Source organism: Lissotriton helveticus, chromosome 6, assembly GCF_964261635.1.
Source record: "Lissotriton helveticus chromosome 6, aLisHel1.1, whole genome shotgun sequence".
Lineage (NCBI taxonomy): Eukaryota > Metazoa > Chordata > Amphibia > Caudata > Salamandridae > Lissotriton > Lissotriton helveticus.
In genome coordinates, this window is record NC_136067.1 from 6,948,401 (window position 1) to 7,020,165 (window position 71,765).

The 71,765-nt window shown below is 49.6% G+C and overlaps 1 pseudogene across 1 annotated transcript; it reads right to left on the minus strand.

Moving 5' to 3' along the window:
• Window positions 1-24,167: 24,167 nt before the first annotated feature.
• Window positions 24,168-35,644, minus strand: LOC144761188 (transmembrane protein 121 pseudogene; annotated as a pseudogene). Its single transcript, XR_013595614.1, has 2 exons — window positions 35,542-35,644; window positions 24,168-25,233 (listed from the first exon to the last, which is right to left on the minus strand). The product of XR_013595614.1 is annotated as a transmembrane protein 121 pseudogene (transcript).
• Window positions 35,645-71,765: the final 36,121 nt, after the last annotated feature.

The window sequence follows — 71,765 nt, forward strand, 5'->3', positions numbered from 1 at the left end:
AGCCAGCCAATAGAAAGCCAGAGAATGTGAGTTACAAACCACAAAGCCAATGGTAAGCAAGGGGCGGAATGCATTCCTAGGTCAACTTTCTGAATGTCCCCAAGGTGTCTTTAGCAAACCGGACAGCAACGCTGCCTATAGACGGCGACCTAAAAATTCTCTACATCATTTAAAGAAACTCTACGGGGCATATTATCAAGGAGGGGGTAAGAGAATATCGGCCGTTTTCGGCTGCTCGGCGGCGATAATTCTATTGCCCTATTAGCAAGCTGTCGCTAACAGCAGTTATCTCTGCAATAATATCCAGCGATGCTTGGCGATAAAAAAAAACTTGCTAAGCCCATTTAGCGATAAATATCACTAGTTGTTGGTAATATGCCCCTACATTTTGTATTTTATCACGTATCACATTAATTAAACCCTCTTCTCCATAAACTCACGAGTACTCAGCGTTTAATATCAAATACATGAATGCTGCCCATATACAGCTCCCTCCGCGCCCGCGTAATCCGTGCCCAGCTCCCTCCCCGGCAGTATTAAGCTTTGCATCAGGATATTACCCCAGGGAGGAGGCGGCTTCTGTCGGAGCCTTTCATCTCATCAACACATCCGGCTCCCAAATGAAACAGATTGAAACGTGTCCATTTCTGGCGCTGATCGCTCACTCGCGTCAGTGATAATTAAATACCGATATTTGTCCATTAAACACCAGGGCTGCGCTTTTCATTCCAGCGTTTGACGTGACTTGCAGCCCTCTGGGACTCTGCGCTCAGAGAGACGCGCGCCCATTTTTACTCACCCTTGACTTACAATTCAATCGGTGGCGGGTGCTTGGAGCTATCTGTGAATGCTTGTATTTGGCGCTATTTGTTTGTCAAAGAAGCACTGTTCCAATTCCAATCAAAATCTAAAAGGATTTCGTAACTTAAAAAACAAGCAATGGCAAAGACAATAGGTTTCACCTTTACAAGAACTATTGGCTTTGGCAATGTGTTTTAGCCGTGTTGTACATCAGCGTGGCTGCTGCTCAGCATGGCTGAATGTTAGTGGCGTGGTGTGAAGAGGGGTAGTGTAGTTGGGTAGATTGTTTTAGAGTAGAGAAGAGTAGCATGCAGTGGGGTAGATTGGGGTAGGATGGAGTGGAGTAGAATGGAGCAGAGTGAGGTAGATTGAAATGGAGTGGATACAAACATATAAACATTTTTTTTAATTGGTGAAATATGATGTCTATAAAACGTTCTGCAAAAATGTTCATGATATGGTAAATTGTTCTGCACTTTAAATTTCTCCCACTTCGAAGTGTCACATTTACAAACAGCAGACATCTTGCTCCCAGTGGTCTGTAGGCAAGGTGCCATAGTCATAACAGGAAAATGCAGAACTGTCTTTAATAAGGAGGAATTTAAAGTGAAGAAACATGCTTCATAAAACATAAGACGTCATTAGCTTAATTCAAAGTAGAAAGAGACATTCAGACCGGTTCATAGAAATATTTAATCGACTGACTGGAGGCACCTGGTGTAGAATAAAAGTTGGATAGAAGGCATACAGGAAATAAAGTAATGAACCGGACAAACTACGTGATAACTGAGTGTAGCTTTCAGATATAAAATAGCCCGGCATATGATCCAGTGAATGAAATTTCCGGAAGGAGGAATGATACACTAAATAAAGAAAAGCATGGAGTGAGTACATCTATGGGTGGAGCAAAGGCTACTGTATGTGTATTTTAAAGAATGTGTGACAATACATCTGGTGGACAGCTGCACTGTCAAGAGAGAATTAAAAAGGGACAGAAAAAAGAAGAGAAAAAGGACAGGATGAGGAATGACATGCAAAGAAGAAAGAGAAGCATAGAACGAGGACAAGGGTGAGAAATAGAAGCGTAGAACGAGGAGAAGGGTGAGAAAGAGAAGAATAGAACGAGGGGAAGGGTGAGAAAGAGAAGCGTAGAACGAGGAGTAGGGTGAGAAAGAGAAGAATAGAACGAGGACAAGGGTGAGAAAGAGAAGCGTAGAACGAGGAGAAGGGATAGAAAGAGAAGAATAGAACGAGGGGAAGGGTGAGAAAGAGAAGCGTAGAACGAGGAGAAGGGATAGAAAGAGAAGAATAGAACGAGGGGAAGGGTGAGAAAGAGAAGCGTAGAACGAGGAGAAGGGATAGAAAGAGAAGCGTAGAACGAGGAGAAGGGTGAGAAAGAGAAGCGTAGAACGAGGAGAATGGTGAGAAAGAGAAGAATAGAACGAGGAGAAGGGATAGAAAGAGAAGCGTAGAACGAGGAGTAGGGTGAGAAAGAGAAGCATAGAACGAGGAGAAGGGATAGAAAGAGAAGAATAGAACGAGGGGAAGGGTGAGAAAGAGAAGCGTAGAACGAGGAGAAGGGATAGAAAGAGAAGCATAGAACGAGGAGAAGGGTGAGAAAGAGAAGAATAGAACGAGGGGAAGGGTGAGAAAGAGAAGCGTAGAACGAGGAGAAGGGATAGAAAGAGAAGCGTAGAACGAGGAGTAGGGATAGAAAGAGAAGATTTGAACGAGGGGAAGGGTGAGAAAGAGAAGCGTAGAACGAGGAGAAGGGATAGAAAGAGAAGCGTAGAACGAGGAGAAGGGTGAGAAAGAGAAGCGTAGAACGAGGAGAATGGTGAGAAAGAGAAGAATAGAACGAGGAGAAGGGATAGAAAGAGAAGCGTAGAACGAGGAGTAGGGTGAGAAAGAGAAGCATAGAACGAGGAGAAGGGATAGAAAGAGAAGCGTAGAACGAGGAGTAGGGTGAGAAAGAGAAGCATAGAACGAGGAGAAGGGTGAGAAAGAGAAGCGTAGAACGAGGAGAAGGGATAGAAAGAGAAGCGTAGAACGAGGAGAAGGGATAGAAAGAGAAGCGTAGAACGAGGAGAAGGGTGAGAAAGAGAAGCATAGAACGAGGAGAAGGGATAGAAAGAGAAGCGTAGAACGAGGAGAAGGGATAGAAAGAGAAGCGTAGAACGAGGAGAAGGGTGAGAAAGAGAAGCGTAGAACGAGGAGAAGGGTGAGAAAGAGAAGCGTAGAACGAGGAGTAGGGTGAGAAAGAGAAGCATAGAACGAGGAGAAGGGTGAGAAAGAGAAGCGTAGAACGAGGAGAAGGGTGAGAAAGAGAAGCGTAGAACGAGGAGTAGGGATAGAAAGAGAAGAATAGAACGAGGGGAAGGGTGAGAAAGAGAAGCATAGAACGAGGAGAAGGGTGAGAAAGAGAAGAATAGAACGAGGAGAAGGGTGAGAAAGAGAAGCATAGAACGAGGAGAAGGGTGAGAAAGAGAAGCATAGAACGAGGAGAAGGGTGAGAAAGAGAAGAATAGAACGAGGAGAAGGGTGAGAAAGAGAAGCATAGAACGAGGAGAAGGGTGAGAAAGAGAAGCGTAGAACGAGGACAAGGGTGAGAAAGAGAAGCATAGAACGAGGACAAGGGTGAGAAAGAGAAGCGTAGAACGAGGAGAATGGTGAGAAAGAGAAGAATAGAACGAGGAGAAGGGATAGAAAGAGAAGCGTAGAACGAGTAGAAGGGTGAGAAAGAGAAGCGTAGAACGAGGAGTAGGGATAGAAAGAGAAGAATAGAACGAGGGGAAGGGTGAGAAAGAGAAGAATAGAACGAGGAGAAGGGTGAGAAAGAGAAGCATAGAGCGAGGAGAAGGGATAGAAAGAGAAGCGTAGAACGAGGAGAAGGGATAGAAAGAGAAGCGTAGAACGAGGAGAAGGGTGAGAAAGAGAAGCGTAGAACGAGGAGAATGGTGAGAAAGAGAAGAATAGAACGAGGAGAAGGGATAGAAAGAGAAGCGTAGAACGAGGAAACGGGTGAGAAAGAGAAGCATAGAACGAGGACAAGGGTGAGAAAGAGAAGCGTAGAACGAGGAGAATGGTGAGAAAGAGAAGAATAGAACGAGGAGAAGGGTGAGAAAGAGAAGCGTAGAACGAGGACAAGGGTGAGAAAGAGAAGCATAGAACGAGGAGAAGGGTGAGAAAGAGAAGCGTAGAACGAGGAGAATGGTGAGAAAGAGAAGAATAGAACGAGGAGAAGGGATAGAAAGAGAAGCGTAGAACGAGGAGAAGGGTGAGAAAGAGAAGCGTAGAACGAGGAGTAGGGATAAAAAGAGAAGAATAGAACGAGGGGAAGGGTGAGAAAGAGAAGAATAGAACGAGGAGAAGGGTGAGAAAGAGAAGCATAGAGCGAGGAGAAGGGTGTGAAAGAGAAGAATAGAACGAGGGGAAGGGTGAGAAAGAGAAGAATAGAACGAGGAGAAGGGATAGAAAGAGAAGCATAGCGCGAGGAGAAGGGTGAGAAAGAGAAGCATAGAGCGAGGAGAAGGGATAGAAAGAGAAGCGTAGAACGAGGAGAAGGGATAGAAAGAGAAGCGTAGAACGAGGAGAAGGGTGAGAAAGAGAAGCGTAGAACGAGGAGTAGGGATATAAAGAGAAGAATAGAACGAGGAGAAGGGTGAGAAAGAGAAGCATAGAGCGAGGAGAAGGGTGAGAAAGAGAAGCATAGAGCGAGGAGAAGGGATAGAAAGAGAAGCGTAGAACGAGGAGAAGGGATAGAAAGAGAAGCGTAGAACGAGGAGAAGGGTGAGAAAGAGAAGCGTAGAACGAGGAGTAGGGATAGAAAGAGAAGAATAGCGCGAGGGGAAGGGTGAGAAAGAGAAGCATAGCGCGAGGAGAAGGGTGAGAAAGAGAAGCATAGAGCGAGGAGAAGGGATAGAAAGAGAAGCGTAGAACGAGGAGAAGGGTGAGAAAGAGAAGCGTAGAACGAGGAGTAGGGATAGAAAGAGAAGAATAGAACGAGGAGAAGGGTGAGAAAGAGAGGCGTAGAACGAGGACAAGGGTGAGAAAGAGAAGCGTAGAACGAGGAGAAGGGTGAGAAAGAGAAGCGTAGAACGAGGAGTAGGGATAGAAAGAGAAGAATAGAACGAGGGGAAGGGTGAGAAAGAGAAGAATAGAACGAGGAGAAGGGTGAGAAAGAGAAGCGTAGAACGAGGAGTAGGGATAGAAAGAGAAGAATAGAACGAGGAGAAGGGTGAGAAAGAGAAGCATAGCGCGAGGAGAAGGGTGAGAAAGAGAAGCATAGAGCGAGGAGAAGGGATAGAAAGAGAAGCGTAGAACGAGGAGAAGGGTGAGAAAGAGAAGCGTAGAACGAGGAGTAGGGATAGAAAGAGAAGAATAGAACGAGGAGAAGGGATAGAAAGAGAAGAATAGAATGAGGAGAAGGGTGAGAAAGAGAAGCGTAGAACGAGGACAAGGGTGAGAAAGAGAAGCGTAGAACGAGGAGAAGGGTGAGAAAGAGAAGCGTAGAACGAGGAGTAGGGATAGAAAGAGAAGAATAGAACGAGGGGAAGGGTGAGAAAGAGAAGCATAGAACGAGGACAAGGGTGAGAAAGAGAAGCGTAGAACGAGGAGAATGGTGAGAAAGAGAAGAATAGAACGAGGAGAAGGGTGAGAAAGAGAAGCGTAGAACGAGGACAAGGGTGAGAAAGAGAAGCATAGAACGAGGAGAAGGGTGAGAAAGAGAAGCGTAGAACGAGGAGAATGGTGAGAAAGAGAAGAATAGAACGAGGAGAAGGGATAGAAAGAGAAGCGTAGAACGAGGAGAAGGGTGAGAAAGAGAAGCGTAGAACGAGGAGTAGGGATAAAAAGAGAAGAATAGAACGAGGGGAAGGGTGAGAAAGAGAAGAATAGAACGAGGAGAAGGGTGAGAAAGAGAAGCATAGAGCGAGGAGAAGGGTGAGAACGAGAAGAATAGAACGAGGGGAAGGGTGAGAAAGAGAAGAATAGAACGAGGAGAAGGGATAGAAAGAGAAGCATAGCGCGAGGAGAAGGGTGAGAAAGAGAAGCATAGAGCGAGGAGAAGGGATAGAAAGAGAAGCGTAGAACGAGGAGAAGGGATAGAAAGAGAAGCGTAGAACGAGGAGAAGGGTGAGAAAGAGAAGCGTAGAACGAGGAGTAGGGATATAAAGAGAAGAATAGAACGAGGAGAAGGGTGAGAAAGAGAAGCATAGAGCGAGGAGAAGGGTGAGAAAGAGAAGCATAGAGCGAGGAGAAGGGATAGAAAGAGAAGCGTAGAACGAGGAGAAGGGATAGAAAGAGAAGCGTAGAACGAGGAGAAGGGTGAGAAAGAGAAGCGTAGAACGAGGAGAAGGGATAGAAAGAGAAGAATAGAACGAGGAGAAGGGTGAGAAAGAGAAGCGTAGAACGAGGAGAAGGGATAGAAAGAGAAGCGTAGAACGAGGAGAAGGGATAGAAAGAGAAGCGTAGAACGAGGAGAAGGGTGAGAAAGAGAAGCATAGAACGAGGAGAAGGGATAGAAAGAGAAGCGTAGAACGAGGAGAAGGGATAGAAAGAGAAGCGTAGAACGAGGAGAAGGGTGAGAAAGAGAAGCGTAGAACGAGGAGAAGGGTGAGAAAGAGAAGCGTAGAACGAGGAGTAGGGTGAGAAAGAGAAGCATAGAACGAGGAGAAGGGTGAGAAAGAGAAGCGTAGAACGAGGAGAAGGGTGAGAAAGAGAAGCGTAGAACGAGGAGTAGGGATAGAAAGAGAAGAATAGAACGAGGGGAAGGGTGAGAAAGAGAAGCATAGAACGAGGAGAAGGGTGAGAAAGAGAAGAATAGAACGAGGAGAAGGGTGAGAAAGAGAAGCATAGAACGAGGAGAAGGGTGAGAAAGAGAAGCATAGAACGAGGAGAAGGGTGAGAAAGAGAAGAATAGAACGAGGAGAAGGGTGAGAAAGAGAAGCATAGAACGAGGAGAAGGGTGAGAAAGAGAAGCGTAGAACGAGGACAAGGGTGAGAAAGAGAAGCATAGAACGAGGACAAGGGTGAGAAAGAGAAGCGTAGAACGAGGAGAATGGTGAGAAAGAGAAGAATAGAACGAGGAGAAGGGATAGAAAGAGAAGCGTAGAACGAGTAGAAGGGTGAGAAAGAGAAGCGTAGAACGAGGAGTAGGGATAGAAAGAGAAGAATAGAACGAGGGGAAGGGTGAGAAAGAGAAGAATAGAACGAGGAGAAGGGTGAGAAAGAGAAGCATAGAGCGAGGAGAAGGGATAGAAAGAGAAGCGTAGAACGAGGAGAAGGGATAGAAAGAGAAGCGTAGAACGAGGAGAAGGGTGAGAAAGAGAAGCGTAGAACGAGGAGAATGGTGAGAAAGAGAAGAATAGAACGAGGAGAAGGGATAGAAAGAGAAGCGTAGAACGAGGAAACGGGTGAGAAAGAGAAGCATAGAACGAGGACAAGGGTGAGAAAGAGAAGCGTAGAACGAGGAGAATGGTGAGAAAGAGAAGAATAGAACGAGGAGAAGGGTGAGAAAGAGAAGCATAGAACGAGGACAAGGGTGAGAAAGAGAAGCATAGAACGAGGAGAAGGGTGAGAAAGAGAAGCGTAGAACGAGGAGAATGGTGAGAAAGAGAAGAATAGAACGAGGAGAAGGGATAGAAAGAGAAGCGTAGAACGAGGAGAAGGGTGAGAAAGAGAAGCGTAGAACGAGGAGTAGGGATAAAAAGAGAAGAATAGAACGAGGGGAAGGGTGAGAAAGAGAAGAATAGAACGAGGAGAAGGGTGAGAAAGAGAAGCATAGAGCGAGGAGAAGGGTGAGAAAGAGAAGAATAGAACGAGGGGAAGGGTGAGAAAGAGAAGAATAGAACGAGGAGAAGGGATAGAAAGAGAAGCATAGCGCGAGGAGAAGGGTGAGAAAGAGAAGCATAGAGCGAGGAGAAGGGATAGAAAGAGAAGCGTAGAACGAGGAGAAGGGATAGAAAGAGAAGCGTAGAACGAGGAGAAGGGTGAGAAAGAGAAGCGTAGAACGAGGAGTAGGGATATAAAGAGAAGAATAGAACGAGGAGAAGGGTGAGAAAGAGAAGCATAGAGCGAGGAGAAGGGTGAGAAAGAGAAGCATAGAGCGAGGAGAAGGGATAGAAAGAGAAGCGTAGAACGAGGAGAAGGGATAGAAAGAGAAGCGTAGAACGAGGAGAAGGGTGAGAAAGAGAAGCGTAGAACGAGGAGTAGGGATAGAAAGAGAAGAATAGCGCGAGGGGAAGGGTGAGAAAGAGAAGCATAGCGCGAGGAGAAGGGTGAGAAAGAGAAGCATAGAGCGAGGAGAAGGGATAGAAAGAGAAGCGTAGAACGAGGAGAAGGGTGAGAATGAGAAGCGTAGAACGAGGAGTAGGGATAGAAAGAGAAGAATAGAACGAGGAGAAGGGTGAGAAAGAGAGGCGTAGAACGAGGACAAGGGTGAGAAAGAGAAGCGTAGAACGAGGAGAAGGGTGAGAAAGAGAAGCGTAGAACGAGGAGTAGGGATAGAAAGAGAAGAATAGAACGAGGGGAAGGGTGAGAAAGAGAAGAATAGAACGAGGAGAAGGGTGAGAAAGAGAAGCGTAGAACGAGGAGTAGGGATAGAAAGAGAAGAATAGAACGAGGAGAAGGGTGAGAAAGAGAAGCATAGCGCGAGGAGAAGGGTGAGAAAGAGAAGCATAGAGCGAGGAGAAGGGATAGAAAGAGAAGCGTAGAACGAGGAGAAGGGATAGAAAGAGAAGCGTAGAACGAGGAGAAGGGTGAGAAAGAGAAGCGTAGAACGAGGAGTAGGGATAGAAAGAGAAGAATAGCGCGAGGGGAAGGGTGAGAAAGAGAAGCATAGCGCGAGGAGAAGGGTGAGAAAGAGAAGCATAGAGCGAGGAGAAGGGATAGAAAGAGAAGCGTAGAACGAGGAGAAGGGTGAGAATGAGAAGCGTAGAACGAGGAGTAGGGATAGAAAGAGAAGAATAGAACGAGGAGAAGGGTGAGAAAGAGAGGCGTAGAACGAGGACAAGGGTGAGAAAGAGAAGCGTAGAACGAGGAGAAGGGTGAGAAAGAGAAGCGTAGAACGAGGAGTAGGGATAGAAAGAGAAGAATAGAACGAGGGGAAGGGTGAGAAAGAGAAGAATAGAACGAGGAGAAGGGTGAGAAAGAGAAGCGTAGAACGAGGAGTAGGGATAGAAAGAGAAGAATAGAACGAGGAGAAGGGTGAGAAAGAGAAGCATAGCGCGAGGAGAAGGGTGAGAAAGAGAAGCATAGAGCGAGGAGAAGGGATAGAAAGAGAAGCGTAGAACGAGGAGAAGGGTGAGAAAGAGAAGCGTAGAACGAGGAGTAGGGATAGAAAGAGAAGAATAGAACAAGGAGAAGGGATAGAAAGAGAAGAATAGAATGAGGAGAAGGGTGAGAAAGAGAAGCGTAGAACGAGGACAAGGGTGAGAAAGAGAAGCGTAGAACGAGGAGAAGGGTGAGAAAGAGAAGCGTAGAACGAGGAGTAGGGATAGAAAGAGAAGAATAGAACGAGGACAAGGGTGAGAAAGAGAAGCATAGAACGAGGACAAGGGTGAGAAAGAGAAGCGTAGAACGAGGAGAATGGTGAGAAAGAGAAGAATAGAACGAGGAGAAGGGTGAGAAAGAGAAGCGTAGAACGAGGACAAGGGTGAGAAAGAGAAGCATAGAACGAGGAGAAGGGTGAGAAAGAGAAGCGTAGAACGAGGAGAATGGTGAGAAAGAGAAGAATAGAACGAGGAGAAGGGATAGAAAGAGAAGCGTAGAACGAGGAGAAGGGTGAGAAAGAGAAGCGTAGAACGAGGAGTAGGGATAAAAAGAGAAGAATAGAACGAGGGGAAGGGTGAGAAAGAGAAGAATAGAACGAGGAGAAGGGTGAGAAAGAGAAGCATAGAGCGAGGAGAAGGGTGAGAAAGAGAAGAATAGAACGAGGGGAAGGGTGAGAAAGAGAAGAATAGAACGAGGAGAAGGGATAGAAAGAGAAGCATAGCGCGAGGAGAAGGGTGAGAAAGAGAAGCATAGAGCGAGGAGAAGGGATAGAAAGAGAAGCGTAGAACGAGGAGAAGGGATAGAAAGAGAAGCGTAGAACGAGGAGAAGGGTGAGAAAGAGAAGCGTAGAACGAGGAGTAGGGATATAAAGAGAAGAATAGAACGAGGAGAAGGGTGAGAAAGAGAAGCATAGAGCGAGGAGAAGGGTGAGAAAGAGAAGCATAGAGCGAGGAGAAGGGATAGAAAGAGAAGCGTAGAACGAGGAGAAGGGATAGAAAGAGAAGCGTAGAACGAGGAGAAGGGTGAGAAAGAGAAGCGTAGAACGAGGAGTAGGGATAGAAAGAGAAGAATAGCGCGAGGGGAAGGGTGAGAAAGAGAAGCATAGCGCGAGGAGAAGGGTGAGAAAGAGAAGCATAGAGCGAGGAGAAGGGATAGAAAGAGAAGCGTAGAACGAGGAGAAGGGTGAGAAAGAGAAGCGTAGAACGAGGAGTAGGGATAGAAAGAGAAGAATAGAACGAGGAGAAGGGTGAGAAAGAGAGGCGTAGAACGAGGACAAGGGTGAGAAAGAGAAGCGTAGAACGAGGAGAAGGGTGAGAAAGAGAAGCGTAGAACGAGGAGTAGGGATAGAAAGAGAAGAATAGAACGAGGGGAAGGGTGAGAAAGAGAAGAATAGAACGAGGAGAAGGGTGAGAAAGAGAAGCGTAGAACGAGGAGTAGGGATAGAAAGAGAAGAATAGAACGAGGAGAAGGGTGAGAAAGAGAAGCATAGCGCGAGGAGAAGGGTGAGAAAGAGAAGCATAGAGCGAGGAGAAGGGATAGAAAGAGAAGCGTAGAACGAGGAGAAGGGTGAGAAAGAGAAGCGTAGAACGAGGAGTAGGGATAGAAAGAGAAGAATAGAACGAGGAGAAGGGATAGAAAGAGAAGAATAGAATGAGGAGAAGGGTGAGAAAGAGAAGCGTAGAACGAGGACAAGGGTGAGAAAGAGAAGCGTAGAACGAGGAGAAGGGTGAGAAAGAGAAGCGTAGAACGAGGAGTAGGGATAGAAAGAGAAGAATAGAACGAGGGGAAGGGTGAGAAAGAGAAGAATAGAACGAGGAGAAGGGTGAGAAAGAGAAGCGTAGAACGAGGACAAGGGTGAGAAAGAGAAGCGTAGAACGAGGAGAAGGGTGAGAAAGAGAAGCGTAGAACGAGGGGAAGGGTGAGAAAGAGAAGCGTAGAACGAGGACAAGGGTGAGAAAGAGAAGCGTAGAACGAGGAGAAGGGTGAGAAAGAGAAGCGTAGAACGAGGAGTAGGGATAGAAAGAGAAGCATAGAACGAGGACAAGGGTGAGAAAGAGAAGCGTAGAACGAGGAGAAGGGTGAGAAAGAGAAGAATAGAACGAGGAGAAGGGTGAGAAAGAGAAGAATAGAACGAGGAGAAGGGTGAGAAAGAGAAGAATAGAACGAGGAGAAGGGTGAGAAAGAGAAGCATAGCGCGAGGGGAAGGGTGAGAAGGAGAAGCGTAGAACGAGGAGACGGGTGAGAAAGAGAAGAATAGAACGAGGAGAAGGGATAGAAAGAGAAGCGTAGAACGAGGAGAAGGGTGAGAAAGAGAAGCATAGCGCGAGGGGAAGGGTGAGAAAGAGAAGCGTAGAACGAGGAGACGGGTGAGAAAGAGAAGCATAGAACGAGGACAAGGGTGAGAAAAAGAAGCATAGAACGAGGGGAAGGGTGAGAAAGAGAAGCGTAGAACGAGGAGAAGGGTGAGAAAGAGAAGCATCGCACGAGGAGAAGGGTGAGAAAGAGAAGCATCGCACGAGGACAAGGGTGAGAAAGAGAAGCATAGAACGAGGGGAAGGGTGAGAAAGAGAAGCATCGCACGAGGAGAAGGGTGAGAAAGAGAAGCATCGCACGAGGACAAGGGTGAGAAAGAGAAGCATCGCACGAGGAGAAGGGTGAGAAAGAGAAGCATCGCACGAGGAGAAGGGTGAGAAAGAGAAGCGTAGAACGAGGACAAGGGTGAGAAAGAGAAGCATAGAACGAGGACAAGGGTGAGAAAGAGAAGCGTAGAACGAGGAGAAGGGATAGAAAGAGAAGCGTAGAACGAGGAGAAGGGTGAGAAAGAGAAGCATCGCACGAGGAGAAGGGTGAGAAAGAGAAGCATCGCACGAGGAGAAGGGATAGAAAGAGAAGCGTAGAACGAGGAGAAGGGTGAGAAAGAGAAGCATCGCACGAGGAGAAGGGTGAGAAAGAGAAGCATCGCACGAGGAGAAGGGTGAGAAAGAGAAGCATCGCACGAGGAGAAGGGTTAGAAAGAGAAGCATAGAACGAGAGGAAGGGTGAGAAAGAGAAGCATAGCGCGAGGACAAGGGTGAGAAAGAGAAGCGTAGAACGAGGAGAAGGGTGAGAAAGAGAAGCATCGCACGAGGAGAAGGGTGAGAAAGAGAAGCATAGAACGAGGGGAAGGGTGAGAAAGAGAAGCATAGAACGAGGACAAGGGTGAGAAAGAGAAGCATAGAGCGAGGAGAAGGGAGAGAAAGAGAAGCATAGCGCGAGGAGAAGGGAGAGAAAGAGAAGCATAGCGCGAGGAGAAGGGTGAGAAAGAGAAGCATAGAACGAGGGGAAGGGTGAGAAAGAGAAGCATAGAACGAGGACAAGGGTGAGAAAGAGAAGCATAGAACGAGGAGAAGGGAGAGAAAGAGAAGCATAGAACGAGGAGAAGGGAGAGAAAGAGAAGCATAGCGCGAGGAGAAGGGTGAGAAAGAGAAGCATAGAACGAGGAGACGGGTGAGAAAGAGAAGCATAGAACGAGGACAAGGGTGAGAAAGAGAAGCATAGAACGAGGAGAAGGGTGAGAAAGAGAAGCGTAGAACGAGGAGAAGGGTGAGAAAGAGAAGCATAGAACGAGGAGAAGGGTGAGAAAGAGAAGCGTAGAACGAGGACAAGGGTGAGAAAGAGAAGCATAGAACGAGGAGTAGGGATAGAAAGAGAAGAATAGAACGAGGACAAGGGTGAGAAAGAGAAGAATAGAACGAGGGGAAGGGTGAGAAAGAGAAGCGTAGAACGAGGAGACGGGTGAGAAAGAGAAGCATAGAGCGAGGAGAAGGGTGAGAAAGAGAAGCATAGCGCGAGGGGAAGGGTGAGAAAGAGAAGCATAGCGCGAGGAGAAGGGTGAGAAAGAGAAGCATAGCGCGAGGAGAAGGGTGAGAAAGAGAAGCATAGAGCGAGGAGAAGGGTGAGAAAGAGAACCATAGAACGAGGACAAGGGAGAGAAAGAGAAGCGTAGAACGAGGACAAGGGTGAGAAAGAGAACCATAGCGCGAGGAGAAGGGTGAGAAAGAGTTGCACAGCACGAGGACAAGGGTGAGAAAGAGAAGATGGAGAAGGTAAACAAAACAGGAGAACTGGCAGGAAGTAACATAGAAGGAGGAAGCAGGTAACAAGAGAGAGCTTAGGTCAATAAAACAGTAGAGGAGACAGAACTGATGGAGGAGAAAAAGAAGCCAGGTGAAAGGGCACAGGAGGTGAAATGCAGGGTTAAGTGAGCTTAGAGATGATAAACTAGGAGGAGAAAATAAATAGAGAAGTCCAGAGGAGGTAATCAGTTGGGAGAAAAAACAAGCATTGGCATAGACAATAGGTCTCGCTTTTGGGACCTTCTAAGTATTTAGTTATGCAGCACAATATCCTTGGTGCAACATCATTAACCTGGGCTGCTATGGGAATTCACAAGGCCATATTATCAAGCCCATTATCGCCACTTTATCTGCAGTTTCCTGCCGATAAAAGCGGCCATAATGTATCGCCCTTTCTTGATAATATGGCCCCTAGTACTGACATAAACAGCATGCCACGGCATAAGATTGAACATGAAAGGCCTGGGAAAATGACGAAGCTTGTCAGGTACAGACGCAGGTGAGCCGTGAAACCTGATTGTGAGCTGCTTTAATTAAGAGCCGGTGTTCTTGGCTTCTCACAAAAGCCGCAGTTCTCTGGAAACCGGCGGAGCGAGCGTTACTGCTGTTTCCGCATCTGTTTCGGCTTCTTATCTCCGGCTAACAACCTGGCGGAACGAGATCATGGCTTCATTAACAGGCATGTGTTCGCACTGCTGGGAGCCGAGCCGAAGCCCAGACCACACAAGACAGAGGGATACCAGAATGTTTTGTGAAGATTAAGAAAATGTCTGTGGAAAGAAGTGGCGTAACAAAGGTCCCCGCAGTGCGGGAGGTGGGTGGGGGGGACATTGAGGGTGCATAACGGAGCAGACGAGATGACACAGCATACCGTCGACAACATTGTAGAGTCATGCCAACGATTCAACACGGATATTATGCCGGATAACTAAACACTTATAAGGTCCATAGATGAGACATGTTGGCTATGCCAATGCTTATTTTGTTACGGGGGCATAAATAACAGGATGTTGCAGCTTGGGAAATAGTACTTGTGTAACAGTTAGTGTGATAGTTAGTGAGTTAGTTAGTTTGTTAATGATAGCGTTAGTTAGTTAGTTAGTTAGTGAGAGAGAGCTATTTAGTGGGAGAGAGAGAAAGTTAGAGAGTTAGTTATTGAGAGAGAGAGTTAGATAGTTAGTTTGGAGAGATTGGGCCCTATTCACAGAACTAACTTAAGACAAAATCCTAGAGTTACTACCATTTTGGTATTCACAGAAGGCACTTACTCATTTTGGTATTCACAGAAGACACTTACTCATTTTGGTATTCACAGAAGTTATGAGTCCTAACTTTACGACTCCTAAATGCCTGCTGTGAATACCGAAATGAGTAAGTGCCTTCTGTGAATACCAAAATGAGTAAGTGCCTTCTGTGAATACCGAAATGAGTAAGTGCCTTCTGTGAATACCGAAATGAGTAAGTCCCTTCTGTGAATACTGAAATGAGTAAGTGCCTTCTGTGAATACCAAAATGAGTAAGTGCCTTCTGTGAATACAGGATTGAGTAAGTGCCTTCTGTCAATACCAAAATGAGTAAGTGCCTTCTGTGAATACCGAAATGAGTAAGTGCCTTCTGTGAATAACAAAATGAGTAAGTGCCTTCTGTGAATAACAAAACGAGTAAGTGCCTTCTGTGAATACCGAAATGAGTAAGCGCCTTCTGTGAATACCAAAATGAGTAAGTGCCTTCTGTGAATACAGAATTGAGTAAGTGCCTTCTGTCAATACCGAAATGAGTAAGTGCCTTCTGTGAATACCAAAATGAGTAAGTGCCTTCTGTGAATACCGAAATGAGTAAGTTTAGGTTTTTGTCTTAAGTTAGTTCTGTGAATCGGACCCACAGCGTTTGCCCAATCGTATGCTATGTATAGGGATATCAGAGCCCCCTCTCAGGAGTGTTTCTTAAAGATCTTTTTTTTTGACCAGGTTAGTTCAGACAACAGAGAGCCAGGCTGTGAAACCAGACCTAAAAAGAAGCTTAGATGTCACTCAAGCTATCATGACACACTCACTCTCTATTTGTTTGTTATTCCTGCAAAACCAAGTGGCTAATAACCAGATTATGAACCAGGAAGGAAAGGAGGCAGCTGATGGTACTATAACTGCGCGGACAGACACAAATTTGCAAAGCCCAAAGGTCTGGCCTTGGCAAACTTGCCAACTTATCAAATCTATTTTTGTGCAAATACACTGACTACGTAAACAAACTGACCAACATGTAAAAGGAGTAGTCGCGCAGCCCTGGCACTGAAGTGCCCTCTGTTTGAGGCAGCTGTGCACATGTTTAGGAAAAATGCTGTCACTTCCAGCCCAAGATGAAGTGACCCTCAGTCCATCAGTGGAGAAGTGTGGCTCAATGGTTAGAGTGGCAGACCCTGATGCAGAGGTCTAGCCCGGGACCAGGGTTCAATTCCCTGCCTCGGCAGGGTCTTGGGCTCAAAATTCCGCGGACCTGATAATTCTCGCCTCGGTGCCTATTCCAATCATGGGTCCCACTCTGCAACTCTGGGCAATAGTTTGCTTAATCTCCACAACGGCCCCAACAGCGCTTGGGTGCCTGGCTTCACCCTGGGGGTGCCCAGGAGTGGGCGCCTCACAGGGAAAGCCAGGATGGGTTCCACAGCGGTATTCGTACAAGCGCCTTGAGAACCTTGCAGGTGAGTAGTGCGCTATACAAGTATCAATTTACATTTACATTTACATCCTCTGTGCTATGCAGGGCAGACGCAAAGTGTGAGTGGCGCTCGAACAGACCAAGGGCTGGAGACAGCTGCCGAAACGCCCTCGCGTAGGTTCATACACAGATGTCGTTTAATGAGACAATGAGGCTGGCAGGGCAGCTAAAGCGGTCTCGCGGCCAAAACGAAAAGGTGCCAAATGTGCCGAGGCAATTTAATCGATCAATCAATCATAGCATTTGTAAAGCGCACTACATACCCGTGAGGGTCTCAAGGCACTATGGGAGGGAACGCTGCTACTGTTCGAAGAGCCAGGTCTTGAGGAGTCTCCTGAAGGTTAGGAGGTCTTTGGTGAGTTTCTCTGTGCTTTGTATCGACAAGCATTGGTTGGAGCAGAGAAGCCCGTCCATTGCTCGGCATGCAGATAATTGAGACAAATGATCCAGTCTTCTAAAAACATCTGCCTCCGAGTCTGCACGTGGGCCCCCAGATGAGGCGAGAGGTTCTACCAGGATGCCCTGCAGCAAACAAAGGGGCATATTACCAAGGGCGGCGATAGGGAATTATCCCCGGTTTAGCGGCCGTTTTCGGACACTAAGCGGTGATAATCCTATCGCTCTATTAGCAAGCTGTCGCTAACTGATGTTAGCGACAGCTTTTAGGCGATAGCGAGCGGTTTGTGGCCCGCTTTGCATATCAGCGATATTTATCGCTAATGACCTGCAAAGTGGGCGTACCCAAGCTGTTAGCGACTGAAAGCAGTCGCTAACATCGCTATCACCTATTAGCAAGGCAGGCGTAGCGATGGAAATATTACCGCTGGTGCCAAAAGCTAACGCCTGCTCAGACCAGGTCTTAGCCATGTTATCCAATGGGAGGTGGATAACATGGCTAAGAGCATTTTGTCGCTAATGCATGAATATCGCTGTATTCTCAGCGATATTCATGCATTTCGCCGCTATCGCTGGATATTTTAGCACAATGGAGAAAAACGTTGCCAATAGCATGTTTTCTCCGCCAACACATCCAGCGATAGGCAGCGATAAAAAAATTGTCGCTAAGCCTATTTAGCGATAATTATCGCTACTTGTTGGTAATATGCCCCAAAATGCTTTGAAACTGAAAAGCAAAGGTTAATTTGTGCCGCTGTTTGCCGGTGGTGAGTCCCAGTACTCATTTTTGGGGGCTGGGAGTTATTTTTTATTCTCATCAGATGTCGTCCCCATAGAAAGAATAAAAGACAGAAAAGGGAGGCAGAGAAGGCAGGGATGGGAATTCTAATCACTTGTCACTCGGGGCATATTTCTGTGGTCAGGAACAACAAGTCATCACGTTTATTTTGGCCTCTGAACAAGCAGGCCCCAAACTGAACACTAGTTGCCAGTTTAAAGATGTTCAAACCTGTGGATATAACTCACTAACATTAAACTTTTCCTGTTACAATGAGCACTCTTGCAAAATACAGCTTGCTTTCCTCATTGTAGATCCAGTTTGAAAATATTTACAACATTGCAAAATATAACTTTGTGGCTGTTTATAATGCTACTTGATAGTGTACAAACGCCTGGAGATGAACTGAAGGATACACAAAGCACACCCAAAAATATTTGTAGCTTGAATTAAATGGGTGATGGCTTCAGTCAGCTTTGCTAAACTATTGTGCAATCTGCTTTCAAAGCAAAATGTTTCTCCCAAAAATTTGCAACCTCAAAATAAATAGGTGAAGATCACAGACGGTTCAGCTAAATAGTATGTGCCATATCGTAAGGCATAATTTAATCAGACATGCTTGATGTATGTCAATATGTTTTGTAAAACAAGCAGTAATGTTGAGGCAGTATAAGACCATCACGAAGAACATGTAAATAAGCGTTGGCATAGCCAAGAGGTCTCGCCTGTGGGACTTTATAAGTGTTTAGTCATTACCCCACTGGCATGCACAGACACTCTCTTCATCATGGAATAATCGTAAAAGTTTTTTTTTTTTTTTAAGTGGATATGAAACAAGAAATGCGAGCTTTGCAGCTAATTGCAACTATGAATACAAGAGTAAACATCAAATGAAAACTGACTAAAAAACACAAAATAGTTTAACATATTGACAGCATATAGTCAGGCAAAACAGTTTAGTTGCCTTCAGAACTGTAAACGCAAAAAAGAGACGCTGCATATGTGATACTGGTACTTTGAAGATGAGATGTCTAAAAGCGCCTACCATAAACACTTGTGCTACTGGTCATTTCTTGTCGGCAGCACATACAGCGGGACCAGGTTTCGGAGTAGAGAACAGGGGAATGCCGAACAGCGGACCAGCTGTAGCTCTGATGCAAATGAGGCGAGAGGAGGGAGAGTGCAGATGAGGAGGCCGATGCTAGCTGGTGAGAGAGGAGAGCCACAGCCAATCTCTTGCCTCCACCTACTTAACGTCCATTCCAGAGGGGCATCCGGTCCCTTTACGCATGGAGGACTGGACAAGACCAGCGAGGGTGTCTGCAGAAGCACCGTGTGAGCAACGGACTGCACAGGAGACCTTCATCTGTTGCCAGGCTCCTAGTGACACCCTTAGGAAGTTCTAGGGGGGGAGGGCAGTGCAACAGGTCCTGGGCGGCAAAGAGTGGTGCTCTGATAGGGGTGAGAGGCGGCTGATGAAACAACTTATCAACACAAATAGAAAAAACGTGGCTGCCTAAAATTTATCATTTTGAAGACAAAAATAGCAATATGTTGACAATGAGATTTCATATTATTTTTCTGTCAATGCACTTGTAAATCTCTTTAGCTGAAATGCAGCATAAAAGCCAGACACCTCGAACCTGGAAGTGTTTACAACAGGAACCCTCAGTTTCATTGGTAAACCGGAAGAGCAGACACGCGGCCGCGCAGCAATAAGTAAACAAGTGGGAGGGGTGGGGGAGTGCACCCGCACTCGATAAGCATCAAAAGGAAATTTAAAAAAAAGGACGCGAGTGGTGCACGCGCAGCAGTGATCGCGTTGGAAGGGAGGCAGGTGGTGCCTGGGCGCGTGCACGCACGCGTAACCGCAAGCTGGGAGCCGGCAAAAGCCTCTGGTAGCACTTTTAAAAGCCCGTTTACTAAATGTGTCGCAAACAGCGCATGCGCTGGCTCAGGCGAGACCTAAAAAGGAGATACCACAGGGAGGGCGAGAAAGTACGAGTGTCACACTGTGAGAGCGCAAGAAATCTGCAAGAGCTGGCATGCGTTTCACGTTAAACGGATTTGGTGAGGACAGTATCTTGAACAGCGTAGTGTAATCAAGCATTGGCAGTATACACAAGAGTGGCATAATAAAACTTGAAGGGCCCCCAGTACAGGGAAAGGGCCCCCTCCGGACCCAGTCAGGAGCTCTCAGGCCGGGGGTAATGCACAGTGCTGGAGGGGGCCTCCTGGAGCTCGGACTCCCCACCTCGCCCCATGGGGAGCAGGGGCTAATGTTACGCCACTGGGTGTACCCCAGAGTAGCAATCTTACCCTATATCAGAGGTCCCAGACCAGAAACTAAAACCAGCCCTGGCCACAATGTTCCAAGCAGCGACACCTCTCGGAGGCCGTGACTAGAAGGAAGTGTGTGGCACGGTTGACTCACGCCAGCCCACCCTACACTGAAAGCTGCCCCTCAGCCTGCAGCCCAAATGAGGCGCCATTTCTGATGTGCTGCAAAACTGTACCTGGTCTCACCACATCTGCTTGCCGGAAGCACCTGTATTATTCTATTACATTGTTTGTGATTGATAGATTATTATAACATTTAAACATTTTATTACACAATATGCATTTATATATATTTAATGTTGTGGCATATGCATGCATAAAAAATTAGAAATGGAACCACTGAACCAGCTTGCCACAGATAGTCCTGTTGGCTTTGCCAATGCTTCTTGGAACTGTTGTGTGAACAGGACAACCGTTGTGAGACACTTACCATGCATCTGTTAGAACAGGGCAGTTCCTGTCTGAGTGTTATGATGTAATTTACATGTATGTCATTACTGTGAAAAATGTGATAGGTCACGTGATGTCACAATTATACTAATTAACACTTTTAAAACCTGGAAAACACTGTCTATTAGTGGCTTCAGAATATTGGCAAGTATGTCCAAGACGTGTCGTTTGTACAAACGCATGCATGTGCACACAACTCTTGTGCACACACGTATGCACGCACACTCTCATGCACACACACACTCACTGACAACAGGAATGTGCTAAAAATGCATTTATTGCATAGTTTTTTCAAAAATAATTTTGTATTTACAGAAGTCAAGCAAATAAACTAACGACACATTTTCTTGTCCACCCTACAATGCTTTCTGACTTTAATAGTGCCTGGGAGCCGCCTGGTGCATTGAGAAAAAACACTTAAAAAAGACGCGTCACCATTCTTGCACGCGACCCGCTGACGTGTACAACGATGCTTATCAAAAGTGCATGCTGCATTAGGGCTCGGGCTGTCCCCTGTGAAAGGGAAGAATCCATAAGAAAATCACTAAAAAACAACACTGCCCAGACTTGTTCCCTCAGCGCCGCGAGGCCCCAGGCGCCCACCCACTGAGCGCCACAACGCCCACGAGTGCCCACCGACTCAATGTTTTCTCTGTGCTTCTTTTCCACACCTTTGTTCTCTCTACCATTTTGATTCTGGCCACCAAAAACGATTGCATAACACATTTAAGAACTCCACCTATCATGTGACCACCACTGACCTTTGACACAGGAAGCTGTTTACAGAGGAGGCCATTTTGAAACAGAGCCCTTGTTGAACCACAAACAGGAGCAGACAAGAGCTTGGCAATAATACTATAATATAAGATAGGAAGCCAGGGTTGGAGAGTTCACCCAGGGCTGGCTAGGGCTGGCTAGGGCTGACTAGGGCTGGCTAGTGCTGTCTAGGGTTGGCTAGGGCTGACTAGGGCTGGCTAGGGCTGGCTAAGGCTGACTAGGGCTGGCTAGGGCTGGCTAGGGTTGGCTAGGGCTGGCTAGGGCTGACTAGCGTTGGCTAGGGCTGGCTAGGGCTGACTACGGCTGGCTAGGGCTGACTAGGATTGGCTAGGGCTGGCTAGGGTTGTCTAGGGCTGACTAGGGCTGGCTAGGGCTGACTAGGGCTGGCTAGGATTGGCTAGGGCTGGCTAGGGTTGTCTAGGGCTGACTAGGGCTGGCTAGGGCTGACTAGGGCTGGCTAGGGTTGGCTAGGGCTGGCTGGCTAGGGCTGGCTAGGGTTGGCTAGGGCTGACTAGGACTGGCTAGGGCTGGCCCCACCAGGGTCCAGGAACTGATGCAGAGCGCCGCGTGGCTTCCACTCACTTGCGCTGTAGGGTCCACGCTGGAGGCGGCCATGGACTACAAGCCACCAGCGTGTCATGTGACCTCAGCTTCCCCAAGACTGCGTGGCCCCGTTGGGTGCGCGGACGGCAAGGACATGGCATTGTGTGCAGCAATGGATGTCCGGTCCGGCTACGGTTGCTTGGTGCCCCTTGGTGGCATTAGGGCTTTGGAACCAATCAAAAGCCATCAGAGAAGCACCCTTACTGGGCCAAATCATGAGACAGGAAGTGACATCATGCTGCTGCATAGCAACTTATAGGAATCATTACAGTACAGCTTTGGAGTGAAACTAGACAGGAAATGACCTCACCCACTGTATTTCTTGTACAGCTGTTGTCATGTGGGCTGCCACTTGTCTCACAGGAACAGACCAAGCATTGGTTCCGTCCAGGCTCTGCTACATGATAAAGACTTGCTGTAAACACCTCAGGACCCTCTCTTGGCATGGCAAGGCGGCCTCAATGTGTTTTAAAGCTTATTTAAGGATAGGGTAGACAGCTCTCAAACAGGTGGTTTTCTTCCTGTATTTACTGTGATAGGTTCATGTTTCAAACTGGAGAAATACCAGATTCTGTTGATTTTTCCAATTTTTATACTTGCCTTGACGTTAAAACTAACCCTGGGCGTAGTTCGCAAAGTAGCGCTACGCGAAGCTACGCGAAGTGCACTTCGCACTACCCGAACTTCACGTAGCACTACGCGAGCTGCGTAGTAGCATGTTCGCACTGTACAAGATGTGTTTTCAATGATTGCACAGTGCGAACAAGCATCAGGCACTGTGCAATCATTGAAAACGGCATCTTGCACAGTGCGAGCTGTAGTTTGCTGCTGCTCGAGTAGATTTTTACTCGAGCGGCAGCTTTCTCAACGTGAACTGGTAGTTTCTCATCACGAGCGGTCGCGAGCATGCACGATCACTCGCAATGAGAAACCTGACCTCCCCGCGTTGAGAGTCTCGCCGGGATGTCATTTTGCTTACTCGCGGTCGCGAACATGACGTTGAGGACCGCGAACAAGCAAAAAATGACCGCTGCACTACGCTACGCTGCGCTACGCATGTTCGCACTGTGCTACGTGCAGCTCGCGTAGTGCGAAGTTGCGCAAACTTCGCGAACTACGCGAGCGTATCGTAGTGCTTCGCCCAGGGTTAGTTAAAACCTCAGCCATGCCACTATAATGCAGGTCAAGTGGCAACCACTTCCTTATTTATAATTGTGTGGGCATCATTCCTGCCCCGGAGCAGCCCTCTGAGATGATCTGAAGACCTGAGTAGGCAGGTTCCAGATGCAGACGGATGGCATGTTGTCGCCAGCATGCAGGGGTAGTAAGCCGGCCTGCGGCCGCACTGGACGCTGACCTGCGGAGGGGGCGCTGTGACTTCAGGGGGACGCTGTGTTTATATCTTATGATAGGAGAGATGAGGGGCACTTTTGCCGGTGGTAGCGAGAGAATCTGAGGAAGTGGTCATGGGTGAGGGGGGCGCCAAAAGTGATTGTCGCAGCGGGCACCAGCGCCACCAGCACTAGCCAGCCCTGGCTATATAAGTGCAATTACAATACAGTACATTACATGCCAACAGACCCGATTCAGGCGGGAGACCCCCGGTTGTAAAGCCAACACTTGCTTCATTTTAGCTGTCTCCCACCTAAAATTGTTTCTGCTTCAATGTTGGTCACTGGGAACATAAATTCCCCCGATGTATCTTTCTTTATCTATTCTGCTTTTAAATGTTGGCATGTATGTTGCAGGGTTTGTCGGGAGGCGTGTTGCAGAATGCCACGTCCCTCTGCGTCCTGTGAGCCTCTTGGCTTATGGCCGCCATGGGCAGCAAGTACTAATTAGGCCCGAGTGTTGAATTGGCAGCTTTGGAAGCAGGAAGTGACATCACTCTTTTTTCTGATGACTCTGGGCCCCATTTAGATCTCGGCGGACGGGTTACTCCATCAGAGCGGTGACGGGTAACCCGTCCGTGGAAATATAAATCCCATTATATCCTATGGGATTCATCCTTAAATATCAATCCCATTATATCTTATGGGACTTCTATTTTGGCGGACGGAATAACCCATCCGCTGAGATGTAAATCAGGAGCTCTGATGCCAGTTACAAGCAGCCAATCGACACAGTATGTCACCAGGACAGACTGGTCATGGAACCCTGAGAAAGGAAGTGACGTCACTCTATTTCCTGGTAATTGCATCTATTACAGCCACTGTGTCACTGTCAGTCAGGCAGTCAAGTTATGAATATATTCTGCAAGAACATACCTTCCCACCCTAAACCCTCCCAGAACCCCCCCATGACTGCCGGCATGGATGTGAGATGTTTCCTGCACACGAGGCCGGGTGGCTCACTGCCCCGCACCGCAGCCCCGCCGTGATGCCCGCACCTGCGGGAGTCACAACTCTAGCAAGAAATGGGTTTTGCTTCCAAGGCCTCTGGCACACTCCTTCATTTGCACTCCAGTGACAGAGTGAGCCAGACTTACTTGGCCAAAATCATGCACAACTTTGGCCGGAGCCTGGTGACCGCAACACCACATGACATGGCCACGTTGACCACCACCATCATTCGAATATCCATATTAAAAAAAGAGTTTCAATTGCAAAAATCATCTTCAAAGATGTTGGTTTTGTTACAATTGTGAACAGATTAACTCCAAGAAACTGTAACAAGCAAAGACAACCACTTTGAGCAAGCTCTGGTGCAACGTCACAAAGAAGCCTTGTTTTGATAAACTGGACCTTCCCCGGTAATCAGTCAATGACAAGTCCACTTTGTAAAAGTGGACAACCCCAGGAGAAAGATGTCTTCCATCTGGCTCGCTTACGGCCTCTGTGTCCTCCTCCGAGCGCCCATTTTGTTTGGTCACAATCTGTGCCGGAGCCGCCCACTGCTGGATACGTGCCCAATCTGCACCAGGAGTGGCCAGGCTTTACGCTCCAGGGCATGGCACCCCGCTTTGCTGGATGTGAGGTGCCTGTTGCTAACACAATAGATGCCTGCGTGCTTTGACAAAGGCCGTGCCCGCAGAGAGCGCGTCACGTGTCTTCCCCTGGTAGAACTTCAGAGGAGGTAGTCTGGTTGCGGGATTTCATCCGATGTCGCCCAGACTGCGCATGCGCAGTGGAATTATGCTGCAGCGGGAGGCTGAAGCCACCGGGCGTGTCTTGCATCTGGTTCTTGTACTGCACGAAGGAGCAGATCTTCAGGACAATGGCCAGGATGTTTTTGCCCATGAAGATGCTGGAGGCGCGGGCATCCCGGAAGAAGAGCATGTTGCTGCCCCGGATAAAGATGGTGGCCACGTTGATGGTGAGCATGCTCAGGATGGGGTAGAGCATCATCTTGTGCGGCGTGATGTGGATGCCCTGCATGCTGATCTCGCTCAGCGACACGCACGGTAGGACCAGGAGGAGGATGTAGCAGTAGAAGAACATGAGGCCCTCGGCCCACAGCGGCAGCCCCTTCTTCTGCGGCTCCCACAGGTTGGCCTGAACGTCCAGCACATCCAGCATGTCGACGATGACCCAGAAGAGGCGATTCCTCAGGTCCTCCTTCTTCTTGAAGGTCTGCAGGTACTCCATGTGCTCGATGGCCACCAGGATGATGTAAAGAGCCGGGATGGAGATGGAGAGCAGCAGCGTCAAGGCCTTGCGGGCAATGATGTCCAAACTCTTTCGGTCGGCCTTGTAATTCTGGTAAACAAAGTAGACCTTGATTTCCAAAACGAAGACGTAGAGGAACCAGAGGATCATGGCGTAGCCTCGTTTGGCGGTGCGGACCTCGGCACCGGCCCAGACGGCCACGTATCGGAGGATGATGAGGAAGCATATGTCCCCGATGGAGACCATGATGCAAATGCCCATCTTCTTTGAGCCGTGGGTCTGCTCCACCAGGTAGGCGTCCATCAGCACCATGCTGCTCATGATGATGGCGGTGGACAAGCACGCATGGGGCTTGTTAATGGGCCGCGGAGGAGCCATCCTGAAAGAAAACAAGCACATTGATTAGTACCTCTGCCTATTGACATTGAAAAGAAAGGATCTTATCAGTGCCACCTATGTCAAACTGTGCCCTTTCTGCCAATCCCCGGGATACCCTCTGCCCAATCCTGATATCATCTGTGCCAAATGCCAGTGTGGTCTGGTGTTCTGCGTGCAATGCCTCTCCTCCTTTCTGCCAATAATCCCTGTATCATTAGTGTGATCCTTTGCTGTGCTCTGGGACAAGCCCTGCGACCCTACACGGAGAACACCTGCATTCTCTCCGGCCCCAGGATCATTGCACCATGTGTCCTATACCCTATACACACTTTGGCCCAATTCACAGAACTAACTTAAGACAAAATCCAAAACTTACTACCATTTTGCTATTCACAGAAGGCACTTATCAATGAGTTAGTGCCTTGTGTGAATACCAAAATGAGTAAGTGCCTTCTGTGAATACCAAAATGAGTAAGTGCCTTCTGTGAATGCCAAAATGAGTAAGTGCCTTCTGTGCATACCAAAGTGAGTAAGTTACTCAAAATAAGTAAGTTACTAAGTAAGTGCCTTCTGTGAATACCAAAATGAGTAAGTTACCCATACTCATCAATGAGTAAGTGCCTTCTGTAAATACCAAAATGAGTAAGTTACTCAAAATGAGTAAGTTACTCAAAATGAGTAAATTACTAATTTTGATATTCACAGAAGGCACTTACTCATCAATGAGTAAGTGCCTTCTGTGAATGCCAAAATGGGTAAGTGCCTTCTGTGAATACCAAAATGGTAGCAAGTTTAGGATTTTCTCTTAAGTTAGTTCTGTGAATCGGGCCCTTTGTATCTGAATCGATGACGCTTGAAGGCATGCATACAGTGCTTGTTCGCCTGGACTCATGTTGGCGCTCGCTGGGTTGAGGGCAAACAAGGGGCTCAAACCCCCTCTATGGAACCTAACAGAAGAAGTGGGTTTAAGAGCCTTCCTGAATGGACCACTTGCAGCAGGGTGGGGGTGCAGCACATTCCTCTGGAAAGGGCGAGGTCTGAAAGGGGAACATTTCAAGGTGAAGGACGGATCAGTGATATAACATCACAAACACAAATATAGGGGCCGATTCACAGAACTAACTTAAGACAAAATCCTAACTTAAGTCTGTCTTAAGACTGTCTTAAGTTTGTCTTAAGTCTGTCTTAAGTTTGTCTTACGTCTGTCTTAAGTTTGTCTTAATTCAAACTTAAGACAAAATCCTAACTTTACTACTACTAAATGCCTTCTGTGAATACCAAAAGTAGTAAGTTTTGGATTTTGTCTTAAGTTTGTCTTAAGTCTGTCTTAAGTTTATCTTAAGTCAAACTTAAGACAAAATCCTAACTTTACTACTACTAAATGCCTTCTGTGAATACCAAAAGTAGTAAGTTTATGATTTTGTCTTAAGTTAGTTCTGTGAATCGGGCTCCATGTGTGAACAGAATATTGTGTAAAAAATATCGAGGACAAGATTATCGAGAAGGTAAGTGCAAATAGGTTAGTATAGATTTACTATTCTTAACTCCAGATGCATGCACCTTGAAGACATATATCGTCTCGGTACATATATGTAGAGTTACAAATAGTAAAACTTTACTTACCCATAGAAAATGTTTACGATATTCTTGTCCTCGATATTTTAGACCCGATCATCTGTCGCACAATATTTGTGTTTTCGATATTTTGTCCAAACACCAGATGGACAGAGCTTAGCAGGCAGCTTGGCCCAGTTCTGTAGAGGACACGTCGGAGAGTTTTAAAAACCGTGGGTCATATTAACAAGGAGCTGGTACCGCCGCAGCATCATTTGTTTTGACGCAGCTGCGGCGTTATCAGTGCTCGACACCGCTCCATATTTACAAATGGATGCTGTTGGACTTGGCCCTTTTCCCCCCAAAAAATTCGCTTTTTACCCCCCAATTGTAGGATGTCTCCCCCATGGTAAGGTTACTTTATAGGCCATGTGTGGTGTGAGACGCCATGTTAATGTTAAATGCAATGCAATGGTGTGAGCACTTGTCAATTTCCCCCATTGTAAACATGTACCCTGGTGAAATGCTGCATTTGTGTTTTGCATTTAAAATGGCTGTCAAGGCTGTGCGTTGTGCCACCTGACTGCGGGAGGTTAGCAGTCTAGTTGTTAGGTACCCAGCCACCCCTGCTTTTGGAGGGAAAGCCTGGTACCCAGGGTGCTCTACTCCTCCCCCTGAGCCAGTTTAGACTGGTTTGCCACAGAATTCTAGAAGCTGCTGGCACTGTCTGGGAGGAGGGTATAAGTAAGGGGGAGGTGCCACCATGTGCAGAGACAGACCTGGGACCGGAACGTGAGGGGAACTGCTGCCAGGGGATACCGCCACTTGGGCTTGTGTGCTGGACCCTGCGCCCATCCAGAACCCCCCTAATGTCCCCAGGGCGAGAGGAAGCCCCACTTTAGGGGTTCAAGGCTGCTGTGTGGGAGGAGGGCCACGCTGTAGTGGGGATGGTGTAAGCCTAGCACCCTGTTTTGATGATGCCCCCACTAACTGCTGACCTGGCCCAGTAGTGTCTACTGCACGCAAGCGCTGCGCAAAGAAGCGCCTAGAAGGGAGGGAGTGTCGTGGACTAGACCCCCCAGGAGGTGTGAAGAGTTACCCTGGGACCCCTGGGCTTGCTGCTGGGACTGTCTGCCCCCCCATGCGCTGTGCTGTCAAAGTGCTGCCTGGCCTGAAAGAACTGATTGCTTGCTAAGCGCTGGAATCTAGAAGCGCTGTACAAGGAGCTGTGCTGAGGAGAAGCGCTGTGTGCTGGCTAGCGCTGCGCAGTTTCAAGAGGCTGCTTTCGTGCCCCTAAGCGCTACCGCACCAGATTCTGCCGTCTCTCAGCCTTGTAAATAGGGCGGGAGCCTATCCGCGTGTTTGCGCCCTTTTGCTGAGTGAATATCGCCGTGGGAGCCAACCCCGCGTGTTGGTGTGCTTATGGCGTGTTTTGAATAGTTAACAAGAAGGTGCCTACCCCTCATTGCCGCCGATCTCACCGCCGTGGCCCGGCGCTATCTGGAGGAGTCCCCTGCTGCCGTGGATATTGTCGCGGCGGCCCCCGGTACCAGGAGGAGAGGGCCGCTGGAGTGAGGAGAGGGCCGCGCTAGGCCCCGAAGCCGAGAGTGCCGCTGTCATGTGGCTGGGGCGCCGGTGACGTCACCAGCCGCGTCCCCAGCTACCACGCAGTGATTGGCTGCCGCCCGGGCAGCCCGAAGAGGCCGAGGAAAGCCCCGGGTCCCAGGAGGGAACACGGGTGAAGCCAGGAGTGTGCAGCGACGTTGCGGGGCCCCGTGGTCTAGAGGGAGCCCCGTGGAGAGCGACCGGAGCGGGAGCCCACCCCGCCGCTCTGTGCCCCACAAGAGGAAACCGCCGGAACGAGCATAAGAGCTGCCGGGGCCCCCGCGGTGGAAGGGGAGCCCCGTGTGCGGCCGCAAGTCCAGCGCTGTGCTGCAGGGGCCTGAGTGAGGCCTCGCGGGCCCCGTGTGACCCACACAGATCCAAGGAGCTGCCCCAGGGCTCGCACGTTCTGAGGAGAGCTCTGCAGAACCTCGCAAGAACAGCAGAAGTCCAGCGACTGTGGGCTATGTTAGACTGTGTTTGGGCGTGAGTTGGGGCACAGGGTAGGTGCCCGCCCCCGAAGGAGGAACTGTCGTTGGCCCTAATTGTACACCAGGGCCCACTGGACTGGGCTAGGGGACTGCGCCCATTACCACTGTTTAGATCCCTGAGGCAGCCCATGTGTTGCCCCTAAAGATAATAGTGACCCCTCAATGCTAATGTGCCAGGCTCATGATAAGGTTGCCCCTGCTCCAGTATGCCTAATGTTTTCCCGGCTAATGTTGATGCCCACAGGTCCACGTTGGGTGGAAGTGCTCTTGCGCCTAATGGTTATTGTCTGCTGAATATCCTGTTAAAGGTTTCATGCCCCATGGTATATGTGAATTACACCCGATATTTTAGGTGTACCTCCTGTTGTTAACGCTGTTGATGCCATTTATATTTGCACAGTGTTGCTGGCCCAAGGGGTTTATCCACAAGGGGCTTCCATGACTGATGGTTATCTTTATTCAGAGGGCTGTTATCTGCAGACTGATGTTACCCATGAGGTTAATATTTTACCTCCAATGTTCGATGTTATGCTGATGCAAGTTATGCTATGCCTTCCTACCTGATGTGTATTTTATGTCTAATGCTTGAGTTTACACTTACAGCTTACTCCGAGGTCAGGCCAAGGATTAAGGCCTGAGTTTGCCCTGCGATATTGACCTTGGGTTTCAGCATTAGTATTTCTTTCCCTCACGTATTCTGCTAAGGTTTCATGCCAATGATAAAAATTTTTATTTCAGCTGGACACTAATGGACTTCCTTAACCCTTTTTCTTATTTCTCCCATTTTTCCTTGTAAATATTCCCCCTTGCATTCATTGCCCTGGCGCCAGTTAGCGCCCTTTTTGTGATTACTGCTAATATTGTGTTTACCTGTGCAGGTTGGAGATAATACAAAACGTATTCTTTTTCCAACCAGAAGCAGTGTCGTGTCTCTTTTGTGGTGTGCCTGGTGTGTCGTATGTGGGTACTGCGTGGACGCTTTACACATGTCCTCTGAAGTTTGGCCTGCCCGCTCTGCTCCATGCTACCCCCCGTAGAATTGGTAACCCCATTTCTAACAGATGCATTGTCGCAGTGCGTTCGTTTGTAGAGGCCTGCGCCACATTATATCTGCGTCAGGTGTAATGTATGCAGGGTGGGCGTTCCCACGTTAAAAGCCACGTAGAACTGATGCAGTGAATTTACAACCTTTTACTTCATCACTTTTCGACCTGACTGCGTCAAAATCCCTACGCCTTCTCAAACCAGGCGTCAGGATTGACGCAGGGCTTTTAACGAGGGACTCGCCTCTGTGTTCTGACGCAAAGCTGGAGTTACGTCATTCTTACGACCGACTCCAGCAATGTGCTACTATTTTCTTTCCAGGGGCCCTGCTCTCTGGTTGGAAAAAACAATCAGAAGAAACAAAGGGGCATATTACCAACGATTAGCGATATTTATCGCTAACGAGGCTTAGCAATGAATTTTTTAACGCTAAGCATCGCCGGAAATTATCGCAGAGATAACGTGCCATTAGCAAGGTTTATCTCAGAAGTGATAAAAATCCTCGCGCTAACTGCCAAATGAGAGATTATCGCTGGAAAACCAACGATAACCTCTCGAAGTTTGGCGTTAGCTTGATGATTGGGGCTCACAAACTTAGCCATGATATCCACCTTCCATAGGATATCATGGATAAGTCAGGAAAATACCAGGTGTAAAAAAAGCAGCGCTAACCGCGGTTAGCGCTGCTTTTTTTATCACTAACAGGGTTAGCGAAATCCTTGATAATAGGAGAAATGTCGCTTAACAACATTTCTCCTATTATTTTTCTCTGGAACGCCCCCTTTGCATCTCATTAGAGATGCAAGGGGAAGCGTAGAGAAAAAGGGTGCTAACATGCGAATTTGCGTGTTAGCACCCTGTTGCTGATAGGGAGATCATTTTATCTCCGCTTTCTTGGCTTTTAAAGCCAAAAAAACGGTGATAAATCCCCTTGATAATATGCCCCAAGGTTATCAACTTGGGAGAGAAATTTTCAGAGAGACCCCAAATCATCAGCCAGAAGGAGGGGTGCACACCCTGTCCTGGCCTTCCAGGAGCTCTGTCTCAGGGTTACTCACTCACCGCAGGCACAGAGCGCCTAGAAGGTCACAGGAAGATGAAAGCTCAGCGGGAGATGGCTGTCTCCCACATCAGAGAGTGAGGACAATCAGAAGGGATGGGATTATGAATATAAGAGGCTTAATGCAAATCCTAATTAAGATAAGAGAGGAAGATCCCTGCGGGGCTTCAGAGCAAACTGGAAGCAGCTCAGAGCGAGAGGAGCAGAGAGAGAGTGTGGGAGCCAATCAGAAGGGAGGGCCCTAATGAGAGCAGCACCCCTCTGACAAGAGACCTCAGCGAACGCAGCGCTCATCTGGCCACAGAACTGAAGTGACCGCAGCGTCCGCCTGGTCAGTGGCCGAGACATAGTAAATAAGAATGCACCAGAGACAGAGAGCCATGAGTTAGAAGCCAAGCTCACTGGCCAGAACAGGAGGGCTCCACCACAGGGTGGCCATAAAGCAGAATGAATATATAGACACCGCGTCATAGGCGCTAGGGCGCGCCATCGCACAGCTCCGCAATCATCTTTGTAAGGTGGGTGATAGGGTTAGGGGGCTCCTGGCCAGGCTGGACAAGAGAGAGAGGGCAAATCGTTGGGTCCTAGAAATACTGACCGATAAGGAGGAGTGGGTGAAGGAGAGACAGGGAGTGTCGAACGCCTTCGCGGCATACTTCAACCACCCATACTCCACAGTGCTTGCCGCCACGGCGCAAGAATCTCGCAAAGTACAGGCAGACGTTCCACTCACAGGGGTTTACAATCAGAAGGGCACTCGTAGAACAGCAGCCTACTGAAGACGGAGCAGTGTAGGCAATCCACGACGCGAACTCCGGTAAAGCCGTGGGTCCTAGAGGCCTTCCTATCGAACTGTACAAGCTTACGGCCTCGAAGGTTCCCCTTACCTACAGCGAATGTTCATGGAAAGCTGCGAGTCGGGCTCCCTGCCCGGAGTCCAGAGGTTGGCCAATATAGTAGTCATACATAAAGAGGGTAAACCACCTGAGGATTGCACCTCGTACAGGCCCGTCTCGTTGTTAAATGCAGAGATCAAAAGATTGGCAAAGTCACTGACATCCCAGCTGATCAGGACGTTGCTCCATTCAGATCAATCCAGCTTCACGCCAGGGCGTAGCACGGCTCTTAACCTGCAGCGCCTGCATGGCGCCCTGGATTGTGCCGCTGAGCTTCACGATGATGTCCTCGTGCGTTCGCTTGATGCACGAATGGCGTTTGCTACAGTCAAGCTCCCATTCATGTTTGAAGTGCTGGTAAAAGGCGGCATGTCCTACGTTTTCTCAGGGTTGCCCGCTCTCCCCCTTAATGTTTGCCCTAGTCTTGGCACCGTTGGCGGCCCGGATTAGGGCTGACCCCTTGATTCGAAAGTTGCAGTGGACCGATGATTGGGAAGATAAAATATCCCTTCTCTACGTCTCAGATGAGGCCCTACACTAGATAGACTTATGCATGTACTTACTCTGTTTTGTCAATACTCGGGCTACACAATCAACTGGAACAAGTCCCTGATTAATCTCCTTCACGGACATGCACCACGACTGCCCTGTGACTGCGAGGCTCGCATTGTCACGGGTGGGTTTCACTGCTTAGAGATTTACAGCACCACTGACCCTGACGTATTCTAAATGAATAACCTAGAACTGCCACACACGCGCCTGCGATGCGATGTCCAACAGTCGAGGGCCCTTACTCTACCGTCACTCAGTAAAGCCGCCTTATTTAACCCGTTGCGTGCTGCCGTTGGCCAACGGCCGATTGCAGCACTATCTCCCTAGTGCTGCCGTCGGCCAACGGCCGACATGGCCCCGCCCACCTTTTAGAACGCCCGCACTGCACCGAATTAATGGCCGCTGTTATGGCGTTAAAATGATGGCGTCGCACAGTTTTCTCTACGCTCTACATAACCAACCCTACCCAGTCCCTGTAACCTATTTTAGGGTGATAGAAAGTGAAACTCGTACTCTACTCTGGGATGGTGGCCCTGCGCCTATAGCCATTAAAAACTGGCGGGGACTGGTACGATGGTGAAATCGCCCTGCCTGATATACAAATATAATACTGGGTGGTGCAGCATACCGCTGTCAATCACTGGGTTCATATTCCTGCAGGGGGGCCAGTTTATCGTATGGATAGGCAGGTCATACAACCGGGGGGCTACCTCAGGGCCATTTATGGGGGGTTGTGCTGCACATCCTTCCCATGTCTAACGGCAGTCACACTTACCCTCTGGCACATCACATTGAATGCACTGGGCGGGGAGTTAGGATTACTCAGGCCACCCCCCTGTGGGACAGTGCACATCTGGGCACACTGGAGACACAGCCGGGATCTGACAAATGGGATCTTATTGGTCTTTCCTGGCTGGGGCACCTGTGGGCACAGGGAGGGGTGGTCCCGTTTGCTGAACTGCAAAGCGAGTACCACCTCGCACCCACTGAAACCTATCGCGACTTGCAATTATGACGTGCATGGCAGAAGGCGCTCCGGAGGGGAGAGGATCTCCCCGAATCATCACTGCTTGAAGATAGACTAATGGGTGATCACATGCCCTGAAAGGCAATCTCCCAAACTTATCGAAAACTGATAAATAACTACTCAATACCCTAACTCGGCAATGGGAGCTGACCCTGAAGGTCTGGAGGATGAGCAGTGACCTGAGGCCTTGGTAAACCCCAGGAGGGGGCTATAAGGTCCAGGTTCCGCCTACTGCAATCAAAGATTCTACATAAATACTAGGCCTGGGCGTTAAATTTCGTTCCGCTCGCGGAATTTGGGTAATTTCGCGTTCCGCAGAGGACGTGAAATTGCTCAAAATTCTGCGTTCTGCGACTTAGCGACATTTTTTAGCTTGTTCGTGTTCTCAAATGCGTTTTTGTGAGATATTTCCCCCCGAGCACGCAAACAGCGATTGCGAACAGTAAAAAAGCATCGCGAACAAGCAATTCCGCGTGTTCGCGGAGATTTTTTAACTGTTTTGCGGATATTTGCGTAAGGCGATTACGCAAATTCCGCCTCCCCCTAATAAATACTACTATGCATGCACTATTATGGTAAAGACGGGCAGGGACACGGCCGCATTGTCATAGGAACTACGGCCAGGTGGGAGCGATTTTCCACATGATATGGAGTTGCCCGGCTATTCCCCAGTACTGGGAGTCAGTATTTGCTTGTCTGAATAACATTTGTGGGAGCAGCATGGCAGCCTCCGCAAAGGGCGGCTCTTGCATGTCGGAGATGCACCCGACCTTACACGATGACATTGGGGCTGATGGTGGCTAAAAGCAATATTGTAGGCCTGGGCGGTGAACTTCGCTCCGTTCGCGGAGTATGCAGAGTTTTCTGCACTTCGCACTCCGTGGAGCTCGTGGAGTGCAGAAAACTCCGCTTCGAGTTGTGCAGCGGACTTTTTTCCCTGCTCGCGATCGCAAGCGGTAAGTCCGCGAGCATTAACTGGCGCTCGGGTAGAATTTCTACCCGAGCTGCAGGAATACCAGCACAAACTGCAGTTCGCACTGCACTCCGCCACTCGCGGAAGTTTGCAGAGTTTTTTTGTAACCTTGCGGAGTTCTACGTAGCAAAACTCCACAAACTATATCCAGGCCTGCAATATTGGCACTTATGGAGGGCGGATCAGGCACCTCAACTGGGAGATTGGGAGCGGGGCACGGACTGGTGCATGTAACAGGGCAGGTGGTCTGTGAGGCAAGGGATGTCCAAAAAAGGGCTAAAATGTGGAGGAAGTGGAAGGATTACTGTGGGCGTCGGTGCGCCTCCGTTGAGAGCGCTGGTGTCGAGGTCTTGTGCATGGCTCGCTCAGGCTCTGAGGCCGCCCTGTGGAAAGTGGAGGGGGGATGGGCGGTGCTAATGGCTGGAGGGAAAACGATTTTGTTTGACTGTGACTCAGTGCTACAGTGTATTATATCTATATAATGTTGTTTGCTCTATCTGCAATAAAAAGATCTTTAAAAAAATAGATGCACCACAGACAGATATAAAAGCCCTGTAGCTTCCAAGCATTGATGTGCTCTGTCTGCCAAATCCCGGCACACTCTCTCCCTAACCTTGTGTTCTTTCTTGCAAACCTTGGCGTCCATCCTATTCTGAAACCCTGCTGTCATCTCGTGCAAGCCCAGCTCTCCCACAGCCCAGCACCCCTCTCTTGCAAACCCGGGGGTATATTATCAAGGACCGGTGTTCAAATTATCGCCGTTTTATAGTTTGATAATACGTCCTTGCGAATTCCCATGGAAGCTCAGGTTAACACCAGAACATGGGCTTCTATGGGAATTAACAAGGGCGTATTATCAAGCCCATTATCGCCGTTTTATAGGCAGTTTCCTGATGATAAAACGGCGATAATTTTAACACCGGTCCTTGATAATATGCCCCCCACTGTCCTATTTTCCCACTCCCGCTGTCTTGTGTTCCAAGCCCTGCTGCCACCTCTTGGGAACCCCCTGTCCTAGTTCCCCTCCTTTCCATTCCCATGCCAAACCATCCCCTTCTGGACTCCTCTGCCCCTCCAGCCCCTCCCAGTCCACTGCCCTCCCACACTCACCTGTATTTCCTCCGCCGAGGAGGGGGCCCCTGTTTCTTCCCAAACTCCGCGCTGGGCTTGGCCTCTCCCCTGCCAGCTCTGATTTCTGACGCCGACTGTTCGATTTCTGTAAGAATGGGATTGTGCAATGCTTGTTAGACAGAGGAAGGTGAGTTTACACACACATGCTGCTCCCTACATTAAATTACTTCTCCAATTGGCTGCTGGCTTTCAGGACAAGGCCCCTCCCTAAAGGGATCCAGAGGTGGACTAAATAGGGCGGTGTTAAATGCTGTGACCCCCTCCAGTTAGGTTTTGTGTCTGTGTATGAGCATTTCTACTCCTTTGAAAGCAATGTATGGTTAAAAAAGATCAACTTACTGCCTACACTGACATCTACTCATACAGCAGAAAGAAATGTGCACTTATTTTACACGAGCGAGCCTTTCCGCATGCACGCCTCTGTACTTTTCCATTTCAGAAGATCAGCTGAACCGAAGCCTGGTCTGTGTATTAATAAGTGGTATTAATATCTGCTCCTCACGAGGAAGCGCCGCTCAGAATGTGCTCATGATGTTATGTCTTTGTGACATTAACGGTCCTGAGCTCCAGCCATTAAATTAAATCTCACCCCTCATAGGAGAGCTTTTCTGGCTAAACCCCGTAAAAAAATTATGTTTTTGTGATACCTGTTGAGTCTTTTGGCGTGCGTCTTCGGGATCAGACTCATCGCTGCTGAGACAGATGTACAAATTGCCTTTTTTAGCCCCAGTGCCCATGTCATGCGTTTTGTTCATCGATTAAGTAAATTGGTGTCGGATTGTAGTATTACCGGGAGTTTTAGTTTGGGTATGAATCCCCCCCAAGAGATGCTCAAGGCTAACTGTATCAGTATAGCATCATACGGGGCGGGTGTATGGGGCCATGCAAAATGTACGACGCTACAATTGGTGGAAAATGAGATTTTGAGGTATCTGCTAGCCACACCCAAAAGCGCTTCTACGTTTGTTTGCCATGCTGAGTTGGGAGCCCAGTTTCTTAACAACTTAGGGGCATAACATCAAGGGCCGGCGTTAAAATTATCACCGCCTTTGTATCCGTTTTTGGAGGCGATAATTTTAGCGCCCTATCAGCATGGACACGCTAACGCGTGAATCCATGCTGTAGCGCCCATTTTCATTCCGCCTCACCTCGCATCACTAATGAGATGCGAGGTAGGCGTTCCCGTGAAAAATACTGCGAAAATAATCGCTAACGAAGGATCTCCCTATCAACAAGGAAATCGCTAACCGGCCTAGCGACATTTAAAGTAGTGCTAACCGGCTATTTCGCCAGTTCCTTACGCCTGCTAATTTTTTGACTAAGCCATGTTTAACATGGGAGGTGGATCGACCTTGCATACACCTATGCCACGGCTGACATACATACAATGTTTCTCTCGGGATTTGGGGCATCCAGACTATTGTAATAACCCTGAAACTCTAGCAGTAATTAGCAGGAAAGATCTAAAAACCGAGGGGCATATTATCAAGGGATTTATCTCCGCTTTTTTGGCTTTAAAAACCAAGAAAGCGGAGATAAAATGATCTCCCTATTACCTAGCTGTCGCTAACACCAGTTAGCGACAGCTAGTAGGAGATAGCGACCATCTTGGGCCCTACTTTGCATGTCAGTGATATTTATCACTAATGACATGCAAAGTGGGCGTGCCAAGATGTTAGCGACTGGAAACAGTCACTAACTTTGCTATCTCCTATTACCAACTTTTGGGAGATATTCGCGCTAAGCGCGAATATCTCCAAAAGCTAACACCTGCCCTGAGCAGCCATGTTATCCAATGGGAGGTGGATAACATGGCTAAGAGCATTAGCTCGGTAATGCATGAATATCGCTGACTTTTCAGCGATATTCATGCATTTCAGCTGTTTTTTATCGCTTAGGAGATAAACCTTGATAATAGCAAGGCTCCTAAGCGATAAAAATCGCCGCAACACGGCGATAAAATTATTGCCGCTAAGCCAACATAGCGATAATTATCGCTAGTTGTTGGTAATATGCCCCCGAATGCATTACGCATTTAGAGAACATAGGGGCATATTATCAAGGGATTTATCTCCGCTTTTTTGGCTTTAAAAGCCAAGAAAGCGGAGATAAAATGATCTCCCTATCAGCAACAGGGTGCTAACACGCAAATTCGCATGTTAGCACCCTTTTTCTCTACGCTTCCCCTTGCATCTCTAATGAGATGCAAAGGGGGCGTTCCAGAGAAAAATAATAGGAGAAATATTGTTAAGCAACATTTCTCCTATTATCAAGGACATCGCTAACCCTGTTAGTGATAAAAAAAAGCAGCGCTAACCGCGGTTAGCACTGTTTTTTTACACCTGGTATTTTCCTGACTTAGCCATGATATCCTATGGAAGGTGGATATCATGGCTAAGTTTGCGAGCCCCTATCATCAAGCTAACGCCAAACTTCGAGAGATTATCGTTGGTTTTCCAGCGATAATCTCTCATTTGGCAGTTAGCGCGAGGATTTTTATCACTTCTGAGATAAACCTTGCTAATAGCAAGTTATCTCTGCGATAATTTCCGGCGATGCTTAGCGTTAAAAAAATTAGGGGTATATTATCAAGGGGTTTATCTCCGCTTTTTTGGCTTTAAAAGCCAAGAAAGCGGAGATAAAATTATCTCCCTATTACCAAGCTGTCGCTAACACCAGTTAGTGACAGCTAATAGGAGATAGCGACCATCTTGGGCCCCGCTTTGCATGTCAGTGATATTTATCACTAATGACATGCAAAGTGGGCGTGCCAAGATGTTAGCGACTGGAAACAGTCGCTAACATCGCTATCTCCTATTACCAACTTTTGGAGATATTCGCGCTAAGCGCGAATATCTCCAAAAGCTAACACCTGCCCTGAGCAGTTCTTCACCATGTTATCCAATGGGAGGTGGATAACATGGCTAAGAGCATTTGCTCGATAATGCATGAATATCGCTGACTTTTCAGCGATATTCATGCATTGCGGCCGTTTTTTATCGCATTTGCGATAAACCTTGCTAATAGCAAGGTTTATCTGCGATAAAAATCGCCGATGTGCGGCGATAATTTTTGTCTCTAAACAAGTTAGAGACAAAAATTATCGCTAGTTGTTGGTAATATACCCCTTAGTTGCTAAGCCTCGTTAGCGTTAAATATCGCTAATCGTTGGTAATATGCCCCATTGTTCGAAGAAATCAGCTTATTTTAACCAGTTATGATGCAGCCGCCCCTATTGGATTAGCGATCAATAGATTCATGATCTTTGAATAACTCATTATTTCATATGATATACATCATAAAATATGGATTTTAACTAATCTTAATAATCTTTTAATATGAATAATAACAAGAGCTATCAATAGGAGTTGGCCTAACGGCTAAGGCGCTCGACCTCGGACCTGGGGAACTCGGGGGCATATTATCAAGGGGGTTTATCTCCGCTTTTTTGGCTTTAAAAGCCAAGAAAGCGGAGATAAAATTATCTCCCTATTACCTAGCTGTCGCTAACACCAGTTAGCGACAGCTAGTAGGAGATAGCGACCATCTTGGGCCCCACTTTGCATGTCAGTGATATTTATCACTAATGACATGCAAAGTGGGCGTGCCAAGATGTTAGCGACTGGAAACAGTCGCTAACATCGCTATCTCCTATTACCAACTTTTGGAGATATTCGCGCTAAGCGCGAATATCTCCAAAAGCTAACACCTGCCCTGAGCAGTTCTTAGCCATGTTATCCAATGGGAGGTGGATAACATGGCTAAGAGCATTAGCTCGGTAATGCATGAATATCGCTGACTTTTCAGCGATATTCATGCATTGCGGCCGTTTTTTATCGCATTTGCGATAAACCTTGTTAATACCAAGGTTTATCTGCGATAATTTCTGGCGATGCTTAGCGTTAAAAAATTCGTTGCTAAGCATCGTTAGCGATAAATATCGCTTAACATTGGTAATATGCCCCTCGGTTCGAGTCTCAGTAACGACGCCAAAACCTCCTGTGATTCTGGGCAAATCACTTAATCTCCCCGTGCCTAAAAACATGAAAGTGTGTGTCCTCATGTAAAAACGTAACTTGTGCAATGTAAAGCGCTCTGATAACTGATTCGGTTCGGTTCTAGTTCGCGCTATATAAAACTCAAAAAAAAAAAAAATAGGAATGTATATCAATATGATTGATGAATACTTAAATGAAATGAATTGATTTTAAAATGTATGGCTGTAAATGACGTGGGATTTTTTATTGTATTTTTTTTGTACTTGTTTTGGTCTTATTAATTTAGATGGAATAAAGTTGGCACTACGAATAAACCTACAAGGTTGGAGCTGGACTCTCAACCCTCCTTACAAGAGTCTGGCCGGTTTATGTATTAGTGTATAAAGCTCTCAAGGCTTCTTGGCGCTGTGACGTCACCTCGTTAAGGAGCCCCCCTCTGCCGGTGAAGCGAGCCTCAAACTCCTATCATTATTAACCCATAGCTGATGACGTGTGTGGCAGGGGTGACTGACGCTGCCTGTAATTCCAATACCATAGAAAGCGCCTTGAAACAGCTGCTTCACTTCCAAGCGAGTGTGAATTTATTTAACTTATTTTGCACTTGAAAGTGCCCAGCTGCCAGCACAGAGCATGGCATGCTGGGATCAGCAGGTGCAGTGCAGAGACCCCTGTGCCCGGGAAGGATGAAGGCTAAAGACAGCTCGTAGCGCTTACCCTACATCCATGGCGACGATGACGCGAGGAAGAGTCCCTTGGAATGGGGGAGGGGCGTTTGTATGAAGTGGTGTTTTACCTACAGGCTCTGTGATTGGACAAAACCTTCCATGACAAGAACCACTACACTGCTTCGATGTTAATGTCGTGTTTGTGTTCGTCTGTAGATGTGTTTTCGTGTAGAAGATGTAGCCTAACGGCTAGAGCGGTCGACCTCGAAGCTGGGGAGCTGGGTTCGAGTCTCAGCAGGGACGCTCAACATCTTGGCGCTTACTTACAAGCCCCTTGCGCCAGCAGCGTGTCACTTCTTCCCATGTTAAAAGTGGTGCACCGGTGGCGCAAGGGGCTTGTGATTCTGGGCAAATCACTTGGGGGCAGATTTACAAGCCCCCTCCATCACCAGAACATCACTTTACATGACGTACTGGTGGCGCAGGGGGCCTCTCCATATTTACAAGAAGAGGAAAAGCCACCCTGCCTGACTTTTCCTCTCCTTGTAAATACGGCCCCTTCACACACAGCACTTTGCGTGGAAGGGGCGTTCCATGGGTGTTGCTGTGGGTGTTCCCACGGAAAAAGACACATCACAGGATTTACGAGAAATCGTGAATCTGGAAATGCATCTGAATGCTTCGCCACCCTGTAGGTGGCGTAGGGAGGTGCAATTAAAAGAGAAAAATGCATGCAGTGATTGTTTTTGTGCAGGAAGGGGCCCCCAGTGATGTTCCTCCCCCATCCACCTGCAGGGGGCCCTCCTCCTCCCCCTGACGCTGTGATGTACCCCCTCCCCTCTCAGCTGGCAGAGGTTGCCCACACTGCAGCTGCGCCAAGAGCCAAGGTTCCTTGAGGACAGCGCTGCTCCCATTGGCTGCGTCTCGGCAACCATGCAAATGAGGCAGCGCTGATCCCTGGGAACAGAAGCTCATTCATCGCAGTCGTTGCCGCACTCACTCCAAACACAGGACTGTTTTAACGCGCCTTCGGAGGGTTTGTGCAATGAGAGTGGTGCATGGGTGTAACGCTCGCTGCTGACCTCTGCACTGCCATCCTACCCTATCCTTGGGTATGAGCCGGGGGGCTAGGGAGGGGCAAGCAGTCAGAAATACTTAGTGCCGATAGCAGCACCCCCCCCTGCTTAGCACTAATTGGTCGCGCTGTACAAAAGAATCAGTTCACACAAAGTGTGTTGGAAAACAGTTTGCGGCAGGTTTATTACATGCAAGGAGTATGCCAACGTGGTGGGTTAACTTATGGGCGATCCAAGGGCAGGCAGCGGTGAACGACCTGAGCTGCCCTGCCCGCCTGATGAGCCAAACTGCATCGAGGTCAGTCCAATCAGGCTACCATTTGTGTGGGGATTCTCCCCCTTAAATACTGTGGACCACCAGTCCATAACTTTACTCACATCTTCTTAGGGGCGTAGCGTAGCAAGACAAGCCCCCGGTTGCTCAGGCTTACAACCGCCCGAAGGACTAGCAGGGCGCTGACGTCTTACAACCGCCCGAAGGACTAGCAGGGCGCCGACGTTTTTCACCCAGGGTCCTGCCGGGAAGACTCCTGGAATTTGGCATAAGGCTCCCCTATTGTGCTCTTGAAAGGATATCCCTATGTACCAACCAGCCTCCGGATCGCCCTGTAACTCCGCCACTGCCCCGTCATATCCGGGGCCTCCCACCGTGGCAGGCTCTATAACCTCTTGCAACCTGCGGTTACCAGTCCTTCTACTGGACGTCTCCTTTCTACATCTGACACGTGTGTGCCCCGTCCCTATCAGGAGAACCATGTGGTGTTTACACCAAAGACGCCACGTCTAATTTACCAAGCTTTCTTACTTTATTTGATTTTGAAATAAAATTGAAGTAAACCCTTCTTCTTTGTATGCTTGTGCCTGGCTTTTTTACCTTACCGTAGGAAAGTTCAACGGCCTCTACCGAAAATGGGAACTACGGTTCTCTGTTTGAACCACAGCTTTTTTTGAACCATTCGTAGGAATGTTCGATGGCCTCCCCGGAAGTTGAGAACTGCTGTTCTCTTCTTTAACCATGGTTCCGGTGATGTCGCTACGGCACCCTCCGTGCCCGTATGGGCCTACTGGTGAGGGATGCAGAGACATTTCTGCACCCCTCACCGCCCAGTCCCTGATTTCAGGATTCGCTGGTAAGCCTGGTGGAGGTCGCCTCCGAGGCCATCAGTATATTTGTTAACGAGTTATTGATTGTGGTCAACACCGTACCCTTCTCTCTGCCCACTGACCTCAGCTTGTACGGGAGTACAGCGCCGGCAAAATTAATACCCCGTAGGGAATTTAAAACTACTGCTCTCTTCGTAACCACTGCTCTGTCTGATATACCAATGCGCACAGCGTGCAAATATGGAGGTTTGCGTTTGGGTTTGACTAAGCCCATGTTTACCCCCCTTACTTGGTTCATCCCAGATTTGGGGGTTCACACTGATAACCGCATGCTGCACCAGCAAGTGAAATATGGACTCCCCTCCCCACCCAAACGAAGGTAAAAGTAGATCTGATCACAGGTAGGGGGGCTGAGTTCCCCTAAGGGAACTCCTAATATCCTGTTACATATCAAGTCCTTATTGCCTGTAAAACCCATCAGTCTGCCTGCGATCGTCGGTTGCTGTGTCGCCGTGCTGGTGCCCCCCCCTGGTGTCTGTAGCCCACAGCCAGATTTTGCTGAAGGTATACCAGAGTGCCGAAAAAATATGCCACTGTCAAGTCTAATGGATTTGTGAGGGCAGGGAGTAAACTAGGGGTGGGCGGAATTTGCGTAGTTGCGCTATGCAAAGCTCCGCAAAATGGTAAACAATCTCCACAAGCATGCAAAAGTTCTGCAAACACGCGAATTGCTTGTTCTGCCATTTCCCGATTCTTTTTCCTGTTCGCGAACGCTGTTTGCGTGCTCGGGGAGAAATATCTCGCGAACATGCATTTTGAAAGCACGAACAAGCAAAAAATTCCGCAAAGTTGCGGATCGCTGAATTTTTGCCAATTTTGCGTTCTCCGCGGAACGCGAAATTACCCGAATTCCGCGAGCGGAACAGAATTTACCGCCCAGGCCTAGAGTAAACATATGAGCAAATTTACCTGCACCTTTTTGAATTTGAATGCTCGCTGGCTACTGGTAATTGTCAGCATTTGTGCTCCGAACACTTATTTGTCCACCTTGTTGGAGTCACCGCACACTTTTGGAATGACAAACGTACGCCACCCACCAGGCGAATGACTCTCGTGTCTACAGAGGGCATATCTTTTATAGCAATGGATAAAAGGAAAACCAATTAACAACCCACTCTATTTACAGGCCCTGCCACTGTACCCTTCTGCCCATATCTGGGCAAATGTAACGCCTAGAGCATTGAGGGTTCTTCCGCCCTACCCTCTATTGCAATAAGGGGGGAGGGTGCTTCACTCCCAGTATTCTGCTTCATTTCAAGCCCTATTGCATGCAAGCCCCACACCCTCTGACTGCGATATTTATCTGCTGTGTCGCCGTGCTCATGTCCCCACCGTATTGTACGTCGTCCCATTCCAAACTTCTGCTAATGTGTACCTGGGAGCAGACAAGTGGGAGGGGGGGAACAATATGTACAAATACCTGCCCTCTCTTGAATAATGGGAATGACACATGTTTTTATTACATGGTAGCCATTTTGGGTCCTAACCCAGGGGCAGGTTTACAATAACTGGCGCATCCCTGCATATCAGCAAGGATACGCCAGTTATTGTGCGTCAGGGCTCCGCCAACAGGGATGTGGCACAGATGCATGACGCATCTGTGCCGTAAAGGCAGCGCGTTGCTGGAGTTGCGTCGCAAGCGCGACGCAGCTCCAGCAAGGCTCGGGGGTGCCCCATCTTTGCAATGCTGCGTCAAGACCTACGCCTGCTTCAAGCAGGCGCAGGCTTTTGACACAGCATTGGCCTGTAAGTGACTGAATGATATCTTGTAGATTTCACTCAGCCACTTTTGGGAGGCGCACCTGCCCCGGAACGCCCCCCCCCCCTGCGCAGGAACGCCTCCTGATGGCGCAGGGCTTTACAACGTGGCGCATCTCCCAGATGCATCACGTTGTAAATACCCCGCACCATGGCGCGTCTTTTGCACCGCAGCTGCGTCACATAAGTTACGCAACAGCAGCGTAAAAGAGGCGCAAGGGGCTTGTAAATCTGCCCCCCAGAGTTTCCCCAACTTTTGGAACTGCAGTCCACTTGTGAGAGACAAATTCCACAACCGGCCTCGCTGCAATGGCGATGAGGAGGGTCATTTTTAGCTTAACTGAAGCAACCTGTTACATTGACTCGTTGACGGGGCGCACATACTTTGCTGAAATGACCAGACATTTGCACAAGCAGTTTTATTGATAGACCAGGGAGAAAAATGAATGGTTTCAAACCCGGTTTCAATGATTGATTTCTATTGTGCAAATGTCAGTGAGAACCTTAACTAATTTGGCTGTGTTAAATTGTTGCCTGCATCACACTTTGGATAGGCAATTGTGCTAAATCTCTTGCTTTCCTCACTGCTGAGTGAGCCCAGTGCATTCAGACATTTATTTACATTTTCCGATTCTGGCTGCAAAATCAAATGAGATTGCGAGCATCAATCCGAGGGAAATACATTTTAGCATCTTCTGTTAGGGGACATTGGGTCATATTATCAAGAAAGGGCGATACATTTTCGCCGCTTTTATCGGCAAGAAACTGCCACTAAAGCGGCGATAATGAGCTTGATAATATGCCCTTGTGGATTCCCATAGAAGCCCAGGTTAACACCTAAATGTTCTCCAACCCTCATATCCTCTGCAATAATGACAGCGCCGCTCGCTGCTTCCCACGGTGCGGCAACATTATGTCGGAATCCAACAGTTGCAGTTTCCTGTTTTGGCGTTGTCTCCATTTATGTGGATGCTCCTGGAACCCCTCTGCCTAACGTGCGTGATCGAGGTACATAGTCCCGCTCACATTATGCATGCGCATGTGACTCAAGACAAACTAGCACCAACTGGACGTGCTGCTGCTGGCCGAGTCTTGCCACTAAGGGTAGGATAGTACTTGCGACTCTTGAGGCGGAAGCCGGGAGTCAGGGGCTGTATACCTTGAAATTGATTTTAAATTGACTATTACGCTGTTTTTTGTGACACCTGCCTTTTTAAAATTTATTTGTAAAACGGTGTGTGATTGGGACACATCTTTTAATAAATGTATTTGCACGTACTCCTAACCTTCACGCTCCCCTCCCGAGGTCCACGCGCTGCTAGGTGGCCGATTTTGGGTCTCCTGGACGGCGGGACTAGGCACTCGAGCATCTGTTGCACAGACACCATCTTGGGGGAAGAACGGTCGGCGCTCTAGTGTTGCGGGCGATTGGGCCCTTGCACTACAAAATGCCCCCTCTATTTGTACGCGCAGCGGACGAGCGCAGCGGGCGCGACGATGGCGTGCCGGAGGTGCGCCAGAGGTAAGCCCGTCTGCGCCCGTCCGCACCAGACCGGGCCCAGGACCTGTTCCTCCACTCCTACTTCCATTCCTAATCCTCAGATTCTTCTAACCTATTGCCCTCTTGTGCCCATTCTATCACAGTTAATGGTCTTGGTAATCACTGCTCTCATTGCCCGTTTAGGCTACCCTCCCCTAAGACTTGTCTCCCTGCTCAGACTGTCTTCAACATGGCTATGTTGAACTGTCGATCCCTGCCTAAACATGCACAGGAAGTCCACATGCTCTTAGAGGAATATGAACTGGAGATATTATTTTTAACAGAGACATGGCTTGCACCAGACTCTGACCCGGATGTGGTCCAGGCATATAACATCTGGATCGCGTCAAGGGGAGGAGAGGAGGGGTAGCTATAATCTACAGAGATTACCTGGGCTGCCGGCTTCACGGCAGTCCTCTCTCCGATTGTGAAAATAATGTTCACTTCTCCATCCAAATTTCCTCATGTAACTCCCTTTCGGGAGTCCTTATTTACCGTCCCCCAGGTGCGTTGGGTCAATTCTGTAGCTCCCTCCTGGAAACTTCAATGGCCTTGGCCGGAACTCTTTCCAATTTCATGATCCTTGGGGATCTAAATATCCATCTTGATAACAGCGGTGACAGGGTAGCCTCTGAGTTATTATTAGATTTAGCAACACATCAGCTCCTCCTGGGGAACCAACATCCCACCCATATACTGGGGCACTTGTTAGACCCCATTTTTTTAACATCTCGGACCTCGAAGTGGCGGTACTAATTCCGATACCCTGGTCTGATCACCGGCTTATTTTATTTAGCTGGTCGATCCCGGCTATCCCCTGCCCTAGATTAGCTCATGGCAGGGCAACACGCCCTTGGTCTAAATTGGACCTGGACGAATGGAAGCAGGTTCTAGAGCTTTCGTTGCCAATTCAGGAAAATGATCCCACAGCTGCGGACATCTCGCTCTCCTCATGGATAGAAAATTCCCTGAATAGAGTCCTCCCGAAAAAACCCTCGCTTAAACCACGGGAAAAAACCTCTCTGCCCTGGTTTACTAAAGAGGTCCGACTCCTATAAACTCTCTGTAAAAAGACCGAAAGAACTTGGAGGAAGGACTATGACCTTACCAGGAAGAGGGAATATAAACTCACAATCCTTAACTATAAAAAGGCCCTTAAAGGGGCGCAAGTAGTCTTCTTCGAAGAAAGGATAAACGCTGCGGCTAATTCATCAAGAGAAACTTTCCAAATAGTGAAATCACTTCTAAAAACACCGGAGCCCCCGCATCTTGTGGATCCCTCGGACAATCGGTGCAATGAACTAGCTGAATTCTTTGATCAAAAGATTCAAAATATTGTGAAAGAACTCCCTCTGCTTAATTCTGTCGACCTACCTGATATGCTCCGATACCATCTCAGGCCCCCAAAATGGGGCTGGATGCGTTTGCCCCCATTTCGGAGGACACTCTGTTACCTATTCTTCAGTCACTTAAGAGTGGCTCCCCGTTGGACCCAGCCCCAGTTAAGATCCTTAAACTAGTCGTTCCCACCATCTTTGCTCCAATGTTGAACGTGATCAACTCCTCCCTCGCGCAGGGATTGGTCCCTCCAAGCTGGAAGAAGGCGGTGGTTAAGGACCCCCTTGACCTTAATAATTTTAGACCAATCTCCCTTCTGCCAAGCACCAGCAAGGTGACAGAAAAATTCATCAATAGTCAGCTGTCCAACTATCTTGAAGCGAGCGAGCTATTGAAACCATCACAGACAGGTTTCCGCCCGGGTCTGGGCACAGAGACGGCTATGGTTGCGGTTGTTGAGGAGGCCAGGAAGATCATCGATGCGGTAGGATCAGTGGCAGTGATCCTCCTGGACCTGAGTGTGGCCTTTGACACCGTTAATCATCATACGCTGGTCCACCGGCTCAGGGATCTGGGTATCTCTGGACTTGCCCTGTCCTGGCTGAGATCCTTCCTACACGGCCGCTCTTTCCAGGTGGCGGAGGGCAAGTACACCTCTAAAGTGACCCCAATATATTGTGGTGCCCCGCAGGGCTCATCTTTGAGCCCTGCGCTCTTTAATGTATATATGTCCCCCCTCGAAAAAATTGTCACCCCTTATGGAATTACATTACTAACTTACGCTGACTCTGTGGCCTTCTTGCATGGGCCGGCCCCCAACCCCTAAGACTGATATCAAAAGTCTTGGGATTTGGTTGGATCAAGGGCTCACTTTTAACACCCAGGCAAGGAAGACGGCTGGAGCCTGTTATGGCCTTCTCCGCACTGCCCGCAAAATTCTCCCCCTACTCCCTGCGCAGGAAGCTCCTGGCTTAATATTGTCCAGAGTGGATTATGGGAACGCCCTCTACCTTGGTGCACCCAAGAAAGTGACAGCCAGACTGCAGGTAGTGCAAAATACTGCCGCTCGGATTCTTACAGGCACCAACAACCGCTGCTCGGCCAAACCGGCCCTTAGAGCACTCCATTGGTTGCCAATAAGTGAAAGAGTGCAGTTTATGGCCCTTTGTATTACCCACAAAATCTTGCAAGGTAAAGCTCCACCCATCTTCAAAGACCTCATCGCCCCCTAATCTACTAACAGAACTCTCCGGCCCACGAATTCACATTTGACCTTGGTCCCAGGATCAAGAGGGCTCAATTTGGAGGCCATCTTTTTTCGTATAATGCCTCCAAACTGTGGAATTCACTTCCATTGGACCTTCGGGCACAACCCAATATTGTTTTATTCCGTAAAACCTTAAAGACCTGGCTGTTCCCTTAACTTCCCCTACCTGTCTTCGCTTGTCTCTATCATTAGCGCTGGGACGCTCACGGGCAGCCATGCGCTCTAGAAATACTTAAATAAATAAATAAAATAAATAAGGGTGGGGGAAGCATGTCTATACCATCGATGCTCCCGTTGATATAAGGTGTGTTTACATGCCGTGCCAAAATGGCCCCCGAAGACCGTTATGTGTTGGTGTCTGTCCCCCGTATTTTACCTGGAGGCACAACGTCTGATGGGATGGCCTTAAGTAATAGACGCCCCTATACCTCGCTTCTGTAAATTGTGTGATCCTGGGCAAATGTCTGAATTTTTACTTGTACCTTCAGTTGACATAAGAGCACCTCGAAATACATGTGGTCAAGACCTCCACTGTATAAAACTTTCCCTCGTGTTTGAATATTGAGCTATAATGTTCTTCATCTATCGTAACAACCCCGGGGGTTCCTGCTCGATGCCCTCTGAGGGGGGCCAGTGATGCCCCACCGGGGGTACTTCTGTAAATGAGGAGGGGAAGGGGTGCACGCCGCTGATGCTGGTAAAATGCCAGTTTTCAATTACAACACACGTGTTTTACCGCGTGCTTCAGACCGTGAGTGGTCATCTCGGCACTGGGATTGGCAGGCGCACCTACCTGTATGCGTTACTACTTAGGGGTGGGTGGAATTTGCGTAGTCGCTCTACGCAAATTTCCGCAAAATGGTAAAAATCTCTGTGGGCATGCAAAAGTTCTGCGAACACGCGGAATTGCTTGTTCCGCCCGTTCGCGTTGCTTTTTTCCTGTTCGCAAACGCTGTTTGCGTGCTCGGAGAGCAATATCTTGCAAACACGCATTTTGAAACGCAAACAGACAAAAAATTCCTCAAAGCTGCGGAACGTGGATTTTTTGGCAATTCCGCGTTTTCCGTGGAACGCGAAATTACCCGAATTCCGCAAATTTCACGAACGGAGCAGAATTTGCCGCCCAGGCCTAGTTGCTGTATTAACCGGAGCAAGGAAGTGGCCAATCAGAGAGCTGGTGTCAAGTCTGCAAGTATTGCGGGTGGCTGGGCTAATCCTAACGTGGATTCGCGCACACGGTCACCTGAAGAGTGTCTTGGCGCCGACTATCCAACATTACTTGATACCAGGCTCAGTGGTACTCCTTTAATCGACCCTAGAAGGATGAAAGGCTGAGTTGGCCCGCCATTATGTGAACAGGCTGTGGAAAATGCCCCTTCCCCTCTCTCTGTTTTAGGCCAATATTGAAGCATAAACTCATGAGGCTTGTCCTGAAGGAAACCTCGGGTTTAAACCAGGGAGACCGAGGGTGCCTTTTTGGGAGCCTAGAAAGAGCAGCAAACACAGGACCCTTGTGCGCACCGCTGTGCCTAGAAGCCCTGAGCGATGGGAGTTTATTGAGCTATTAGAAGAAATGACGATGTGAATTTACAATATCCTACTTAATAAACTGGGGCACATGTAATCCCAGTGCTGGGGGCGAACTGGCGGAGTCATTAACTGCGGCGCTTATTAATATCACCCAACAAGGAGGGGACTTAAAATTAAAAGAAGGGTCTGAAACCCTCCCTCCCCCCCTCACCCCCGTCCTGATCACAAGTCATGACCCACACTGAGGGGAATGCCGCCCTCCCCACGGTGCCCACCTGCCACAGAGAGGATGCGGTGTTATCTTCATTAAGGAACAGTCAGGACAGCTGTTTTATTAAAGATGTTGGCAGAGGAGAGGGGAGAGCCTGCAACCCACATCTGGAAAGGCTGCTGGTCTGCAGTGCCCGGGGGCAGCAGGGCTGCGGCAGAGCTGCAGTCAGTGTGCCACCCAGTGCCACAGACGGTGCCTGCTGAGCTGCAGTGCCCGGGGGCAGCGGGGCTCAGGGCAGGGCTGCAGTCAGTGTGCCACCCAGTGCCACAGACGGTGCCTGCTGAGCTGCAGTGCCCGGGGGCAGCAGGGCTGGGGCAGAGCTGCAGTCAGTGTGCCACCCAGTGCCACAGACGGTGCCTGCTGAGCTGCAGTGCCCGGGGGCAGCGGGGCTGGGGCAGAGCTGCAGTCAGTGTGCCACCCAGTGCCACAGACGGTGCCTGGTGGGCTGCAGTGCCCGGGGGCAGCGGGGCTGGGGCAGAGGTGCAGTCAGTGTGCCACCCAGTGCCACAGACGGTGCCTGCTGAGCTGCAGTGCCCGGGGGCAGCGGGGCTCAGGGCAGGGCTGTAGGCAGCGCAGGGAGGGGGGGGGGAGGGGGGACCTACTTTTCTGCCCCTTTATTTATGGCGGTGTCTGGGCCCCTTTCACTCCGAGTGCAGAGAAGCGAAGACGGAGCCTCCGAGCGGCTGATTTACGGTGCAATCCGGGCGAGGACAGGCCTGGCAGCCCCCCCGGGAGAGCTGCGGCTGATGGCGCCCCCTCTCCCCCCCCCCCCTCCTCCCTCCCCCTCCATCACCCCTCCTCCATCAGAGAGGAGGCTGCAAGAACCTTCCAGCACCAGCAGCAAAGCCACATCCAGCCTGGGCCACACCCCAACCCCCACCCCTCCCTGGGTCCAGTCCTGCAGACAGACTCAGAGGGACCAGTGTCTAATCCCGGCTCCTCCTCTGAGGTGAAGACGTGTGACCCTGGGCACATCTGCATATGAACCACATCAGGGGTCTCCACCCCCCCTGCCCCCCTCCCTGGGTCCAGTCCTGCAGACAGACTCAGAGGGACCAGTGTCTAATCCCGGCTCCTCCTCTGAGGTGAAGACGTGTGACCCTGGGCACATCTGCTTATGATCCACATCCGGGGTCTGCAGCCTCTTCTGTTCTGGGAGCTCCTTATGTTCAATGACACTCACTGGGAGCTGCTGGTATTATCAGATCTGTAGTAGTGGCCCCTGTGTGAAGGGTTCTGGCAGTTTACCACCAGCCATCGCCAGTGCCCCGGGCACGGTGCCAGCAGCATGAAATGTGTGAAATGCTTCTTCATGGGTGAAACTTAAGAGCCAAGGCTGCGAGGCCTCTGCTACCAAGGGAAGAACCTCTGTAAAAATAAAAAAATAAACTCTCCTCACTGTCACATTATTTATCCTTCAAATATCAGCTTTAAATATATTTTGGAAATCCAGCCATGTTCCTGGGATTATCAGCCCATAAATTATGGAAATAAATAAATTTCATCTCAGAAGCTCACTCTCAATTTGAGGATACACAAACTATTTCAGCCCAGCAGTGGGTTTAAATGTAGCAGGCGGGGCTGCACAGGGAGCCCCCCAGGGAGGGGGGGGGCTGCACAGGGGACCCCCCAAGGGAGGTGGGGGCTGCACAGGGGACCGCCCCCCAGGGAGGGGGGGCTGCACAGGGGACCGCCCCCCAGGGAGGGGGGGCTGCACAGGGAACCCCCCCAGGGAGGTGAGCGGGGCTGCACAGGGAGCCCCCCAGGGAGGGGGGGGGCTGCACAGGGGACCCCCCAAGGGAGGTGGGGGCTGCACAGGGGACCGCCCCCCAGGGAGGGGGGGCTGCACAGGGGACCGCCCCCCAGGGAGGGGGGGCTGCACAGGGAACCCCCCCAGGGAGGGGGGGCTGCACAGGGGGCCGCCCCCCAGGGAGGGGGGGGCTGCACAGGGGACCGCCCCCCAGGGAGGGGGGGCTGCACAGGGGGCCGCCCCCCAGGGAGGGGGGGGCTGCACAGGGGACCCCCCAAGGGAGATGGTAGCTGCACAGGGGACCGCCCCCCAGGGAGGGGGGGCTGCACAGGGGACCCCCCCCCCAGGGAGGTGAGGGGGGCTGCACAGGTGTGAGAAGTTGGCCTGGTAGGGGATGTTTCCAATTCTGGAACCACCTACTACCTGACCAAACAATCCCTTATGGTGTCTGGTTGTAAGTCAACCTTATTAGACAAGCTATCCTAGGGGTAGCATGGACTAAGCAGCCTAAAGGCTTAACTTAAGAGGTCGTGTTAAGCGAGCTGTTTTACCACATACAATCCTGTAATATCAAATGAAAGGACACCACACAAGTATATATTATAAAAATATATGTGTTTATTACTAAAAACAATCCCCAGTATTCTTTATGAATAAAGGGGCACAAGCGTTAAATCAAAAGCACTGTTTAAACATACAAGTTGCACAATTATGGATGAGGGCGGGTGGCCACTCAAACCATATACTAAACAAGTGGTATAAGAGATGCCACTCGAGCAGTGGTTAGGCCTAGGGCCTAGGGAATCGCTGGGAGCAGTCAGGACAAGCAATGCTGAAGTCGGGAATGGCCCTCGGGATTCGGGAGATGTGCGGAAAGCGCACGCATGCACCAATGTTAACCAATGGTGCGTAAAAGTCATAAAGTTAAAGTTTAAGGACACTTCTGCTGGACCTAGAGGAACAAAACTTAACACACAGACCCTAGAGGTGTGCACCAGTGTGGGAACACCGGCGGAGCAAAGTTACCTCACCCACAGGAAGTGGGTGCACAGGGTCGAAGTGGCGTCGGGTTTTGACACGCAGGCTCTTGGTGCTTGAAGCTGAAAGGGCTGCAGGCGGGTTGAAGATGAAATGTCCGGTGGAGTCCAAGGGTGGACTCAAGTTGTAGAGTACCTGAAAGCAGAGGGGACAGAGTCTGGGTCACTCAGCAGTGACCAGGGTGGAACCAGGACGGAACCAGGCAATGTTGGGCGCAATCAGGTGGTCGTCGAGGAGCTTCTCTCCGCTGTCACGTGGGCTCTGGGGCATCTGCGACGTCCAGGAGCAGGTCACGACCTGTCCCACGCAGGCTCTCACCGTCGGTGCAGTCGGCTTCAAGTTTGGAGCAAACAAGCCTTGGCAAGAGCAATCCACGCGGGATCGGAAGATTGCTTCTCACTCGGACCAGGAAGGTCAGAGTCGGGGCTCCTTTTCAGGGGAGCTGGTGTGGATCTGGAGCAACCAGATTCACGAGTCTTCTTAGTTAGTTCGTCGGCACAGGGACCACTAGCCAGCTGGCAAGTGACCGGGCCAACGCTTTGAGCCAAATAGAGCCAAAGGGCCCCACGCAGCACTCGTCGAGTGTGGAGGGCTGAACTTCAGCTCAGGAGCAGCTCAGGGTAGGGGCTTCTCAAACCCCGGTGCACAGCTTCGAGGGTCACTCGTGGGCTGCACGGTCAGCGTCTCGTGGTCAATTCAAGATGGCGTGCCCCACGCTTCCGGTCGCCTCCACGGGTCTCAGCTCTGCAGGGACTGTGGATCGGGCTGTTGGAAGGCAGGCAAGCTTGATCTCGTCGATCTCAGTCACTCGAGTTCCGGCGGGAACTGCAACTAAGTAGACGTCGAGGGCTGGATGGTGCCTGCTGCTGCAGGGTGGTCACTCCTTGACCACAAGGGAGATTCTTCGGGCTTCCACGTTGAGATGGAGGTCCAAGGGTCCAGAGTTTCGTTTCTAATGTTTCTTCCAGGAAATCTGATGTGCATTGGCACTGCTCCCACTCTTATTCCAATCTGGGGGGCGTGATTACCTGCTAGGTCCCTCCCTATGGGTGGGACCCAGGAAGGGGGTGGATACACCCCTTTCCTTTGATCCAGGCCGCCCTGGCACGAGGGCTGGAGTGCCCCAGAACCGGTTTGGCCGGATTATGCAAGGGGCAGCCTTGTGCGCCCCAGGCAGTGTCTGGTTTCTTTCAAACCTCCCTGCTACAATCCACTATCTCCTGTCTGGAGGGCGGTGACACCCTCCTGTGACAGGAAACCCTTTGTCCAGGACCCATTTGGTTGAGTTTCGGTCAACTGCAGGGGTCCAGACATTTGTCTGTGGCAGAGGCATCCATTTTGTGGATCTTAAGGTCTTTGGAGAAATTAACCGCATTTAGTAAAGGAACATGTCTTACCCCTCTAGAGGGGTGGAATGCCATCCCCGTCGCCAGAACTGGCGAGGGGATGGTATTCCAAATCGTATGACACCTTACACGACATGTTTTGATAAAGCCAAACCAAAGTTGCTATTTAACCGCGAGGATTATAAGGCACTTAAGAGTATATGGTATGGCATTATCCTGAAACAGCTTAGGGAGTTGTTCCCGACAGCTGCAGACAGGCTCAGCTCATGCTAGAGCTCCATCTCACATAAAACCACGCACCCTGCCTCCAGGATTGATGAGGCCTTCCATAGGAGTGGCTCACAGGTTTACATGTGTCCAGATATAGGTTTAGATATAGGTATACTATACCTAAGCAAGGGGTGATTACACCACCTTACCCCAGCTGAGTGATCAGCCAGTTGTGTCAATTTAAGAACCAGCCAGGGGTGGCAAAAGATATGCTGCAGCCCCTGGTAGGCCTTGGTGGCCCCTATGCCCTGGGCACCTATAGTGCATTATACAGGGGCTGACAAGGAGTCCATTTCCAATTGGTATGTGCCTATAGCACATGTGTCATTAATTTAGTGAGAGAACAGCAGGCCCACAGCCTCAGTAGTCGAAAACCAGTGAAGCAAAAAGCAAAAATTTGGGGTGACCATAGGATAGCAGACCCTACTCTCCTACACAACCCCCCCCCCAAACGCAGGGACATTAAACTAACCTTGACCAGATAAGTCTTCATGTTCTAAGTGGAAGTACCTGGAGAGACCATCTGCATTACCATGGTCAGTCCCTGGGCGGTGCTCCACTGTAAAGTCCATCCCCTGTAGGGAAATGGACCACCTGAGCAGTTTGGGATTTTCACCCTTCATCTGATTAAGCCATAAGAGGGGCTTATGGTCTGTCTGCACCAGGAAGTGAGTTCCAAACAAGTAGGACCTCAACTTCTTTAATGCCCAAACCACAGCAAAGGCCTCCCTCTCAATGGCTGACCAACGTTTCTCTCTGGGAGTCAGCCTCCTGCTAATGAAAGCAATAGGCTGGTCTTGACCATCTTGATTAAGTTGTGAGAGCACAGCTCCCACCCCCAACTCAGAAGCATCTGTCTGTACAATGAACTGTTTGGAGTAGTCAGGACTCTTCAGGATAGGTGCAGAGCACATGGCCTTCTTCAGGTCATCAAATGCCTTTTGACAGCTAACTGTCCACTGAACCTTTTTTGGCATCTTCTTGGATGTCAAGTCATTTAATGGTGTCACTATAGACCCATAGTTTTTCACAAACTTTCTGTAATACCCAGTCAGGCCCAAGAAGGCTCTGACTTGTGTCTGGGTAACTGGAGGAGCCCAGTCCTGTATGGCCTGGATTTTGCTTTCCAGTGGCTGAACCTGGCCTCCACCTACTAGGTGGCCCAGGTACACAACCTTACTCTGCCCTATCTGGCACTTTGTGGCCTTGATAGTTAGGCCTGCCTTTTGCAGGGCCTCCAAAACTTTCTTCAGGTGGATCAGGTGATCCTCCCAGGTGGAGCTAAAGACAGCAATATCATCTAGATATGCTGCACAAAAGTCATCCAACCCAGTAAGGACTTGGTTCACCAACCTTTGGAAAGTGGCAGGTGCATTCTTCAAACCAAAGGGCATTACCACAAACTGATAATGTCCACTAGGGGTAGAGAATGCTGTTTTGGCTTTTGACTCCTCAGCTAGTCTGATTTGCCAGTAGCCAGCTGTCAGATCGAATGTGCTCAGAAACTTGGCAGAAGCCAATCTGTCAATGAGCTCATCTGCTCTTGGAATGGGGTGAGCATCTGTCCTAGTGACAGCATTGAGACCCCTGTAGTCCACGCAAAATCTCATTTCTCTCTTTCCATCTTGGGTATGAGGTTTTGGCACAAGGACTACTGGGCTGGCCCATGGGCTCTCTGATGGCTCAATCACTCCAAGCTCTAACATCTTTTGCACCTCAGCCTTGATGCAATCCCTGACATGGTCAGGTTGCCTGTAGATCTTATTCTTCACAGGCATACTGTCACCAGTGTCCACTACATGGGTACACCAGTCAGTCTGGCTGGGTGTGAGTGAAAACAAATGCCTGTGGGCCTGCAAAACTTGTCTGCAGTCCATCTGTTGCTGGTCAGTGAGGCTGCCTGCCAAGGCTACTCCATCAACTGAACCATCATCAGGGTTCTGGGAAAGCAGGTCTGGGAGAGGGTCACTCTCTTCCTCCTGATCCCCATCTGTGGCCATGAGCAAGCTCATGTCCTCCCTGTCCACAAATGCTTTCAAACGGTTCACATGGATTACCCTGTGAGGGCTCCTGGGTGTTCCAAAGTCCACCAAGTAGGTGACTTCTCCCTTCTTTTCAATGATAGGATAGGGTCCACTCCATTTGTCCTGGAGTGCTGCTGGAGCCACTGGCTCCAGTACCCACACCTTCTGTCCTGGTTGGAACTCTACCAGCACAGCCTTTTGGTCATGCCAAGCTTTCTGCAATTCTTGGCTGGCCTCCAGGTTTTTGGATGCTCTTTCCATGTATTCAGCCATCCTGGAGTGGAGACCAAGTACATAGTCCACTATGTCTAGTTTGGGCTTTTTGAGAGGTAACTCCCATCCTTCCTTCACCAAACACAATGGACCTCTCACAGGGTGGCCAAACAAAAGTTCAAAAGGGCTGTAGCCAACCCCCTTCTGTGGGACCTCTCTGTAAGCAAAGAGCAGGCAGGGTAAAAGAATGTCCCATTTCCGCCTGAGCTTCTCTGGTAATCCTTTTATCATGCCTTTAAGGGTCTTGTTAAATCTCTCCACAAGCCCATTGCATTGTGGATGATATGGGGTGGTAAACTTATAGTTTACTCCACATTCCTTCCACATTGCTTTCAGATAGCTGGACATAAAATTGGTGCCCCTATCTGATAACACCTCCTTTGGGAAGCCCACTCTTGAGAAAACTGCAATGAGGGCTTTTGCCACCACAGGTGCTGTGGTGGTCCTCAGGGGAATAGCCTCTGGATACCTGGTGGCATGATCCACTACCACCAGTATAAACCTGTTCCCAGATGCTATTTGGGGGTCCATTGGACCCACAATATCAATTCCAACTCTTTCAAAGGGAACCCCCACCACAGGTAGTGGTATTAGGGGGGCCTTTGTTGTGCCACCTGACTTACCACTGGCTTGGCAAGTGACACAGGAGCGACAAAACTCCTTGACATCCTCTGACATGTGAGGCCAGTGAAAGTGTGAAACAAGCCTGTCCCACGTCTTGTTCTGGCCTAAGTGTCCTGCAAGGGGAATATCATGGGCCAAGGTAAGAAGGAACCCCCTAAACTGCAGAGGTATGACCAACCTCCTGGTCATGCCAGGCTTGGGGTCTCTAGCCTCTGAGTAAAGGAGTCCATCATCCCAATACACAGTATGGGTACCTTGGGCATCCCCAGCAGCCTCAGCAGCAGCCTGCTGTCTGAGGGGTTCAAGGGAAGGGCAATCTAATTGAGCCTGCCTCAGGTCTGCCCTTGAGGGTCCCCCTGTCCCCAGAAACTCAACCTGGTCAGGTTCAAGCTCCTCAGAGACAGTCTCCTCTTGGACTGCAGAATCAGTTTCCTCTGAAACTTGATCCTCAACCTGGGGCAAGGTGGAAGGCTGAGCCTTTCCTCTCTTGCTCCTTCTCTTGGGTTGTGGTTGGTCTATTGCTTCAAGATCCACCACTGGTTCAGGAAGGCACTTCTTAGCCTGAGCCCTTGTCATGGCAAGGACATGCTCTGAAATCCCTAGCATTTCTGCATGAGTCCTGTACTCCACTTCTGACCATGCTGAGCTTTCAAGGTCATTGCCTAACAGACAGTCTACTGGTAGGTCTGCACTCACCACAACTTTCTTTAGGCCATCAACCCCTCCCCAGGAGAAGTTCACAACTGCCACACTATGTTAGGTAGTGGAGTTGCTGGCGTTGGTCACTAGGTAGCTCTCACCTAGTACAATCTGTCCAGGGTCCACAAAGCCAGGTGTCACCATTGTGACACTGGCACATGTGTCCCTGTATGCTTGAGCCAGTTTCTCATTAATTAAGGGAGTCTGCCTGTATTTGCCCAGGTTAGTGGGGCTTACTGCAGTGGGCAACTCAATGTCCACATCATACAGGAGAACTGCCTGTGTAGGGATTCTGACTAGGCCAGATCCTACTTCAATACCCAGGGTCAACCCAGCTACACCCTTGGACTGTGTTCCACCACTGCTTACTGTACTTGGGGTTGCAGTTGCTTTAGGAGCTGTAGTGGTGGGAACTGGATTTGCCTTGGTGCACTCACTGCCCCAGTGTGAAACTGATTTGCAGGTATTACACCAAGGTGTCTTTGGACCTTTGTTCTTCTTCTTCTTGTTTCCATTTTGGGAACCACCCTCCTTACTGTTAGTTTGGGGGCCTGAAGACTTCTGGTCTTTTTCTTTATCTTTCAGATTCTGATTACCACCCTTCTGGTCTGTTTTCTTCTGGTCACCACCTTGGTTCTGGGGTTTCTGCTTAATCCTTGTTCTGACCCATTTGTCTGCCTTCTTTCCCAATTCTTGGGGAGAGGTCAGATCAGAGTCAATAAGGTATTGATGCAACAGCTGGTTTGTACAGTTATTAAGGATCTGTTCTCTCATTATAAGATTGTACAATCCTGTATAGTCTGAAACTTTACTTCCCTGCAACCAACCCTCCAAAGCCTTAGTGGTGTTGAAAGCTGGACTGAGACCGTCAACATTATCGGCGCCCTCTTGCTCTCCTTAACCTTTTTGTGCGCGTAAAACAGCCGCCATTTTGAACACCATGGCTTCCCTGCTCCCGCCGAGAGCCAGCGCGCCTCTCTCCCCCTCCTAGCTTCGCCGGCATCCCCCGCATACTGACAACCCCCCTGCCTGCACCTGCCGCGAATCATAAAACCCACCTTCAGCGCTGCTCTGCCCCAGGCCCTCGTCCTGTTCCCAGCGCGACACCTCCCTTCTTCCCATTTATGATCCCCGGCCCTTTGATGCAAACCCCCTTTTCCCCGTGTGCCCGTTCGTCTTCCTCGTTCCCAGGCCGACACCCAGCTCTGCCGATACTGTTCCTTGCCCCTCCCCGTACAATAGAAAGTTTCCCCCCAGCAAGGGATCCCCGGGTTGATCAAAGCCCCCCGCCCTACGAGATCCGATCGAACCCCACACACTCCGTGAATCGGCGGAATATCCAGCTGCGCGATGATCATCACCTGTTGTGAACGGGGCGGGGACTTCCACTGTAACCTTGCGTGGGAACGGGCTGGGAAGGGGGGATTCTGAGGATGTCTTTCCGTACATCAAAGTATCGACGAGAATGTGTTACATGCAATAAAGAGATAAACTTGTGTATAAGAGGCCAGGCCTCAGGGATGCAGTTAGAGCACCTCAGAACGATACCTTCTGCCCGTTTTGTTGTGTTCTCCTCCGGAGAGAATAAAAACCTTGTTTCCTGCCTTCCAGTCTCCAGCGCCTGCCTCTTCAATAGTTTAACTTCTTTGTGGGTTCAAGAGGCGACACCGCCGGGCAATACTTAAGGATCTTATATTCTGGTTGGTAGTGCCACCCTTTTTCCACAATTGGCGTCCCTGGGTGGGCCCATCAGCGACCCATGGATCCAGTGGGAGAGGTCCTGACGACAAAGTGAACGACTGCAACGATCGGGAACGCGTCTGTCCGATAGACCCTCGTCTGACAGCCGATCATCCGAACTTCACTGGTTCCGAACAGACCTCTCTCGAGTGATCTACGGTCCTGACTGGGAACCATCAGGAGTGCCGCGAGGATAACGGAGAAGAGAGGACGATCGGGCGCTGGATTCGGAAGACAAGAAACTGTCCATGCGGTCCGGGTAAGGTCGTGTAATCACGACAAGTTGCGAAATAATTGCTTGATTGCTTGTTTGTTTAAAAATACTAGTATTGCTCTTTTTATTTATTTGGAGATTCACTGTCTGCAAACGGAGAAACAACGGGCTCTCTCTTTGCAAGCAGTGGAGGATAGGTAGGGTAGCAGCCGTGCTTATTTTTTCTCCCCCACTCAATAATCACTTGAAACTGAACTGTTGTTCGCAAAACTATTGTTTCCTGGAGATTCCCTGTCTGCAAACAGGGAAGAGACCACCCTTTTTGCAGACAGTGAAAAGGGTAGGTAACGCAGATCTTTGCGGACCTACTCATTCTCCCCATTGTTATTTATTGGTCTTTTGTTATTTTGATCCATGAGGTATTCACTGCCTGCAAACAACGTAGAATAGAAATATTCTGTCCAGTCTTTGCACCTAGTGATAAGATAGGCAGTGCTGACTTTTTAGTCCCTCGTTACGAGCCGTCATGTCTGTGTTCTCCCCACTGATTAGTAGCCTGTTTAGCCCGGACCGCCTATTAGAGATGGACCATCCAGCCCCACTGGAAGGCACCCCTAATAAGGACATGTTCATGAAGCATGGATTGACCGCTATAGCCTATAGTAAACTATGGCATAAATATACAAAAAAGGGTCAAGAAAGTCAGTGGCCCCTGATAGGATCCTTCGATGATGATAAAATAAAAACGCTAGAAACTGCCCTGGGTAAAAACAAGACAACACCTACTATGCTTGACAGCTTCGGCATGTGGCGAAAAGAAACTGAACAACGTAAAAAGAAAACTGAGAGTAGGTTGGAAAAAGAGCTGCGAAAAGCAGCCCACCTAGCTGCCCAGAAACTAGAAAAAGAGATAAAGGAAAGAGAGAAAGCTAAACAGAAACTAGAAATGGAAACGCCAAGCCAGTGTCCGGTTAGAACCCCCTCCATGCTCTACCCTGATTTACCCTCGAAACAACGAGCCAATGAGGACCTGCTGTTAGGTCCTCCTATCATCTACATGCCCCCTCCATATGCCCCTTCTCAACCCTTGGCGCAGCACGCGCCACCCCCAGGTACAAACGAAGGTACCGCCACAGCGTCGGCCCCAATGGCCTCTGTGCCAGCCGAACCCCTTGTATTAAAACCCACATCCACAACAACGATAGACGACCATGAGACTCGAGGGGCTGGCCCTGCAAGAACAAACAGACTAGACAAAGATGAGCGAGCGGGGATCGACAAAATAGCAAGGACACTGGTAGAAAGGAAGGAGGATGAAGAGTACATCACGGATGTGTTCAGCTCGTATACAGGGAGTCACAGACGACATTTTACCGTACGACTGTGTTATCATGTCTTGAATGCATACGAGGACCGATATCGAGACAAAGGTCCTGAGAGCCTAAGGACTCTGTACCGGAAGGTCGATATCGGGGATGAGGGCGAGTGTGATGTGTCGGACCTCCTTACGCGTACGCTTGAGGTTTTCCGCCACCTCACTGAACGAAAGCCGGGAGCTAAATCCGCAGCCTCTGTAGTGACCGAACCACCAACCGAGCAATCTAACACCATGATGCCGATACGAGAGGCTGCCCCTTACTGGGTTCCTCCTCGGGGTACAGGGACTCACGATGATGCAAACAACCAAGATGCGAAGGGAAGGGTAGTGTACAACTGGGTCTACCAGCCATGGGACCGGCAAGAGATACTGACATTCCGGAAATCTCTACCCGACCTACGTAAAAACCCCACTGCCTTCTATACTGAATTGGGTACAGCCCTGGGCTCAACGATTATGACCCTGGCTGACATCGACTTGTTCTTCGGGTTATGTCTACCGGCTGATGTGTGGAAGCAAATCCGGAAAGTCGACCACCTTGAGCTGTTTGGACATACCTGGTCACAACTCGATGACCTGGACAAACAACGGGGACCAGGACAAAAGCCTTTGAAATCCATTCTAGACCTCCCAGATAAAATCGTAGAGAAATTAAAAACCCTAATCCCAGAAAAGAAAGTGGACTGGTCGATAGTAACAGCCTGTCGCCAAAAACCCCAGGAGGATGTATCGGAATACTTCTCCCGGTTCGAAACGGTGTTCTCCGATTACAGCGGCCAGGACATGACCACTGCAACCGGACACCATCTGTTTGTCCAGAATTATGTTAAGGGCCTATCATCGGAAATCTCCCAGAAACTACAGGCCAGCGAGAGTAGTTGGGCAGCCTCCAAACCTACAGCGATTCTCCAAATGGCCCAATATTATGAGCATCAGAAAAATGAAAACGATAGGGCGACAGAGAAAAAGAAGAAGGACTTAAAAGAGAGGGTGATGATTGCCAAACTGCAAGGGGTGACTATAGGACGAGACCAATACCGGGGAAACTACCAGACAAACGTCCCTAAGACTACATTTCCCCAGGACCGCACTCTGACTTCCTACAGTGGACGCACAGACCTTAGAGAAGACCAGTGCGCTTTCTGCAAAGGGACTGGCCATTGGAAATCCCAGTGCCCAGTTCTTCTGGAAATGATCAGAAGCAAAGACCCCAGGGATTCTGCTTAGACATTGCTCTCCCCGACACATGTTTTCCATCACCGACGTTGACGCGTCCCTGCTTGACACTCTACCTCCGTATCTGTGGGCCAAAGCGGATTCGGACGTAGGGCGTATGTTAATTGACCCAGTGCACATTACTGTCCGACCAGACGCAACACTCCCAAAACTCCCACAATATCGGATATCGCCAGAGGGCGAGAAGGCATTGGTAATGATTATCCAGTCACTGATAGACGCAGGAGTGGTAGAGGAAGTGGTTAGCAACGTTTGCAACAGCCCTATCTTGCCCATTATCAAGAAGCAGGGAGAGGGAGATGAGAAAGCATACCGTTTTATCATCGACCTCCGAGAGATCAACAAAGTGGTGGTACCCCAGTACCCTGTGGTCTCAGACATCACCACCATCCTGACTTTGATTCCATCCACTGCCACCACCTTCTCCGTCATCGACCTCAAGAACGCATTCTTCTCCATCCCCATCCACCCAGACAGCCGATATCTCTTCGGCTTTACCCTAAAAGCCCGCTCATATAGGTTTTGCCGAGCGCCTCAAGGCTACACGGAAAGCCCTAGCATTTACAGCCAGGCCCTCAAAAGACAACTAGACCAAATCCAGTTACCCGACGGAGTGGTGTTGGTACAATATGTCGATGACATCCTTTTGGCAGCCGACACCACCCCTCTAGCGGTTACCGCCACCATTCAACTCTTGCACTTCCTTGCGGAAAATGGCCACAAGGTCTCCAAGAAGAAGTTGCAATACTGCCTACCCCAGGTCACTTACCTAGGCCACCTTTTGTCCAAAGATGGAAGAAAACTCACCCCTGATCGAATCCAAACCATTCTAGATACCCCTGTCCCTAAGACCCAGAAGCAGGTTCGCTCCCTATTAGGCCTCACCTCCTTCTGCCGACAATGGTTACCAAACTTCAGCCTCGTTGTAAAACCACTGCTTTCTCTGCTAAACAAAGACGTCCCTTTCCCACTCCCTTGGACCCCTGAGTGTCAAACTTCCTTCACAGAACTGCGAGATGCCCTTTGCTCAGCCCCTGTCCTAGGTACCCCTGATTACAAAAAGCCCTTCTCCCTTTACACTCACGAAAGGGAGGGGTGCGCTTTATCTGTCCTGACCCAGGCCATCGGCCCTAAGCAACGACCGTGCGCTTACTTCTCTGCCACTCTTGACCCTGTCGCCAGAGCCTTGCCTGCCTGCCTTCGAGCTGTAGCTGCTGCTGCAATCTCTATCCGACAGAGTGAGGGGATTGTACTCTCGAATTCCCTCACGGTACTGGTACCCCATGCAGTCGACACCCTCCTGAACCAAACCAAGACGCAACATCTGACGAGTGCACGACTGACTGGATACGAACTGACCTTGCTTGCCCCCCATATCACCCTGAAAAGATGCACCACACTGAACCCAGCAACTCTGTTACCCTTGCCAGAGAACGATCCCAATGTGCACCCCGTACATGACTGCGTGACTCTCACGGACGAACAGACCAGGAGTAGGGTCGATCTCAGAGACACGGCTTTCCCTGACCCCGACGGGGAGCTGTGGGTGGACGGTTCTTGCATCAAACTCTCCGATGGTACCACTTCCGCTGCCTATGCAGTCACCACGGCTCGAACTGTAGTAGAAACAGCCCGCATCGCCCAGCGATCTGCCCAGGCAGCGGAACTGATTGCTTTGACACGAGCCTGCATCCTGGCAACAGGAACCACAGCGAACATTTACACCGACAGCCAGTATGCCTTCGGGGTGGTTCACCATTTTGGGCTCCTCTGGAGGGAGAGAGGATTCTTGACCTCACACGGCACACCCATTTTGCACGGGGATCTAGTCTCCGCCTTAATCGAAGCTGTCCTCCTCCCCAACAAACTTGCCGTTATCAAATGCCAGGCACACAAGAAAGTGACAGACATTATTGGACAGGGAAATGCACTAGCCGACATCACCGCCCGAACGACAGCTGAAAACAGAACGACAACACGTATGTACGTGACCAGGTCACAAGCAGAAAACTGGACTGACGCCAAGGACACAATTAGAGACATACAAACGGCTAGCACACAACACGAATTGACTGAATGGACACGGGTGGGATTGAAAGACGATGAAGGCTGCTGGCGGACAAAAGACACGAACAGATGGTTGCTACCTGATTCGTACTTGATTCCCATATTGACCATGGCACACTCCCCTGCCCACATAGGATCAGCCCCCATGATCGAACTTGTCTCCAGGGTTTGGCACAATGACAAGATCCCAGATTCCGCCAAACGCCTGGTCCAACAATGCTTAATATGCCTGCAACACAACCCCGGGAAAGGAACTGTAGTACCCCGGGGGGGATTTGGGGTCCCAAACCACCCATTTGAAGTCCTGCAGATGGACTACATCCAGCTAGACAGATGCCAAGGCCTGAAATATGTACTCGTCGTGGTGTGCGCATTTAGCAAGTGGGTGGAAGCATATCCAACCCGTGACAACACCGCTATGGCCACTGCAAAGGTTCTGTTAAAGGAGTTTTTCCCCCGTTATGGCCTCTGTCGTGTTTTATGGAGTGATAATGGCCCCCACTTTGTAGCCAAAGTTATCCAGCTCATCCTAAATGGGCTGGGTATTAAACAGAAATTCCACGCAGTCTTCCACCCTCAATCTGCTGGGCTTGTCGAACGACACAATGCCACACTAAAGCTTAAACTGGCCAAAATAGTGGCTACCACGGGCCTGAAATGGCCAGACGCCCTCCCATTGGCATTGCTATCGATGCGCTCTACCCCCACCCGACATCACTTAACCCCTTATGAAGTTGTCTTCGGTCGACCCATGAGCGTCTGGTCTGCCCCGAAACCAACTTCCATTCATGACGTTCCGGACGTCCTAATGTCTGATTATCTGTACAAATTGACTGAAACTTTGTCTATCCTTCATCAGCAGGTGCAGCAGGCCATCCCCGATGCTTCCAGGGGTCCGGGTCACGCCATCCAGCCGGGGGACTTCGTGCTGATCCGAAATTTTCAGCGATCAAAGAGTTTGGAACCCCGGTGGACGGGCCCCTGGCAAGTGCTGATCACCACTCGGACCGCACTTCGAGTGGAGGGGAAGAAACACTGGCTGCACGCTCATCACTGCAAAAAGGTCTCTCCAGCCCTGGCCACGACAGACACCGTCAACACCCAAGAAGAGCTCCTGAACCAGGACCGACCATCGTTGAACTGCTATCCTGATACTGAGACACTTGAACTTTCAAAACATCCTGACCCCACTGTGCCATCTCGAGAAGGGTATTTCCTGCGTCGAAAGGAGGGAGTTTCGGCTAAGTAGGCCACGGACTAGGTTAAAGGATCTCAGAACGGTGACCCAAACTACCAAGGGTTACCTGGAGAGAAGCTAAAACTAAGTCTGTGGTCCTGCCCACTACCGAGCACCTTGAAAACGAAGATGATGGAAGCGCCAGATAAGAAGATGATGGAAGCGCCAAACAAGAAGCCGACGGGGACAGCAGGAAATACCCACTACAGAAATCCGAGAACAGACAGACTCCATAGCTCAAAGACAATTGTACTCTTCATCACAATCCTCTTCTGTTTTCTCCTCATGACCACGCTCTGGATTTTGGAAGAACATGCACCTGCTCACGAAACATTCCTAACCACTGCTCAGCCTACCACCATGAAGGAACATTATCTAATCCCGCTCTCTCCTCAACTAAGAGAGAGGCGAAAGGAGTTTTGGAACAACTCTTTCGTGCAGCTACTTCACCAGCACAATCTTGCCACCAATACCACCAACTGCTGGATCTGTGGGTTGCTACCCCATGCCACTGGACATTCAATACCATTCATCCCTTCACCCTTCTCTGTCCACGGCTCCTGCCTTGCTTGGCTGATCCTCCTGCAAGAGAGCTATACGGGCAATGCCACCTCCAGCAGAACTGCAGCACATTCTTCTCACGGGGCCGGGCGAAACAAGACAAAGACACACTTCTGCCCACTGACCCCCAGCGACTCGATCCAAATGGACATCCCGGCTAAAGAACGAATCGAAATGCAGGTGTTCAACAATCCAACCAGACCCACCTTCTCCTATCTGCGGAAACGAACGGCTGCCACTCTGACTGTGGCCCTGTCGGTCATCAACGTCACAGGCCACATGTGTGTAGAAGGACTTGGGACACAGCTGGTGGGTCGCAGCGCTTGCCGCTTTACCAGAACTTTGGATTCCACGGATCCACCTTCCTTTGTGTCATCCCCAAACATGTATTTCATCTGCGGCACGAAGGCCTACACCTGGCTCCCCAAAGGCTGGGGGGGTACTTGCTACATCTCCTTCGTCCTTCCTCCGACTTATGTAGCCCCAGCGAACCACCACAGGCAAAAACGAGCCAAAGACATTGAACAAGCCGACTCGACAGGGGCGCAGTTCCTCGATGCTATGAAAGGACTCGTCCCCCTCTGGGGCCCGATGGCAAACAGCCGTGCCATCCGACATTTGACTCAGGCAGTCGAGACGACCATGAACATCACAGCGGGCATCTTTGCCAACAACACTGCCGAGCTCCAAGCGGTCCGTTTGGTGGCTCTTCAGAACCGCCTCGTTCTAGATGTGGTTCTGGCGGACCGTGGAGGAGCATGCCGCATTATTGGGTCCAGCTGTTGCACATACATACCGGACAACTCACCCTCAGTGTACAAAGCCATCGAACATCTTCACAGACTCTCTTCGGAAGTTCACCAAGAGCAAGAAGAATGGTCGCTTGGTGGTTGGTTCTGGGACACCGTCAAGAGCTGGGGCTGGAGACTGCTCACCATTATCATGATTCCCGTAGTTGTAATATGTGGTCTATGCTTAGGAATTCAATGTCTGCCACCTATGTGTTCTCTATGTGCGAGTTGCATTTTTCCCAAAACTGTGGACATTGGAAGCGAACATATGAGAGCATTGTATGATACCGAAGTTAGAAATTTGATGAAAATTGACATTGAGTAAAGCAAGGTGGCTAGATATGTTGAAAAGGGGGGACTGTTGAAAGCTGGACTGAGACCGTCAACATTATCGGCGCCCTCTTGCTCTCCTTAACCTTTTTGTGCGCGTAAAACAGCCGCCATTTTGAAGACCATGGCTTCCCTGCTCCCGCCGAGAGCCAGCGCGCCTCTCTCCCCCTCCTAGCTTCGCCGGCATCCCCCGCATACTGACAACCCCCCTGCCTGCACCTGCCGCGAATCATAAAACCCCTCTTCAGCGCTGCTCTGCCCCAGGCCCTCGTCCTGTTCCCAGCGCGACACCTCCCTTCTTCCCATTTATGATCCCCGGCCCTTTGATGCAAACCCCCTTTTCCCCGTGTGCCCGTTCGTCTTCCTCGTTCCCAGGCCGACACCCAGCTCTGCCGATACTGTTCCTTGCCCCTCCCCGTACAATAGAAAGTTTCCCCCCAGCAAGGGATCCCCGGGTTGATCAAAGCCCCCCGCCCTACGAGATCCGATCGAACCCCACACACTCCGTGAATCGGCGGAATATCCAGCTGCGCAATGATCATCACCTGTTGTGAACGGGGCGGGGACTTCCACTGTAACCTTGCGTGGGAACGGGCTGGGAAGGGGGGATTCTGAGGATGTCTTTCCGTACATCAAAGTATCGACGAGAATGTGTTACATGCAATAAAGAGATAAACTTGTGTATAAGAGGCCAGGCCTCAGGGATGCAGTTAGAGCACCTCAGAACGATACCTTCTGCCCGTTTTGTTGTGTTCTCCTCCGGAGAGAATAAAAACCTTGTTTCCTGCCTTCCAGTCTCCAGCGCCTGCCTCTTCAATAGTTTAACTTCTTTGTGGGTTCAAGAGGCGACACCGCCGGGCAATACTTAAGGATCTTATATTCTGGTTGGTAGTGCCACCCTTTTTCCACAGTGGCACACTCAACGAAATCAGTCCAGTCTTGAGTCTGTGCTTTTTGGGTGTCTCTGAACAACAACCTGTATTGCTCAGTGGTTAGGCCAAACCCTTCAATAAGAGCACTCTTCAAAACAGAGTAGTTTTTGGCATCCTCAGGTCTAACTGTGAGGAGCCTGTCCCTCCCTTTCTCAGAAAAGGAGTACCATAAAATTGCAGCCCACTGATCTTGAGGAACCTGCTGTACCATGCAGGCTCTCTCCAGAGCAGTCATCCATTTGTGGATGTCATCCCCTTCTTTAAAGGGGGGCACAATTTTTGTCAGGTTTCTATTGTCATAGCCCCTGTCTTTTTCTCTTGGAAAATTGCTGCCACCAGTGGCATCTAAGCCACTTAATTTCTGCTCTCTTGCCAAGGTAAGTCTAGCTTGAGCCAAGGTAAGTTTAGCTTGAGCCAGGGCTACCTCCTCCCTCTCTATCTGGAGTCTGACAGCCCTCATTCTGGCCCTATGCTCAGTCTTTTGAGAGGCAGTCATACCTCTCTCAGATTCTCTTGAGGCACTAGAAATATGAGAGTCCCCTGAGGGAGATCTCACTCTTCTGTTGCCTGGGAGAATAAGACTGTGGGATCTGGGGAGGTGCTGGCCCTCTCCATTTCCCAGTAGGTTTAAATTGGCCTGGCTAAGCCTGGCAAATCCAACCTGGCTACCCTCCTGACCCTGGTCTTCTGTGTCCTCAATCTCTGAGTCCTCATCCACCTCTTCTCCTTCTTCCTCCTGAGGGGTACCAGTTACAGCTGGGTTCTCTCCATCTCCTGACCTTAGGGGAATTCCTTTCGCCCTTTCTAAGTCATCCTGTTCTAGAATGGCTATCAGGATTGGACAGGTGGGGCTTCTGCCCCTTTTTAACCCTCTTGATTTGCACAAGGCAACCAAGTCCTTTCGGGTTAGCTTGTCATAGCTGGAAGTTGCCTGGGTAAGGTCAACTGTCACAGGAGTAGACCCTGAGGCTTTTCCTGTGTCAGACATGACTCTAGTGTGGTGTAAGTGATGCACCTACCTACACTAAGTGTTTTCCTACTGTACCTTACTAGTGAGTTGTAGTCAGGGTGTGCTAATACCTTCAACCTACAACTACTAAGTTCAGTAGAACTTAATATGCTAAGCTTTTGATTTTATATGTACCTAGAGGTACTTGATGTGATCTTTCAATTTGATACAAAGATTGCAATGGTAAAACAACAGCAAGCTCAAATCCGCACCGCTGCTCACCAATGTGAGAAGTTGGCCTGGTAGGGGATGTTTCCAATTCTGGAACCACCTACTACCTGACCAAACAATCCCTTATGGTGTCTGGTTGTAAGTCAACCTTATTAGACAAGCTATCCTAGGGGTAGCATGGACTAAGCAGCCTAAAGGCTTAACTTAAGAGGTCGTGTTAAGCGAGCTGTTTTACCACATACAATCCTGTAATATCAAATGAAAGGACACCACACAAGTATATATTATAAAAATATATGTGTTTATTACTAAAAACAATCCCCAGTATTCTTTATGAATAAAGGGGCACAAGCGTTAAATCAAAAGCACTGTTTAAACATACAAGTTGCACAATTATGGATGAGGGCGGGTGGCCACTCAAACCATATACTAAACAAGTGGTATAAGAGAGGCCACTCGAACAGTGGTTAGGCCTAGGGCCTAGGGAATCGCTGGGAGCAGTCAGGACAAGCAATGCTGAAGTCGGGAATGGCCCTCGGGATTCGGGAGATGTGCGGAAAGCGCACGCATGCACCAATGTTAGCCAATGGTGCGTAAAAGTCATAGAGTTAAAGTTTAAGGACACTTCCGCTGGACCTAGAGGAACAAAACTTAACCCACAGACCCTAGAGATGTGCACCAGTGTGGGAACACCGGCGGAGCAAAGTTACCTCACCCACAGGAAGTGGGTGCACAGGGTCGAAGTGGCGTCGGGTTTTGACACGCAGGCTCTTGGTGCTTGAAGCTGAAAGGGCTGCAGGCGGGTTGAAGATGAAGTGTCCGGTGGAGTCCAAGGGTGGACTCAAGTTGTAGAGTACCTGAAAGCAGAGGGGACAGAGTCTGGGTCACTCAGCAGTGACCAGGGTGGAACCAGGACGGAACCAGGCAATGTCGGGCGCAATCAGGTGGTCGTCGAGGAGCTTCTCTCCGCTGTCACGTGGGCTCTGGGGCATCTGCGACGTCCAGGAGCAGGTCATGATCTGTCCCATGCAGGCTCTCACCGTCGGTGCAGTCGGCTTCAAGTTTGGAGCAAACAAGCCTTGGCAAGAGCAATCCACGCGGGATCGGAAGATTGCTTCTCACTCGGACCAGGAAGGTCAGAGTCGGGGCTCCTTTTCAGGGGAGCTGGTGTGGATCTGGAGCAACCAGATTCACGAGTCTTCTTAGTTAGTTCGTCGGCACAGGGACCACTAGCCAGCTGGCAAGTGACCGGGCCAACGCGTTGAGCCAAATAGAGCCAAAGGGCCCCACGCAGCACTCGTCGAGTGTGGAGGGCTGAACTTCGGCTCAGGAGCAGCTCAGGGTAGGGGCTTCTCAAACCCCGGTGCACAGCTTCGAGGGTCACTCGTGGGCTGCACGGTCAGCGTCTCGTGGTCAATTCAAGATGGCATGCCCCACGCTTCCGGTCGCCTCCACGGGTCTCAGCTCTGCAGGGACTGTGGATCGGGCTGTTGGAAGGCAGGCAAGCTTGATCTCGTCGATCTCAGTCACTCGAGTTCCGGCGGGAACTGCAACTAAGTAGACGTCGAGGGCTGGATGGTGCCTGCTGCTGCAGGGTGGTCACTCCTTGACCACAAGGGAGATTCTTCGGGCTTCCACGTTGAGATGGAGGTCCAAGGGTCCAGAGTTTCGTTTCTAATGTTTCTTCCAGGAAATCTGATGTGCATTGGCACTGCTCCCACTCTTATTCCAATCTGGGGGGCGTGATTACCTGCTAGGTCCCTCCCTATGGGTGGGACCCAGGAAGGGGGTGGATACACCCCTTTCCTTTGATCCAGGCCGCCCTGGCACGAGGGCTGGAGTGCCCCAGAACCGGTTTGGCCGGATTATGCAAGGGGCAGCCTTGTGCGCCCCAGGCAGTGTCTGG